The sequence below is a fragment of the Capricornis sumatraensis genome, chromosome 8 (assembly GCF_032405125.1).
Source record: "Capricornis sumatraensis isolate serow.1 chromosome 8, serow.2, whole genome shotgun sequence".
In the NCBI taxonomy this organism is placed as follows: Eukaryota; Metazoa; Chordata; class Mammalia; order Artiodactyla; family Bovidae; genus Capricornis; species Capricornis sumatraensis.
In genome coordinates this window covers 1,338,468-1,399,415 of record NC_091076.1, presented here as the reverse complement: position 1 = coordinate 1,399,415, position 60,948 = coordinate 1,338,468, and the positions used below count along the sequence as shown (strand labels likewise).

Genomic DNA, 60,948 nt, shown 5'->3' with positions numbered 1-60,948 from the left:
AAGAGCAGCCCCCGCTCGCTGCGGTGAGACCAGACCCGCGCAGCAGTGAAGACCCGGCGCAGCCAAGAAAAACAAGGGAACCTAAAGACGGAACTTGCTGTCATCTCCTCCACATTCCGCATTCCAACAAACGACAGCGCTTGTGGCGGGGCAGAGAAATGCCCCTCCCCAAGCCGTCCACGCCCCACCTGCCTACACCTGCGGAGTGTGACCTGCCGTGGCCAAGGGCCCTATGGGGTGAGCGAGCTGAGGACCTTGAGCAGGACAGGGTCCTGGGCTCCCCGCATGGGTCCAGGGCCATGGCAGGGGTCTTTGTAAGAGAAGGTGCGCCAGCAGCCCGAAGGATGGAAGAGGGACCACAGCCAGGCCCGCGGCACCTCCAGAAGCGGAAGCAGCAAGAACAGGCCAACCCTGGGTCCTGCAGCAGGAAGCAGCCTGCCACACCTGATTTTAGCCCAAAACGGCAGAGTTCAGACTCGGGGTCTCCAAGCTGCGGGGTGTGACTCTGCGGACTGTGGGGCTTTTTCCGGCAGCCACGGGACCCTGACAGGAGCGCCTCTCCTCACCTTCAGGAGAGAGGAGGCGGAAACGGTCAGTGCAGCCTGGGCCTCTTCCTCACCCCCTGCGTCCACCCGTCTCTGTCTGTGGTCAGTCTGTCCGCCTGTTCCTAAGGCACCGCCCTCGTCAGGCCCACACCCTCCACCTGGAGGACAGCCAGGCCACCGCCACATGCAGGAGGTGGGGGCCGTCACCCCGGGCCTCTGCTCTCTCCACGTCCCCATGTTTCTCACGGCTTCAGGCCTGGCTGAGAGCCGGCCTCCTGGGGTCCATACAGCATCGTTTGGTGGGTGCTTGTGGGTGCTTTGACTATGCCAAAGCCTTTGACTGTGTGGATCACAATAAACTGTAAAAAATTCTGAAAGAGATGGGAATATCAGACCATCTGACCAGCCTCTTCCATCTGACCTGCCTCCTGAGAAATCCTTATGCAAGTCAGGAAGCAACAGTTAGAACTGGACATGGAACAACAGACTGGTTCCAAATAGGAAAAAGAGTATGTCAAGACTGTATATTGTCACCGTGCTTATTTAACTTATATGCAGAATACATCATGAGAAACGCTGGGCTGGAAGAAGCACAAGCTGGAATCAAGATTGCCGGGAGAAATATCAGTAACCTCAGATATGCAGATGACACGACCCTTACGGCAGAAAGTGAAGAGGAACTAAAGAGCCTCTTGATGAAAGTGAAAGAGGAGAGTGAAAAAGTTGGCTTAAAACTCAACATTCAAAAAACTAAGATCATGGCATCTGGTCCCATCACTTCATGGCAAATAGATGGGGAAACAATGGAAACAGTGGCAGACATTATTTTGGGGGGGGGGGCTCCAAAATCATGGCAGATGGTGACTGCAGCCATCAAATTAAAATGTGCTTACTCCTTGGAAGGAAAGTTATGACCAACCTAGACAGTATATTAAAAAGCAGGGACATTACTTTGCCAACAAAGGTCCGTCCCGTCAAGGCTGTGGTTTTTCCAGTGATCGTGTATGGATGTGAGAGTTGGACTGTGAAGAAAGTTGAGCGCCGAAGAATTGATGCTTTTGAACTGTCGTATTGGAGAAGACTCTTAAGAGTCCCTTGGACTGCAAGGAGATCCAACCAGTCCATCCTAAAGGAAATCAGTACTGAATATTCATTGGAAGGACTGACACTGAAGCTGAGGCTTCAGTACTTTGGCCCCCTGATGTGAAGAGCCGACTGATTGGAAAAAGACCTGGTGCTGGGAAAGGTTGAAGGCGGGAGAAGGGACGATAGAGGGTGAGATGGCTGGATGGCATCACCAACTCAAAGGACATGAGTTTGCACAAACTTCAGGGGACAGGGAAGGACAGAGGAACCTGGTATGCTGCAGTCCGTGGGGTCACAAAGAGTCGGACACAACTTATCGAATGAACAACAAACAAGAGTTCCTATAAACATAAACAAGAGTTCCTCAGCACACTCACACACAGACGCGCACGCGCGCGCGCACACACACACACACGTCCCCAGTGATAACATCTGGCATTACTGATACATTTGCTAAAATTGATGAGCCAACGTGCGCATGTGTGTTAGTCACTTGGTCGTGTCTGACTCTTTGCGACCTCGTGGCCTGTAGCCCGCCAGGCTCCTCTGTCCATGGAATTCTCCAGGCAAGAATACTGGAGCGGGTTGCCATTTCCTTCTTCAGAGCCAATATTGATACCTGTTTATCAGCCAGCGTCCATAGGTGACATTAAGGTTCATTCCTTGAGCTGTACACTCTGTGGGTTTTGAGAAATCCAGAGGGTCCCGTGTCCACCCTTAAACCATCAGCAGCGCCCTTCACCTGCCCTCGCAAGGACTGTGCTGAGTCTCCCCGGGATCCTCCTGTCCTCCCCCACCCCCAAATCGCCGATTCTTTTACTGTCTCAGTGGCCTTGACTTTCCATGATGCCGCACGGTTGGAACCGCACAGACGGTGGCCTTTTCAAACTGGCTTCTTTCACTCACAAATGTGCGTATACGTGTGTCTTTTCGTGGCTTGATAGCTCATTTCTCTTTAGTGCTGAATGATATTCCACGGGACGTGAACTTGGGCAAACTCCAGGAGATGGGGAGGGACAGAGAGGCCTGGTGTGCTGCAGTCCATGGGGCCGCAGAGAGTCGGATATGTCTGGGCAGCTGTGCAACAGCAGCAACAAAGTTCCATTGTCTGATGGACCACAGTGTATTTTTCCATCCACCTGCTGAAGGGCATCTTAGTGGCTCCCAGATTAGGCAATTAAGCAGAACGCAGCTTTAAACATTCACGGGCAGGTTTTCGCGTAGATTCAAGTTTTCATCTCCTTTCTGTATGTTCCAAGGAGCACGGCTGCTGAACCATATGCTAAGAGTAGGTTTGGTTTTGTAAGAAACCGCTAAACTCTCTTCCAAAGCAGCGGGGCCGTCGGCATCCCCACCGGGACGGATGTCAGTTCCTGTTGCCCCATGTCCCCACCAGCACTTGGTGTTGTAAGGGTCTGGCGGCTCCTGATGGTGTGCAGAGGTGCCTGGCTATGGGTCTCCAGCCCTGCAGACCCGAATGTCTCTCCATGGGCTCCCCTAGGGTCTGGACTTCTCACTTGCTAAGGCATCTGTTCTTGTTCACTTGCTGATTGTTGGGTTTTAAGAGTTTTCAGGTATTTGGGGCACCTCCCTGGTGGTCCAGTGGCTAAGATTCTATTCTGCCAGTGCAGGGGCCCAGGTTCACCTCCTCGTCAGGGGACTAGATCCCACAAGCCACAGCTAAAGATCTTGCAGCCTGAAACTAAGATACAGCATAGCCCAACAAGCAAGTGTTTTTTTAAGAAGAGTTTTCATGTATTTGGGTGTCAGAGGCCTGTTTCTCATCTGCGGCCCTTCTTCTTCTCCTCCTAACTCTGTCCTTCTCTTTCACAGATTTGGTGGGTTTCATGCATTTCTATTTAAACCACAAATCTGTGTGGGTTTCAAGGTCACAAAGGTAGCCTCCTTGTCTTATTCCCCTGAGAAGTTTACCATTGACCTAACTGACCTAAGGGCTTCCCAGGTCACGCAGTGGCAGAGAACCCACTTGCCAACGCAGGACACACAAGAGACTCAGGTTTTATCCCTGGGTCAGGAAGATTCCCTGGAGAAGGAAATGGCAACCTGCTACAGTATTCTTGCTTGGAAAATCTCATGGACAGAGGAGCTTGTCCGGCTACAGCCCCTGGAGTTGCAGAGTCAGACATGATTGCGTGACCAAGTACAACAACATGACTGACCTGGGGATTTGCCACATGGGACTGAGAGCTGTGTGCGATGTAAGAGAGGGATCAAGTCCTCCCGTGATGCTGGGAAAGACCAAGGGCAGGAGGAAAAGGGGCAACAGAAGATGAGATGGTTGGATGGCATCACCGACTCAACGGACATGAGTTTGAGCAAACTCTGGAAGATGGTGAAGGACAGGGAGGCCTGGCGTGCTGCAGCCCGTGGGGTCACAAAGAGTCGGACACGACTGAGTGATGGAAAAACAAAAGCCGGCCCCTGCTCCTCAGTGCGAGGCTCTCCGGCTCCCCCGTCCATCCACCGGTCTTTCTGCATCAATACGCACTGTCTCATCAGCAGCTCCTGACAAGAGCGGCTCTCTCTTCACTGACACTGCTGTCCTCCAGGCCACGTCGCTAGGCCCGTGGTCACTGCTGAGTCCCCCCTCCACCTGGTCCATCGTCAGCACCCCCCACCACGTTTCATTCGGCGTCCAGGCCCCCCTCTTGTTCCCAGCTGCTCCCACTGTCTCCTTTGCTGGTTCCCCCTCGATTCTCTGAACTCATGCTGCCTGGACCCCTCGGGGCTAGTCTGTCTGCCCTTTGCTGGCAGTCACGTCTGAACTCCCTGCTCAGAAACTGCTGAGCGCTGATGACTCAAGTTTCTGTCTCAGCTTGGGTCTCTTCCCTCAACCCCCAACCTCTGAGCTGCTGCCCCTCGGTGGTGCCACTGCCCGTCCCCAGGGCAACATCCTCCCCAGCATAACCCTAACCTCCCAAATGGACGGAGCTCCTGGGCTTCCTCCCGCACCCATCCTCCTGCTTCTGACCCATCTTGGTAGGTAACAGGCCATCCTTTCGGCCAGTTTGGGCACATGTGAGTCAGTGTTAAGCCCTACGCTGGACACCATTTTTCCAATCCACGAGGAAATCCTACAACCACCCCTCCCACCTCAAAAGTCCTTCTGGAGCCCAGCTGCTTCTCACAGCCTCCTTGGTCACTGCCTGGTCCAGGCCATCCCAGCCCCCATGGCCGGATGGGAGCCCAAGCCTCCCAACTGGCCCACTGCCGCCCCCCTTGCAGGGCAGCTCCGCTCTGACCCCTGACCTCGTCCCTCCTGCCCCCCAGCCCCGCCTGGGCTCAGCTGAGTTAACAGGCTTCCTCGAGGCTTCCCTGATTGCAACATGCCTTCCTGTCACCCGAGGCCCCTCCCATGCCCCCACTTTCCCCACAGCCTTCTCCCTCCAGTGACCTGTGTGAGCGCCTTTATCGTGGGTCACCTGCCTCCCCTGCCTGGAGGATAAACGCCACAGGGCAGGAAGCCAGTTTCCTTTCCTTCACTTCCACAGCACCCAGAGCTTGTCTGCCACAAGGTGGGCGCTCCCTGATCACGTACGGGGGCAAAGCGGACACACAGGATCCCAGAGGGACTGACCCATGAGACGCCAAGGAGAGGTTAAGGGGAGGGGCTGCCAATGCCAGTCTCCTCGACCCTCACCTCGGGCAGACCCCCATCACACACACACACACACACACACGCAGACACGTGCACGCACACATACATGTACACACACGCATACATACATGTACACACACACGCCTGGGCCAGGGCTCTCCCTCCTGGAGCACCAAGGGCTGGGCTGGGACCAGTACAGAGAGCATCTCTGCTCTGTAACAAACGGACAAGCAACCTCTGCAGGGGGTAGGGGCCTCTCCACCCTTTCGGCCACCAGAGGGTCCCTTCTCAGAGGTCCCCTGCCACACTCAGGGGAAAGTCAAGGGTGTCAGCTTGCCTCCCACGAGCTCCAGCTCGGGACTGTCACAGCTGGATGCCAGATCAAGCCCGTGGCCCCTCCAATAGTTCACACTGCCTCACGCCCAGAACCCCTAGGGGCCTTGTAAGTGTCTCTGAAGAAGATGACGCTCTAACTGTGTTTTCTTAGCGGCCACCTCTGAGCACCACCGTTACAGATGTCATGTCCCCACTGAGCATCGGGATCAGGGGACACCAGCTGGGACTACCTTCCACCAAGTGCCAGAGTCCAGCCCAGCTAGGGCCTCAGTGACCCCTCCTGCACCAGGGCCGGGTAACGACCGGTGCAAGGGTCCCAGTTCTGGGACTGTGTGGGGGACAGCCTTGGCCCCCAGGGGGCAGGGGCAGGTTCAAGGGCAAGATATGAACCGGCTTGTTCTCTGGCTTTACTCCTTCAGAACCACATCAGGGGAACCCAGCAAACATTTGTGGTATGGCTAGGAGAAGAGGCAGGGCCAAGGGAGGGCCACTCATCTGTGGACATCAGGCTGACCAGCGTTGGGAGGGCGTGGTGGTTAAGGTCAGGGTCCTGGTTTATTTGGTAGTTACAGAAAAGAAAGGAATTCCAACCTTGCCTCTGCAAGCCACAGAACCTCGGTTTGACCCCCTTTAGGTGGGGAACTGGGAGGACCACTCAAGAGAAAGTGTCCCTGGGTGAGTCCCCTTGTGAAGATTCCCCCTGTTCACATTCTGCTCAAATGTCACCTCCTCCAAGAGGCCTGGTCCCTGTCATCTGCCTCAAGGATTAAGTATGTACTGCTGCAGCTGCTGACCTCCAACACCCCCCCCCCAAAGGGAGTCCAAGGTGAAGAAGAGAAACAGGGCACTTGGTGCTCAGGGGGAAAACTGGCAGGACAAGTCTCCAGAGAGTTAGAGGCCTTCAGGAACTGATCTTATGAGCCCGATTTTGGCATCTCCTCACACCTAGAAAAGCATTAAAACCCTTCATGGTGACACCTGTTCCTCATGACTAGCAAAGCCTCACAAGACTAGTAGAATCCTTCTGGGAAAATACGTGCTTGACCCCTTCACCAAAATCACATACGCTGACCATCCCCCTCTTCTTTGGAGCAGTTTCTCAGGGCTCTCTGAGGTGCCGTGTTCTGGGCTGCAATCTTCATTTTGCCCCCAAATAAAACTTAGTCGCCACTCACACATTGTGCATTTTTAAAGCCGACAGTTCATGGTGACCGTCGAAGTTACCCAGAGTAGACTGGAGCCTTGGTATACAACCAGAGGCCTCTCATACCTGCCCGCCTCCTTGGAGAGTCCAGACAAATCCGGGTAGGTGAACAGTGAAGTCTGGTATGCTGCAGTCATTGGGGTCCCGAAGAGTTGGAACAACAACTCCTGGTTCTCGGATCTCCCGTATTGGTCAATAATCCTGAGTTTTATTCGGTGGTGGAACAGGTACCTGCCCCCTTCCAACTGAAAGATACTGGCAGGGGGGTGGGGTGCAAAGATGCTGGTTGACCCAAACCAGGGCACACTCACCTAAGGTCTAGACACTGGGTGGGGCTCTGTTGAAAGATACCAGGGTTTGCTCAGTTGTAGACTTGAGTGGTCTTGGCTGAAGTGGTTAGGTAAGAGGCTAATCTGACACTTTTCCTCAATAGAAAAGCTATCTTAATAGAATTTGTCAGGATAAAAGTGAAGATATTTATGACATGAGAGCTTTGCTCCAAAGGAAAGGGACAACTTTCACGCTGTGCAATTTTTTAAGTCGACACCCCCATATCAGTCACTTCCCGGCATATTCTCCTGCTGAATTTCCTTCTTCACATGACCTTCTCTGAAATGACCTGTCCGAATTCCTTTCCTTGGTAACACCCACCTGCTCCTTTGGCTGTGACCCAGGGTGGAGGATGGAGCTGATCCTCCCCTTAGGCAGCAGGAACTCAGCTCCCAGGCTGAGGGGTCACCGAGGCCTCAGACAGGGCTGTGCGTTAGCCAGACCGAGGGACTCGCTCTCCTACCCCAGAAGTTGGTAAAAAACTGATCCCAAATGGCTGAACTGTGACCTGCTGTCCCCTCCACACACACACACACACACTCCATGGCAGCCTTTGAGATTTGCAACAACGTTGGGATGCTGCCAATTTACAGAGGAGGAGAGCCCAGGGTTACCAGGGCCGGGCCAGGCCAGGTGCTGCTCTGGGGCGCGGCGCTGGGGCTGTCGCGGCGCTGGGGCTGGGAGGGCTGTGGGCCACCTGGAGGATGAGGGCGGCTGGAGCCTCCAGAGAGACCACCTGGGAGACTCCCGGGCGAAGGAAAAGCTGGGGACAAGGGCGCCCAGGGAGAGAGCAGGTGGAGCAGGGAGCCCTGGGGAGCCCTGGGGAGCCAGCCGCACGCCCGAGGCGGGGAAGGAGCCACGCCCAGCTAAGGGGTCCAGCGGGGCCAGGCCCGGTCCCCTTCTGCCCCGAGAGGGTCGTGGCAATTCTCCGGGTCAGCACGTGGCCCGAAGGGCGACAGGCGTACGTACGGCGCGCCCGAGCAGACGCAGCAGATCCCAGTCGCGGGTGGCCCCGCCCCGCGCCGGCCCGGCCCCGCCCCTCATCGCTCAGGCCCCGCCCCGGCCCGGCCCCGCCCCCCGTCGCCGGCCGCAGCCCACGTGACCAGCCCCGGTGCAAACAAGCGGGTCAGCTGACGCGGCCCAACTGCGCCGTCATCCCGGCTATAAGCGCGCGACCTCCCGGGCTCTCCGCTTCGACCGGGCCGCCGCCGCCATGCAGACGCCCAGCCTGCTGCCGCTGCTGCTCGCCCTCGGCCTGCTGGCCGCGCCCGCCGCCGCGGTCATCAGGTGAGCCGCGCAGCTCGCGCACCCCGCGGACGCCCGCGCACCCCTGTGCCCCGGCCGGGGTGCATCTGGGCCGCCCCCGGGGCCTAACCCTCCTGTGGGGCCTACCCGCGGGCGGGGCGGGGGAGCTCTGCAGGTGCGGGGCTCGCCCGGGAGTCCGTGCCTCCTCTCCTCCCTGCCATCATGGGGTGGGGACCGGAGGTAGCAGGAGGGCTGTGACTGGGAGTCGGCTCAGCTTGCCCAGGACAGGTAGGGTGGGAGCCTGTGCTCAGGGGCCCGCACTCGGCTGGAAGACGGGAGACCCAGAGGCAGGCCCAGGAGGCCCCTGAGCTTGGGTAAGTCTTTTTTGCGCCTGGGGTTTCCTTTCCCAGCTGTGAACTGGGCCTGGCCTCATCCCAGTCTGTTCAGCCTATGAGATCTTCCCACAGGCCCTGGGCCGGTTGGAGGACCCTCTGGACACCAGGAGGACCTCAGGGTCCTGAGGGAGTCAGCCTAAGGAAGGATCTGGGGGAGTGGCCCCGCTGGCGCCAGGCCCTGGGCGGCTTCCCCCACTGCTGGGCTGGGGCTCTGTCCCACCAACACCTGCTGCCTCAGTAAAGACCACGCCCTCCCCGGGCTTGGGGGCCCCCACTGGCTCCAGCGAGGCCGAGGACTATCAGGCTGGTCCAGGGCTGTGCCATGCTGCGTCAGCAAGACAGAGGGTCCCCCCACCCTCCAGGCCTTGCCAGGCAGGCTGCTTGCCCAGCAGGAGAGGGGTGCAGAGGGCCCACCCTCTTCTACCCTGCCCCCACCCTTGCCCAGGCCTGCAGCCTTAGTGCTGGACCTGGGCCGGCATTCTTCCAGCTCTGCTGTGGGCCTTTGCCTGTGGGCAGGTGGGTGGGGTCTCGGGGCTGCAGCAGACTTGAGCCTTGCCAAAAGGCTGGCTTGTGTGGGCCCCTGCGTAGGCTGTGGCCTGGGGGCAAGTAGCCCTAGCTGGAGCAGTTGTGGGGAGCAGCTGCAGGCCTGAACCTGCCCTGGCCTCACCCCCAGGCCTTCCACTGGGGACACGAGCCTGGAGCTTCTCAGGTTGGGGCAGCTGAACCGGAGCCCCCACATCTTCATGTCCGGGGGAACTGCTGGCATCTGTCTCCTTAGTTACTGGAGGGTGTGGCCCCCTCCCCCACCCCCAGACAAGAAGCCCAGGCCCTCCCAGCCTGTCCCTTCTTAGGCAAGAGGCCAGGCCCACATCTTCCTGGAGCATGCCCTTGGCCTGCTGGGAGGAGTCACTGCGACCTTGAACTCGCAGATCCCCAGGCTGGGGAGACGTTTCATCCAGCAGCTGCCTCTTGCTCAGGTGGTCTCCTGTGCCACCTCCTGGGGCAAGTTCAGACCCCTGTGGAGCTGGGGGTGGAGAAGGACCCCTCACGCTGCCCCTGCTGCTGGGCAGACCACCCAGGCCGGCGTGTGCTGGGCGGTGGGGCTCCTGGGAAGGGTCCTCCAAGGAGGGGCACCAGGCCCTGCATGGAGTGCAGCCAGCCTAGCAGCCCCCACCTCCAGGTCCCAGGTGTCAACCTTGACCTCCAGCGGCCAGCTTAATGGGGAGAGAGTGACGGGGTTCAGTGCGGCCTGGGGTGAGGACTGGAAGGAAAGGGGGGTCCTTTGAGGGGTCTGGGGGTGGTCAGGGAGAGCTGGCTGCTCGGAGTGGGTGGCCTGGAAGTCCCCTCTGGCGGCCAGAAGGTGGCCCCCCCCCCCGCAAGTCAGACGGGTGAGCTGGGACCCGTCTCTGGGGTGCCTGGATGATGCAGGCCAGGCAGATGGGGCCCCTCGGAGGGCTTTGGGCAGACGCGATAGCTGACCGCTGACCCTGGACCCACTCAGAGTGGGGACGGGAGACCACAGCGGTGCGTGTTGGAGCCCCCCAGTGTCTGGGGGGTGGTGGGGAGCAGGCGTGCTGGGCCTCCAGCTTGGTCGTGGGTGTGGGAGCCTCCCGGTGGGCTGGGCACCAGCCAGCCCTGACGAGCCTGACCTCCGTCTTGACAGGATCCCACTGCAGAAGTTCACGTCCATCCGCCGGACCATGTCGGAGGCGATGGGCCCCGTGGAGCACCTGATCGCCAAGGGCCCCATCTCGAAATATGCCGCCGGGGAGCCTGCTGTGAGGCAGGGGCCGATTCCCGAGCTGCTCAAGAACTACATGGACGTGAGTGTGGGGCCCGGGGAGGCAGCCTGGGGCTGGGGGAACGGGCTGACTGCCCACAGCGCTGCAGGCAGGAGCTGGCTCTCAGGAAACGTTCCTGAGCCGGTGTGGGTTTTGGTGAAATCCTCTGTTCTCAGCCTCCAGTGGTTTGCGAGCTTCAGCTGTGTGGGGGGCAGGGCTTCCACCCAGACACCCTTGTGATGGGCGTTTCCACGACTCCCTCCTGACTGAGGGCTGTGACCTCCCTGGCTCCAGCTCCGGGCGCCCCTGCCCGTCCTGGCCCAGGGGGCTAGGAGGGTTGGCTGGAGCAGCCTGAGTGCCTCCCTGACGTCTGCTTCCCTGCCTGCCACTGAGCAGCAGCTCAGAGCCGGGCTGGCATCTTCATCCTGGTGGCCATCCCCACGGGACTGCCCTAGCGCCTGCAGCGCATGGGGGAGCCAGCCCGGGACGGAGGAGCCCAGAATCAGGCCCGGGCCTGCCTGCAAGGCTCTGGGTGGGGGCCGGGGGTCCCTGAGCTCAGTTCACCTGGGCCCGCCTGCCTGGGGGGCACCCACTGCCCTGGAGCCCCTGTGCTTGTCTTGCCTGTCTTGCTGGAAGGCCTGTGGCAGCCACAGCCCAGTCCCTGCACCCTACCTTCCTTTTCGGTCAGTGACCAGCCCATGTGCCCACTGTTCGCAGAGAGGGAAACCAGCTCAGAGGTGGAACATTGTGGAACACACAGCATGCTGGGGCAGGTCACCTTGGTCCCAGCTCTGGGGCCAGGCCCTCTGGGGCTGCCTAGGTGACATCCTCTCCACGCCCCCCACTCCCTGAGTCTTGGGAGGCCAGCCTGTTGCTGCCCTCCGGCCTCTGGGCCACTCAGGTTTAGGGCATGTAGCTGTGCCCTCTGTCCTGCCTGGCTGGAGCCCGGGCCAGGAAGCTGTGGCCTCTTGCAGGCATGTGATCAGGCGGGGGGGCAGGGGGGTCTGCCTGGGGCCTGACCAGTTCCTGATTCCTGCCCCCCAGTATGCACGCACACAGACACGCATGTGCACGCATACCACGGGTATGGAGATTTGCTGAGTCATTCTCTGACCTCCCCCAGCCCCCCCCCACCCCAAGTCTGGACACTTCTGCTGGGTCATGAGTCAGTGGCGGCCGCTGCTCCCTGGAGCCAAGTGGCCGGAGAGAGATGCCCAGAGGGGCTGGAGCTGGAGCCCTGCAGTGACCCGGGGCCCAGCCTCCGTCCCTGAGATGGCAGGGCCCAGTGGACCCCAGACTCACAGACGCCCATGCCCCTGATCTCTGAGGGGCCGAGGACGGGGTCCTCCTGGAGGCGTGTTCCCCCCACATGCTCACCAGAGCCCTCACTCCTTATCTGGGCCTCCCTCCAGGCTGCCTCTGCTGCCCTGTGTGCACAGGGGAAACTGAGGCCCAGGGCAGTGGGGGCAGCGTGCCCGGTACTGAGGGACTCGGCCTGCCTGTGCGCCGCCTCCTCGGGGTTCCCTGGAGCCCTCTGCCCAGGGCCCTCCAGGATCAGCCATGGGGGATCCTCACTCGACCCTCATGCTGGGGAGGAGGCCTTCCCTCCTAGAGCCCTGGACCCTACCGAGGGCTTGGGCGGAGATGCCGGGGTGGGCAGCTGAGACAGCCTGCCTGGCCCTGGGCCCCTATCCTGGTCAGGGCCTTCTCTCGGCCCTGTGGGGAGCCCCGCACTCTGCCCTGACAGACCCCACCCCCCAGGCCCAGTACTACGGGGAGATCGGCATCGGGACGCCCCCCCAGTGCTTCACCGTCGTCTTCGACACTGGCTCTGCCAACCTGTGGGTCCCGTCCATCCACTGCAAGCTGCTGGACATCGCCTGCTGTGAGTCCGTCTGTCCCAGGGGCCTGCCGTGACCCCGGGCCGGAGCGTGCCGCCCCCACCCCGCTGCTCGCTCCCCCCTCAGGCGCTGGAGGCCAGCCCTCCAGCCTCAGCCCACCCTCTCCCGTCTTAGGGCAGAGATGTCCCGGTGGGCCTCCTGGGCCACCTGCCGCTCCCACCTCTCGGCCACACCCAACAGGCAGCCCCTCCAGATTCTCCGCCCTCCTCCCTTCCTTGATTCAGGGCCAGGACCATGGGGGTCGTGGGGTGGACCACCCGCCCGGGGGCCTGCGGGATGGGCTGCGAGGGCTGGGAGGGTTGAGGCTGCAGCTGGGGCCGGGCCGGCGGGCTGACAGTCCCACTCGGCGCAGGGGTCCACCACAAATACAACAGCGACAAGTCCAGCACGTACGTGAAGAACGGCACGACCTTCGACATCCACTATGGCTCGGGCAGCCTCTCAGGGTACCTGAGCCAGGACACTGTGTCGGTGAGTGTCTCGGGGCTGCTCGCCAGGCTGGGGGCTTCGCCCCTGACCCCAGGGCCAGGCAGGGGCCCACTGAGCAGGGGAGCCAGGGTCTCAGCTGAGCAGAGACCCGGAGGTGAAACAGCTGGGCGAGCTTGGTGGGGGGACGTGACGGGGGCACGTGGTCCCATGTGCAGGCCAGGTGATGCTGGAAGGGCTGGCAGGAACGGCAGGCCAAGAGCCCCAGACTGCAGAAGTGAGAGTGCCGGGCGCGGGTCTGGGCCCAGGACTGGCGAGTGGCGAGGCTCCTAGCCGCACAGCCAGGCAGAGGAGCCGGCGGATGGTGAGGGGCCACCGCAGCCAGAGCTGCTGGCCAGGGGCAGCTGCCAAGGGTGTCGGGCAGGATGCTGGGCAGCGTCTGGGGAGGGCTGCAGGGTGGAGCCCCTGGTGCCCGGCCACAGGAGGTATCTGGGTTGGGAGCTGCGGGGAGCAGAGCAGGAGTTCGTCCCCTCCCAGCCCCCAGCCCCAGGAAGGCCCCGGGAGGCCTGTCCCGAGCCTTGGTGGCTGGAGAACCCTTCCTCCAGCCGGCCTGGCGGGCCCCCGCAGCTCCCTGCCGGCTGCCCTCCCCTTCCGCGTCTGCCTGGCAGGAGTGGGGGCCTCTGCCAGGCTCTCTCTGAGCCTGAGACAGGATGTCGCGCACCCGTCCTCTGCCCCCAGCGTCAACCCCAAGCAGCCCTTTCTCCCCACATCCTGCCCTGTGTGTGTCTGCAGTCTCCGCCCTGGCTTGGGGGCGGGGGTATCATGGCCTTGAGTCCACGGTTAGATCCAGGGTTCCCCAAGGGCAGGGGTAGGCCAGTGGGAGGGCCTGAGCTCAGGAGGAGCGCGCTGCTCCCTGCTCCCCGGCTTTGCACCCGTCCTTGAAACTGGCCCAGCGGAGCGTGGGCCCCGCACGCCTGCTGTCCTCACCTGGCTCCAGTGCGGGGTCAGCAGCCCTTTCTCCAGGACCGAGTCCCGAGCACCACATGACAGGCACTGACCGAGCTGGCTTTCGTGGCCATAGCTGCCCGTGCAGGGACGGGGGTGAGGAGCCACCTGGGGCCCAGCGTCGGGCTTGGTGTCCACACGATGCCTGACGCCTGCTCGCCCTCCCCGCGGCCCGCAGGTGCCCTGTAACCCGTCCTCGTCCAGCCCGGGCGGCGTCACAGTGCAGAAACAGACCTTCGGGGAGGCCATCAAGCAGCCGGGCGTGGTCTTCATCGCGGCCAAGTTTGACGGCATCCTGGGCATGGCCTACCCCCGCATCTCCGTCAACAATGTGCTGCCTGTCTTCGACAACCTGATGCAGCAGAAGCTGGTGGACAGGAACGTCTTCTCCTTCTTCCTGAACAGGTGTGGGGGCGGGGCTCCATCGTGCCGGCCCTCCCCGTGGTCCCCTGCCAGGCGCTGAGCCGCGGCTCTCACTGCCCAATGCGTTAGCGCCCTCTCACAAGTGGACAAAGAGTCCATACCGAAGGCTGGGTCTCCCCGGGGTCCCCGAACCAGGGTCCTCGAACCAGGGTCCTCCAGCCGGGCAGCCCTGGATCCGGGCTCTTGGTCGTTGGGCCTGCCGCCTCTGACAGCCCGAGCTGGGCCAGGGACCCCTCCGGTCAGTCTGCCTGGTGTTCCTGGGCCCGGTGACGGGCAGGCTGGTCCCTGCCCCTGGGTCGTTTTCGGCCCAGAGGGGATCAGGCCACGAGCCCTGATCTGTGCCAGGAACTCTGGAGGCAAGGGGGCCGGGGCTTTGCCATGAGGGTGACCCCAGAGAGCTCAGGGCGATGCTCCCACGTCGCAGAAGCAACACTTGGTGCCGGTCCCGCTGGGGACGGGTCGTTGGAAAGGGGTCTCAGTCCCCCAGCCCCTGGCCTTTTCCCAGGACGGTGCTACAGGTCCTGGGAGGGCGCCCCCAAGGGGCCAGTGTGCAGAGGCGGTGGGGGGGGGGGCATGGGCAGGGGGTGGGCTGGGCAGCCTGCTGCTCCTGGTCACTGGTCACCACGCCCCACATGCCCCGTCTGGGTCTGACCCTGGGCCCTTCTGGTGGAATTCAGCTCAGAGCCTTTGGCCTGGTCTCTGTATAGATGCTGGCCTCTGCCCCTTGCTCGGTCAGTGGCAAAAACTGAGCAGCTGCTGGGGCCGAGCCACCCGCTAAGTGCTGGGTGCCTGTGAGCTCTCGGGTCCCAGGGAGGCAGGTGAGGTACAGCGGACCCAGGAGCTTGGCCAGGCCGGAGGTCGGGACAGATGGCCCAGCTCTGCGACTCCCCGGGCGTGGGCGCGGGCAGGAAGTGGGGGCAGGGCGGCTGGCTTGCAAGGGCAGGGCTGAGGAGGGTACCGTGCGTCCTCCACATGTGGGTGGTGGAGGTGACGGGAGGTGGCGGCCACAGCGATGGGCGGAGGACAAGTTTGGCGAGTGCCAGAGACAGCTGGGCAGATGATGCTGAAACCACGAGTGTGACTAAGAGGTGGGGAGGGTCGGAAGCTGAAATCTGAAGTGGGAGCTGGTCTTACGGTGGTTTGGGTGGAGGGCGTCCTTCAGAGCGGCAGGTGCAGAGGGCCTAGGGCAGGCGCAGTGGCTCCGCCCCGCTCAGGGCAGCCAGCCCTCCTCCTGGGAGCCCCTGGTTTTCCTTCCAGGCCTGTGAGGTCCCCGCCCCAGGGCCCCTAGCACTCGCGTCCTCCTCTGCCTGCTGGCCCAACCCTGGCCGTCCTCAGGGGGCAGACTGGTACCCCTTGCAGCCCAGGCAGGATCTCCTGTCAGGAAAGAGCTTGGCCTGCGGTCCCCGGGGTGTGAGATTGGAGCACTCCCCCACCTCCCCCCGCCGGCTCCTCCCACCCCAGCACGCCCAGGAAGGGCCCCGCACCTGCCCTGACCCCCGTGCCCATCCGGCCCGGCCCCCCGCAGGCTGGACGCCTGGCACAGAGGTGGGCAGGGCATCTGACTGCCGCCTCCTCCCTGGCAGGGACCCGAAAGCCCAGCCCGGGGGCGAGCTGATGCTGGGCGGGACCGACTCCAAGTACTACAGAGGCAGCCTGACCTACCACAACGTCACCCGCAAGGCCTACTGGCAGATCCACATGGACCAGTGAGCGTGGGGCGGGGTCCCGCCTTCGGCTCCGCGGGGTGGGGCGCGGCTCGTGGGGTCCCTGCCCGTGGCCGTGCGTGCGGCAGGGGCTTCTGGGGCGCCAGGGGGCTGGCCCGGGGGACCTGGGCCCCGTGTCCCGCCAGCCCCAGGTGCTTCCTGCCACCTCCCGATGTCCAGCCAGTGGGCCCCCTGCACACAGCCCCCTCGGGTGACCTGTCCGTGGCTCCCCCAGCCCCCTCCCCACGCCCCCTAAATCTGCTCACGACCCAGTCCTCCGGGGGCGGGCGGGGGCTCCGGTGGCCCTAGGAGGGGACTCAGGCCCCGCCCCTCCCCACAGGCTGGACGTGGGCAGCAGTCTGACCGTGTGCAAGGGAGGCTGTGAGGCTATCGTGGACACGGGCACGTCCCTGATGGTGGGCCCTGTGGAGGAGGTGCGGGAGCTGCAGAAGGCCATCGGGGCCGTGCCGCTGATCCAGGGCGAGGTGAGCGCCGGCAGGGCTGGGGAGGCGGGCAGCCCCACCGCCGGGCCCACCCCGTTCACCGGCTCCCCTCTCTCCACCCTCTGCAGTACATGATTCCCTGTGAGAAGGTGTCCAGCCTGCCTCAGGTCACCCTGAAACTGGGGGGTAAGGACTACACGCTGTCCCCAGAGGACTACACGCTCAAGGTGAGCGGGGCCCGCGGGGCGCGGGGCGCAGACGCCCTGGGGCGGGGCGCGGGGCGCAGACGTCCTGGGCCCGGGTGCGGGGCGCAGACGCCCTGGGGCAGGGCGCGGGGCGCAGACCCCCTGGGGCGGGGCGCGGGGCGCAGACGCCCTGGGGCGGGGCGCGGGGCGCAGACGCCCTGGGGCGGGGCGCGGGGCGCAGATGCCCTGGGGCGCGGCGCGGGTGGCGGCCAGTGGTGACCGGTGTTGCTGGCACAGGTGTCGCAGGCCGGGACGACCGTGTGCCTGAGCGGCTTCATGGGCATGGACATCCCCCCGCCCGGCGGGCCGCTCTGGATCCTGGGCGACGTCTTCATCGGGCGCTACTACACCGTGTTCGACCGCGACCAGAACCGGGTGGGCTTGGCTGAGGCTGCCCGGCTCTAGCTGGCCCCCGCCCGCTGCTGGAGTCTGGAGGAGGAGGCTGCCCCGCCACACACACCCACACACACTCACGCTCACACTGCACTCACACACCACACCGATTATCCCGAGGCCCGTCGGGCCGCAGTTCTGCTCTGTGGGTTCCCCTCCCTGGTGTCTGAAATGCTGCTTTTGCTGGTCTGTCTGTCTGTCTGTCTGATGGAGAGGCGGCCTGGGGCAGCCGGCAGCTCCGGTGCACAGAGTCCTCTCTCTGACTTGGAAGACACAGCTTGCTGGGCGGCTGTGTCCCAGGACCCCTGCCCTGGGCGATTCCCTCGGGCCCAGCTACCCTCCTGGTCGCTCCGCCCCACAGCTCGGGCCCCTGCCGCCCGCCTGTTCATCCTGGACGCCCTGAGGAAGGGCGCGCCGAGGCCTGAGGACAAGCTGGGAAGGGTGGCAGGGACCAGAAGCCAGTCCCACGAAGCCTGCAGGGCTGTGCGGGGGCTCGCCTTGTTGCGCAGGGCGTCCAGGGCATTCTCTGGCCCTGGGGAGGGGGGTGGCACTGGATGGGAGGGGGCTGGGGCCGGCCTTCTCCGCGGCTGCCCCTTTCTTGAGTGGCTGGGAGCCAGAGTTGGCACGAAAATAAAGCCGTTGAGGCCTCTGCCCGCGTGTCGGCGTGCTTTGTGCCTCGTGGGGAGGGCGTGCTCCCCGTGGAGGCGGGGGAGGAGCTGGTGCTCGCAGCCCCGCCCTCACCTCAAAGGGAGGGCGGGCTCAGCCTGGGGCGCCCGGGGCCCAGGCCAGGCCCGGACCAGACACTGGCCTCCCGCCCAGCCTCGTGGCCGAGGTCTGCTGCGGGGGGTGCCAGCTCTTGGGGGGCTCCGATGCAGTGACCAGTGAGGGGGCCTGGCTGGGGGCCTGTCTCGTGAGCACCTGCACTGAGGCACGGTTTTCGGGTCCAGGCAAGAGCCCACCACACCTGCTTAGAAAGTGTTCCCCGAGTCCCCTGCTCACCTAACTGGGGCCTTGGGAGGGGCCTGATGGGGCAGGTGGCGCCTGGGCAGCCTGCCTCCCTCCCGGGCCTCCTTGCCAGCCCGTGGAAGCAGTGTCTCCGTGAGTAAGCTCTGCCAATCCTGGAGCAGGCCAGCCTGTGTCCTGGGGTGGCAGGGTCCACACAGGAGTCCCCTCAGGCTGGTCTGGCCTGTTCGCTAGAGGCCGTGGGGGTTGGTCAGAGCGGTTGCAGAGCCAGGAGGTTTTGAGGGATAAATAGGAGCCTGTGAATGCTTGGTGGTGAGGCAGATGCCTCCGGGACAGGTAACTCTGGACCCTGCGTGGAGCCCACTCCCCCTGCAGGGGTAGGGCTCTGATGTGACGTTTGTCCCCGTTCTGGTACCATCTCAGCCAGCAGGGCTGTGGCTGTCACCGGCCTGGCCCCAGGGGGCCTGGAGACCGCACCCCAGAGCCGGGCCCTCGCAGGCGGCTTCCAGAGTTGCAAGAGGGATGGTGAGCGCGCGCCCAGTGTTCCTTGCACCTGAAATTTGAGCCAGGAGTGGGCAGAGCTCTGCAGGGCTGCAGGGCTCCTGGGAGACAGTTGTCAGCTCCGCAACCTGGAAGCCTGCAGGGCGGAGCTGCCAGGAAGGAGGTTGCCCGCCCCTCACGCCCCGCCCCTTGACCGAGCAGGCCTCTCTGTCCTCAAAGCCTCCCACCCCCCCAAGGCTGGCAGGGGCCCCCTCCTCCACCTGCCTCGCTCACTGAGACTGGGCAGAAGGGGGCCACTGTGTCCTCCCCTTGGGGACACAAGGACGAGGCCCCCAAATGCCACGTGGGTTATTAGCGCAGGCTGAGCCCCCAGCTCCTAACCCAGACCGGCAGGGCACCGGTGTCCTGCTCAGAATCGGCTCCACCCAGCTGGCCGGGTTTCTCTGGACCCTGGAGTCTGACTCTGGGCTCAGACCCAGTTTCTGGGACCTGACCCTAAGCCTCGAGGCTCTGTCCCGGGAAGGTGGGTGACAGCTGGGCATTCCTGGCCGTGGGCCTGATGGATGCCAGGAGGAGCCGAGCACAGGGTCTGGCGTTTGGTCGCTCCAAACGCTGGCTCTCACTCTGGCTGGCTTGGCCCTGCTCTGCACCAGTCCAGCGGGCTCCGGTGGACACGTCCTGCCTGGAGGACACCCAGTGTGAGCTCTCAGGAGCTGATCTGAGTCCAGCGCCTTCCCTTGGCCGCTCCGGTGAAGGCTCGTGGGATGACGCATCCTGGGCAGTGGGCTGGGGGTCGGGGGCAGGGTGGTTGGAGTTGGGAGAGGCGGCCTGGCTCCACCCAGTGACCAGAAGCAGACCCCTGTGGGCCTGGTGCCCTCTCCCACGCCCGAGGACCAGCTGGACTCAGGGGCAGGCCAGCCCGTCAGCCTTGCAGCCTGCCCAGCCCTGGGCAGCGCCTGGCCCAGGGAGCCCAGCAGGGAGACCGGGTTCCCAGGCCACACACAGGCTCACTGGCCCCTTAGGTCAGGCGCCATCTGAGATGGGTCTGGCCACCCCCAGGCCAGGCCCTTGGAAAGGGGTTGCTGGTGGATGGGTGGGGGGAACTGAGTCCAGCTTCCCAGAAGTCCCATCGCCCTCTCACCTGTGGGCCTGGGCCTACCGAGCATGTGGTCAGGCAGAGCGGGATGTTGCTCTGGGACCCTGCCCCCTGGAAGACAGTTTTAGCAGCATCTTTAAAGCCAGCTGTTTGTGGGCTCCTGATCAGCCCCTACCAAGGCCAGGCCAGGGGCCAGAGGGGTGAGTGCTGAGCAGGGGAGGGTAGGGCCTGGACAGGAGAGGGGGCCTGACCAGGGAAGAGCCTGCAAACAAAGGCTCAGGCTCTCGAGAGAAGGGGCTTCAGAGAGGGCCTGGCACAGGCAGGCCAGGACTCTGAGGAGGAGGGGCCCCTGGGAAGGAGCCAGGCTGGGAGAAGAGGGGGCCCTGGAGACAAGGGAGGTGGGTCAAGCCGGTCAGAGCAGAAGCGGCCTTCATGGGCGGAAGGGCTCAGAGCCTGTGGGGGGAACAAGGGCTCGGAGAGGCGGGCACAGGCTACCACCAGGAGGGCGACTGCATGGGGCAGGGGTGGAGGGAGGGCCGCTGCTCCTAGGGGCAGCCGGTTGGAGAGGAGGACCACCTCAGGAGGCCCCTGTGCAGCAAGGAGGGGGCCAGGGCTTTCCCATGGCAAGGGTGTGGTTGGGACGACCGCAGGGAGGGCAAGCCATGCCAGGCAAGTGTCAGAATGGCAGGGAGGTGGTGTAGATGAGGCTAGGGGCCCGGGATGGGGCAGAGGGCGACAGAGTCCGCAGGTGGCTTGGGCAGGTGGGGGGCCTGAGCTCCAGGGGCACGAGTGTCACCGGGCCCTGGAAGGGACACCTGGCCCCAGGGGCAAAGAGACCTGTCAGGTGAGGGGTCACGGTCTCCAAGACTAGACTTTGTGAGGGAGCCACCTTACCTGGGCTCACGCAGGGGCTCTGGGCTTGGGGAGCTTGAGTTCAGATCTGGGGGAAAGTGGGGGCAGGAACTTGGAGGGGGTGGGCTCAGGAAGGACAGAGTCCCGGGCCCGGGGCAGGGGCAAGACTGGGCAGAGTGGGGGCTCGGGTGGGGGCCTGGCGAGGGGCACCCTGCTTGGGGAAGTGCTGCAGTTGGGGGCCCCAGGGCTGGGAGGGGCCCGAGACTCACGAGGAACTAGGGCCCTGGTGGGGGCTTGGATAGGAGCGGGGTCCTGTGGGGACAGGCGCGCAGACAGCCTGGCTAGACGTGAGCACTGACTTGGTGAGGACAGGCTGGGGGCACCTGGGCTCTGTGGGCAGAGGGCTTGGGGAGGCCCAGACACCCACCCGGCCTGGGACTAGGTGGGTGGGGGCAAGGGCTGGGATGCAGAGCCCATGGAGCAGGAAGCTCATCAGAAGGGGCAGCACGGAGGGGAAGGGTCTGGGAACCCGGGCAGGGCGAGGCAGGGGGAAGCGCAGGAGGAGGAAAGGGCGCTCCCCAGGGAGACGGGAGGGACGGCTCAGCGAGGGCTGGGGGCTCAGACAGAGGGAGGAGGCAGGGAGCAGGGTGGGGTCCGGGAGACGCAGGTGGGCGGCGCCGGCACCGGGTCTGGGCGCTGCGGGAGAGCCCATCCCTGCCCAGCTCTGCCCACCCGCGAGGGTCACCGCTTCCGGCTGGTGCCCGCAGCGCCCACCCCACCGGCGGGAGGAGGCGGGGAGGTGGCTGTGCCCGCCGCCGCCGCCGTGAGTCAGGCTTGGGCTGCAGCCGGCGGCTGGCCCTGGCGCTGCGGAGGGCGCGCAGGCGGCGGAGGAGCGGCGCTGACAGCCCGCGCCCCTCCCCGCGCCGCCCCGCGCGCTCCCCGCGCCGAGGTCGGGCCGCCGGGACGCGGAGCGGCGGGACAGCCAGCCACCGGCGGGACGGCGGAAGGACGCGCGCAGCGAGCGCAGGGTCGGGCCCGGCCACCGAGGAGTCGCCAGTAGGTGAGCGCGCGTCTTCCCGGCGGCTGCGGCAGACCTGCGCCGGGCTGGGGGCCGGGGGGCGGGCTCCGCGGGGCCCCGACTGCCGGACCCCCGGGGCGGCGCGGGGCGACGGCGCGTGGTCCGAGACGGCTCGTTTTGCAGAGTGTCGCTGTGCGTCTGCTCCTGGCACCCGGCGAGTGCGCGCGCTTGCGGTCCCAGCGCTGCTCCAGGCCGGGTCAGGGGGCAGGGGAGATGCGCGCGAGTTCGGAGCCCCCGCGGGCGGCGGGTTCATTCTTCCGCGACTGTGTCGGGGCCTGTGGCGCGGTGTGTGCGAGGGTCACAGTGCGGGCTTGTTTACCTGGCGGCCTCTCCGGGCGCACGGGGTGTGCTGGTGTCTGGAGAGCCAGGCGGTGATGCTGGCGTTTGTGTCCCAAGCGTCCGCCTGTGCCAGCGTGCAGGTGCCGGGCAGAGCGCCGCTCCGCCTGCCAAGCCTGGCAGAGGCCGTGCCATTGTGGGCGCGCGTGCCCTGCGTGTGCGCAGGGCCTGGGGCGCTGCTTGCTCTGATTACTGAAAGAGCCTGTCAGTCGGGGTGCTGGGGGGAGTGTGGGGGGTGTTGCTGTTGTGTGTCAGTGGGTGAATGTTTGTGTGCATATGGGGAAGTGACGGGAAGCCCCTGCTGTCCCTGCCAAGGCTGCTCGGAGGGCTTTGGCATGAGGGGCGGGGGCGGTGGGGAAGGCAGGTGGTAGCCGGCAACTGGCTGCCCCCGCGGGATTTCCGTGTCCCTGGAGCTGTTCATGAGACTGCAGGGGGGAGGCTGTAGGGGCCAAGGTGGGCCCATAGGGTGATCAGGACCCGGCTTATTCTTTGTCTCCTCCTCCCTGCAGGCCCAGGGCCCCGCCCAGTGCCCAGCCCCGCTGGGAGCCCCGGCCAGCAACCACGGACGGCGCCCAGGAAGCCCGAGTCCCCCTGGACGGGGCCTTCTGGATCCCGAGGCCCCCAGCAGGTTCGCCCAAGGGCTGCTTCGCCTGCGTGTCCAAGCCCCCAGCTCTGCAGGCTCCGGCGGCCCCGGCCCCCGAGCCCTCGGCCTCGCCCCCCATGGCGCCCACCCTGCTCCCCATGGAGCCCAAGAGCAGCAAGACAGACGGCGTGCGGGCTGCCGGCGCCCCCCCGGCCTGCAAGCACCTGGCGGAGAAGAAGGCCATGCCGCACCCCACGGCCGTCGTCGAGGTCTGCCCGGACTCCGCGGAGGTGGACGACTACTTCCTGTGGTCCATCTTCAACTTCGTCTACCTCAACTTCTGCTGCCTGGGCTTCATTGCCCTGGCCTACTCCCTCAGGGTGAGCCGCGAGGGCGGGAGGGGCCGGGCGCCGGGCGGCGCGGCGGGCCATCCGCCCGGGGGCGCGGCGGGCCCAGCGGGGAGCCCCCTCACAGAGCAGCCCGGGGGTGCGGCAGGCCTAGCGGGGAGCCTGGGGGACCTAGGGCAGTGCAGAGGTCGGCCGGCTAGCTCGGGACAGCAGAAGGCCTACCCATCGCGTCCTGAGCTGGGGAACCTTCCAGGGTGTCCTGGCAGGGTCAGCGTCCTCGGGGCCAGGGTCTCTGCACGGCCAGTCTGGCCTCTGGGGTGGGGACCTCAGTGTCCTGTCCCCTGTGTAGAGACCTGGGAATTGGGCCTGGGTGCAGCTGCCCTGGGCATTGGGACGGAGCCCGCGTGGAGGTGAAGAGAGCTTGGATTCCTTCCCCTGTCGACAGGAAGAGGGCTGACGTCACTGCTGGAGACCTCGTCTCAGCCCCGCGCAGGGAGCCTGATGCCAGGCGGGCACTCGAGGGGCCTGTGACAGACAGACGGGGCGCTGCCCCCACCACTGCTCTGTTCCCTCACACGCTTGCCCGTGACCCATCCTGGGGGGTGAGGCGGGGAGGCCGGGGCAGGCAGGCCTGACGCCGCACTCGGGGTGTGCACGACTCTCAGAAGGCCCTCCCTCGCTGCTGTGACGGGAGCTGCCGGAGCGGAGCAGACAGGATACCCCCATCCCTTGCTCCCCACCCTCGAGAGCGCAGTGGAAAAAAATGGACCAAGATGGGGGAAGGGAGCTGTGGTTGACTCACACTTGGGGTCCGGAGATCCCTGCGGGTGTGTCAGGACCCGAGAGGCTGGGGCTGCTGGAGCCCAACCCGCAGAGGGGCAGAGGGAGACCCGGGCCTCCCCGTCTCCTCCCACCTCCCCAGGGGCTGGGGTCTTGTCTCGCCAGGTCATCCCATTTCCTGGGCCCAGATTTGAGTGTCCGGGGCCAGGCGCATTTCACTGATTGCAGCTGCCCAAGGCGGGGGTGGGGAGGGGGAACACGGAGGCGGGCAGGCTGGAGGCAGAGGAGGGGCTGGCACCCAGGGGGACGGAAGCTGAGACAGCTCTGCTTGCTGCTTTGAGCATGGAGCACCCCCACCCGTCCCTGTCCCAGCGTCACACGGCCTGGCCACCTGGCCTTCCCGCCTTCTGACTCATCCTCAGGGCCTCCATCACCCCCGCTGCTCACGCGTTCATCTCCAGGCTAGTGTACCCAGCCCTGGGCTCTATCGGACAGGAACTGTGTCCAATGAGTGTGCATGCATGTGGGCACGTGTGAGTGTGCACGAGGGCATGAGTGTGTGTGCAAGAGCGTGTGCGTGCATATAGGTGTGAGCACGTATGTGTGTCCTTGAGATGTGCAGGCGTGAGAATGCATGTGTGTCTGTGTGAGGGTGTGAGTGTGCATGTGTGTGCATTTGTGTGGATGTGTGAGTGTATGAGTGTGTGTGCGCATGTGCACAGCTGTGTGCGCGTGAGAATGCATGTGTGTCTGTGTGAGGGTGTGAGTGTGCATGTGTGTGTAATTGTGTGTGTGGATGTATGTGTCTGTGCGCATGTGCACAGCTGTGTGTGCGTGAGAATGCATGTGTGTCTGTGTGAGGGTGTGAGTGTGCATGTGTGTGCATTTGTGTGTGTGGATGTGTGAGTGTATGAGTGTGTCTGTGCACGTGTGTACAACTGTGTGTGCGTGAGTGTGCATGTGTGCTGCAGAGGCAACAAGGGAAGGGGGTCCCAGGGAATCCGGGGGAAGCCCCCCAGCCTCAGCTCTGCCTCCGGGGCCCTCCTGCTAGTCCCGCCAGAAGCCTGTGGACCTGGGCGTGGCTGTGAGGCTCCTGTGGGCGCCGACTGGCCCCGGGCAGGCCCATCTGCCGAGGGTTGTAGGTAGGTCACAGGTTTCTGAACTGAATGCAAGGCTCCGCGCTGGGGTCGGGCGTGGGAGATGGTGCTTCTGAGAGGCAGTAGGAGCCCCTCTGTGCCTCCAGCCGGGCGCTCCCCGAGGTCCTCCCTGGGGGCTCTCGGGGCAGAGAGGCGTGGGGCTTACTGGGCGGTGGGTGGGGGTGGGACACGGGCAGCCAGCAAGGCAAGCCGCCTCTGTCCCTGGCAGAGGGGAGGGCGGACCTGCTGGCCTGGGCTCCCGCATCCGGGAGTTCGGCCATCTGCCCGTCCGGCTGCACGTCTCCTGGCCTGCTGCTCTGGGCATTGTTTGCAGCCAGTCGTGGGCACTTGCAAGGGCACCTCACGGCCTTGGGGTCAGGAGGCCTTGGCTGGACTCCTGGATCCCTCCGGGCGCTGACCCTGCGTCACTGAGCCTGTCCCCTCCTCCCCTCACAGAGTACGGCCAAACAAAACAGCATTCCCGGGAGCGCCAGGGGCAGGACGGCCTGCCGTGTCCCCACAGCCCCATCTGTCCCCACGGCCCCCGTCAGGCGCAGTCAGGTCCGTCTGGGCAGGCGTGGCCACAGACGGGAGCCTGGGGGTGTGGGTGGCCCAGACGGGGCTCGCGATGACCCCCAGCCCCGCTTCTTGGTCGGGAGGAGTCCGGCCCCTCCTCCTGGCACTCCGGGCCCTGCACCACCCACTCTCAGCTCCGCTTTCGCCTATTCTCTTCTCCTTCCCACTTGCTCACCCCACAGCTTCCTGTAGCCTCCCATCAACTCCTGCATCCGCACCGTGTAACACACTTTCTTCAGCTCCTCCGCCAACCCCGCCATCCACGCTGTCCATCCATCAGCTCTCTCTGTCTGGTTGCCCACACACCTTCATGGATGCATGTCATCTCTTTTCTCCTCCCTCGTCTTTCCTTGACACCTTCATCTGCCAGTTTCCCTGAATCTGTGTGTGGATTCATCTGCCCATCTCGTACCTGTCGCCGCCTTCTGCCCCTCCCCTCCCTGACTCGCGTATAGCCACCATATCCATTCATTCAACTCCTCTAGTCAGTCACCCGGTCATCCGTTCATTCAGACGCTTCAGCATCCTGTCACTCTCCACCCACTGGTCCCACGAGTAATAAACAATGGTCTAGTGCCTAGCAAGTGACAAGCAACACATGGTCCCTGTCTAGAAGGGCTTACATCCTGGTCAGGAGTCAGACAATAATAAAACTTTCACTTACGTGAGTCAGGTGGTAAAGTCAGCTATGAAGAGTAAATGAAGCATCGCCAAGGACATATGAGCTGCTACTTTATATACAGTGGGCAAGGAAGGCCTCTTTGATGAGATGATATTTGAGTCTAAACTAGAATGAATTCACGCAGTAGCCATAAATGCAGCCGGGAAAGCGCATTTCAGGAAAACGGACTGGGTGTTACAAAAGCCCCGAGGCAAAACCAGGTTCAGGGACCAGCGTAGCTGGCATGGGGTGAGTCTCGGAGCTGGGTCCAGAGAGGGGGTGTACGGGGCCAGACCATGTACATTGTGTCTGCCCCAGTATGATTTCGTTTTGCTTTGAGTGAAATCTTTGATGAATTTCAAACAAAGAGTCAATATTATGTTGCTTGTATTTGAAAAAGATCGCCCTTGTTACTGGGGGAGATAACCCATGAGGACTTCAGATGCTGGGGAGCTGGGGGCCAGATCAAAGGCTATGGCCTTGGCCAAGAGTTGGTTCAGAAGGTGGGAGCAGAGCGTGGAAGCAGGTCCCGTATTTTGAAGGCAAGTCAGTAGACTGTCCTGGTGGGTGGGGCACGAGGTGAGGGAAAAGAGAGAAGGGCCTAAGACCGCTGTTGTTGAGTTGCTCAGTCGGGTCTGACTCTCTGCGACCCCACGGACTGTAGCCCACGAGGCTCCCCTGTCCACGGGGTTTCTCAGGCAAGAATACTGGAGTGGGGCGCCATTTCCCTCTCCAGGGGATCTTCCCCACCCAGGGATGGAACCTGTGTGTCCTGCATTACAAGCAGATTCTTTACTTCTGAGCTGCCCAGGAGCTCAAAGGATATTCATCTATTCTGTTGAGAGAACGGAGGCGCCGTTTGCACACGAGGAAGGAGGCCGTAGAAGGGGCAGGTTTGCGAGGAAAAGACCCTCGCTCACCTTGTCCACCCACCAATGCACGCACTCGTGTTTCCACCCTTTCAGCTCTTCACCCGTCCGTTTTCTCTCTACAAATTCACATACTCATCTTCCTTCCTTCCAGAATTTCTCTTCCACGCTGCCAACCATCCCTGGCTTCACTCATCCTCTTACTTATTAAATTCATGTTCCTTTTCTTTCCTCCTTTCCTCCCGCTGTTTATCCACCAGCCTCATCCTTCACTCCGTTACTCTGTCATCCGCCCAGCTTGCCATCTAATCTTTTTTCTTCCCTGGATTCATCAGTTTCCCCCCTTACTCATTAATAGCAATAATAGTAACAAAAAGCCAGCAAATACCAATAACCACCAAACAGCCCCAGTTATTTATTGAACTTATATATTCTAGGCCCCGTCCTAAGCATGTCTCATTATTTAATTAAATGTAATATTTTATTTAAAGGTAGCAAAACCCTATCGGAGAAGGCAATGGCACCCCACTCCAGTACTCTTGCCTGGAAAATCCCATGGACAGAGGAGCCTGGTGGGCTGCAGCCCATGGGGATGCTAAGAGTCGGACACGAGTGAGCGACTTGACTTTCATTTTTCACTTTCATGCATTGGAAAAGGAAATGGCAACCCACTCCAGGGTTCTTGCCTGGAGAGTACCAGAGATGGGGCAGCCTCGTGGGCTGTGCACAGAATCTATGCACAGAGTTGGACACGACTGAAGTGACTTAGCAGCAGCAGCAAAACCCTATGAGACTGGTGCAGCTAACTGCAGATGAGGAAACGGGGGGCACAGAGGCGCCAGGTAAATTCCTTGAGGTCACCATCAAGTTCCTTTCTTGGACCCTTTGACTCGTTACACTCTTCTTTCTATAGTCCTTGCCCTTTCTTTAAAATTAATTTATTTTAAATTGAAGGATAATTGATTTACAGACTTCAAATAGCAACCCACTCCAGTGCTCTTGCCTGGAAAAGCCCATGGACGGAGGAACGTGGTAAGCTACAGTCCATGGGGTCGCAAAGAGTCAGACACGACTGAGCAACTTCACTTCACCATGAATCAGCCATAGGTATACACACATCCCCTCGCTTCTGAACCTCGCTCCCGTCTCCCTCCCGTCCCACCCCTCTAGGTGGATACAGAGCCCCTGAGTTTCCTGAGCCAGACAGAGAATCCCCGTTGGCTATCTAGTTTACATATGGTGATGTAAGTTTCCGTGTCACTCTCTCCATACATCTCACTCTCTCCTCCCCTCTCCCCATGTCCATAAGGCTGTTCTCTCTGTTTCTCCACTTCTGCCCTGACAATAAATTCTTCGGTACCATTTTTCTAGATTCCGTATACATGCATTAGAATACGGTATTTCTCTTTCTCTTTCTGACTCACTTCACTCTGTATAATAGGCTCTAGGTTCATCCACCTCATCAGAACTGACTCAGACGTGTTCCTTTTTATGGCCGAGTAATATTCTGTAGTGTGTATGTCCACGTCTTTATCCGTCCACCTGTCGACGGACATCTAGGTTGCTTCCCTGTTCTGGCTCCTGTAAGTAGCGCTGCAGTGAACAGTGGGATGCGTGTGTTTTTTTCAGTTTCGATTTCCACAGGGTATATGCCTAGGAGTGGGATGACTGGATCATATGGTGGTTTTATTCCTGGTTTTTTTCAGGAATCTCCGTACCGTCTTCCACAGTGGCTATATCAGTTTCCATTCCCACCAACAGTGCCAGAGCGTTCCCTTTTCTCCACACCCTCTCCAGCATTTATTGTTTGTAGACTTTTTGATGAGGGCCATTCTGACCGGTGGGAGGTGATATCTCATGGTGGTTTTGATTTGCATTTCTCTGATAATGAGCGATGTTGAGCATCTTTTGGTGGGTTTGTTAGCTGTCTGTATACCTTCTTTGGAGGAGTGTCTGTTTAGGTCTTTTTCCCACGTTTTGATGGGGTGGTTTGTTCTCCTGCCATTGAGTTGCATGAGCCGCTTGTGTATTTTGGAAATTAACCCTTTCTTGGTTGTTTTGTTTGCTGTTATTTTCTCCCATTCTGAGGGTTGTCTTTCCACCTTGCTTTTGGTTTCCCTTCGCTGTGCAAAAAGCTTTGAAGTTTAATCAGGTCCCACCTGTTTGCTTTTGCTTTCATCTATCTCTTTTTTTAAAGCATGTTTCGGCCGTGCTCTGTGGCGTGCGGGATCCTAGTTCCTGGACCAGGGACTGAGCCTGAGCCCCTGCGCTGGCAGCACAGGCTAAAGCACCGGGCTGGGGAGGCCCCAGCCGGTCACCACCTCCTGCCTGTGCATTCACTCACCTCGTCCGCGCTACTTACTGCACTTTCCACCCGCCTCTCACCTCACTCGCTCACTCACGCAGCTGCGCAGCCTTCCTCTCTGCTCTTCTCCACCCTTTCTCTCTGTCTAGCCACCCCTCCTATCGATACAGCTAATCATTCATCCGTCAGAGCTTGGCTTCGTCAGTCCTCCTTCTCTCGACTCGCTCCTCCTCGTGACCTTGGATGCACCCACGCACCACCCCGGCCAGCCGCCTGCCAGCCGTCAGTACGTTTCCGTCTCTCCCTTTCGTCTGTTCGCGCTCGCTCTTCAGTCACCTCTACATCGTTGCTCATCCGTCCGTTTGTGTCTTCGCCTCCCCTGTCTTCCCTCTGCTCCTTTCCCCCAGTTGCTTACTGCCTCCATCCAGGCAGTCCGCTCTGGAGCTGGCGTCAGCTCGTCTGTGCGCCCACCCACCCATCTCCCCGCCCTTCCCTTCACACCCTGTCAGTCTGCCACCCCGGTAATATACACGCTCATCAAAGAGCTGCCCATCCAGTATCCGCCTGTTCACCCTCCCATTCTCTCATCTCCTTGCTTTAGTCGACTTAGCCAGTTACCCGTCCACCAGTCTGCTCACTCGCCAAAGGGCCTTCCTGCTCTTTCCCTTATCCAGCCGACATCACCCAGCGACCTCTCTGCCCCCATGCCACGCATCCGTTTATCCATTCCATTCCTCCGTGCTGATCCCGCCTCCATTCGGCCCCTTCCGCCCACAGCCACCCTTCCCTTCTCTCCGCCTTTCTTCTGCCCTGTTGTTTGGGGGGAGGCTACTCTGGGTCTTCATAGCAGAGCACGGGCCCCTCTAGTTGCAGCACGGGCTTAGTCGCCCCTCGGCACGTGGGATCTCAGTTCCCCAGCCAGGGATCGAACCCAAGTTCCCTGCGCTGGAAGGCAGATTCTTAACCACTGGACCGCCAGGGACGTCCTGTCCCTTCTGCTCTTCTCACCTGCTCGTCTCAGCCTCCCCTCCTCGTCTCAGCCTCCCCTCCTCAGTGCCTCTTGCTTCCCGGATCTCCTAACGGGGTGCTCCCAGGCGTGGTCCTCGGTCCTCCTCTTCCCGTCATCGGCGTTCAGTCCCTTGGTGCTCCCGTCCAGTCTCAGAGCTTTAAGTAGCATCTTTATGGTGATGCCCCTCCAATTTGTATCTCTGCCCTAGACCTCACCCCTGAACTAGGCTCTACAAAACCTACCTGCTTAAAATAGCTGGCTCTGTGTCTAGAAGACATTTATAGCTTCACATGAAGAATCAGACTACTGAATCACTCACAAACGTCCTCCTCCGGGAGTGTCCTACAACCCCCTTATTTCAGCAGACCAAAAAGCCTTGCAATCATCTCAAATCCCTTTCTTTTTTTATCACACTGCACATCTGATCCCAGTAAATACTGTCAGCTGTGTCTTCAAAATAGATCCAGAAGACGGTCAGTTCTTACCACCTTCAGGTCTATTGACCTGACACGACCCACCCTGACCACTCACCTGGGCTGTTAAGGGAGCCTCTTTTCTGCTTTTCTCCAGCCTCTGCCCCTGAAGTCTGTTCTCCACACAGCATCCAAGATTATCAGAGTGAAAACGCCAGAGCCTGCCATTTTTCTGCTAAAAAGTGCCTGTGAAGCCCCACACAGATTGCTCCTTGGCAGTCTCCTCTCTGATTTTAAGCCCCCCACCACCCTTGCCTGTGGGTTCTGCCCTCCCCACACTGGCCTCTGGTTATCCCTCTGACCTCAGCACACCTACGCCTGGGAGCTCTGTCTTTAGACACCTGTTTTCCCTGCAGGTGAGCATGTGACCATGTCTCCACACTCTCCTGGGCTTTACCCAGACGTCCCTGCTCCGTGGGTTCTTCCTGAGTGTCCACAGGAAGTCCATCCACCCCTCCTCACCCCGACCTTCCTGCTCATCCATGTCTCCTGTGTTAGCTCGCCAACCCTCCTCCACCCGCCAGGCATCCAGACATCAGTGCCATCTATCTGCCAGCCCAGGCCCTGCCTTTTGTCCATATGCCCACCCACCCATCTATCCACCCAACCACCCATCCATCCACCCACCCACCCATCCATCCATCCATCCACCCACCTGTCCTTCCATCCACCCACCCATCCATCTATCCACCCAACCACCCATCTATCCACCCACCCATCCTTCCATCTATTCACCCATCCATCCACCCAACCATCCATCCATCCACCCACCCATCCTTCCATCCACCCACCCATCCATCTATCCACCCAAACACCCATCTATCCACCCAACCACCCATCTATCCACCCACCCACTCATCCTTCCATCTATTCACCCATCCATCCACCCACCCACACATCCATCCATCCACCCACCATCCATCCACCCACCCATCCATCCACCCATCCTTCTGTCTATCCCCCCATCCACCCAACCGTCCATCTATCTACCCAACCACCCATCTATCCACCCCCCTGTCCTTCCATCCACCCACCCATCCTTCCACCCACCCATCCATCTATCCACCCAACCACCCATCTATCCACCCAACCACCCATCTATCCACCCACCCATCCTTCCATCTATTCACCCATCCATCCACCCACCCATCCTTCCATCCACCCATCCATCTATCCACCCAACCACCCATCCATCCACCCACCCATCCTTCCATCCACCCACCCATCCTTCCATCCACCCATCCATCTATCCACCCAACCACCCATCCATCCACCCACCCATCCTTCCATCCACCCATCCATTTATCCACCCATCCACCCACTCATCCTTCCATCTATTCACCCATCCATCCACCCACCCACACATCCATCCATCCACCCACCATCCATCCATCTATCCACCCATCCACCCACCCATCCAACCACCCATCCATCCACCCACACATCCATCCATCCACCCACCCACACATCCTTCCATCCATCCACCCATCCATCTATCCACCCATCCACCCAACCATCCATACACCCACCCACCCATCCACCCACACATCCATCCATCCACCCATCCATCCATCCACCATCCATCCATCCATCCACCATCCATCCATATATCCACCCATCTATCCACCCATCCACCCATCCACCCATCCAACCATCCATCCATCCACCCACCCACACATCCATCCATCCACCCACCATCCATCCACCCACCCATCCATCCACCCATCCTTCTGTCTATCCTCCCATCCACCCAACCGTCCATCTATCTACCCAACCACCCATCTATCCACCCCCCTGTCCTTCCATCCACCCACCCATCCATCCACCCACCCATCCATCTATACACCCAACCACCCATCTATCCACCCACCCATCCTTCCATCCACCCATCCATCTATCCACCCAACCACCCATCCATCCACCCACCCATCCTTCCATCCACCCACCCATCCTTCCATCCACCCATCCATCTATCCACCCAACCACCCATCCATCCACCCACCCATCCTTCCATCCACCCATCCATTTATCCACCCATCCACCCACTCATCCTTCCATCTATTCACCCATCCATCCACCCACCCACACATCCATCCATCCACCCACCATCCATCCATCTATCCACCCATCCACCCACCCATCCAACCACCCATCCATCCACCCACACATCCATCCATCCATCCACCCACCCACACATCCTTCCATCCATCCACCCATCCATCTATCCACCCATCCACCCAACCATCCATACACCCACCCACCCATCCACCCACACATCCATCCATCCACCCATCCATCCATCCACCATCCATCCATCCATCCACCATCCATCCATATATCCACCCATCTATCCACCCATCCACCCACCCACCCATCCAACCATCCATCCATCCACCCACCCACACATCCATCCATCCACCCACCATCCATCCACCCACCCATCCATCCACCCATCCTTCTGTCTATCCCCCCATCCACCCAACCGTCCATCTATCTACCCAACCACCCATCTATCCACCCCCCTGTCCTTCCATCCACCCACCCATCCATCCACCCACCCATCCATCTATACACCCAACCACCCATCTATCCACCCAACCACCCATCTATCCACCCACCCATCCTTCCATCTATTCACCCATCCATCCACCCACCCATCCTTCCATCCACCCATCCATCTATCCACCCAACCACCCATCCATCCACCCACCCATCCTTCCATCCACCCACCCATCCATCCACCCACCCATCCATCTATACACCCAACCACCCATCTATCCACCCACCCATCCTTCCATCCACCCATCCATCTATCCACCCAACCACCCATCCATCCACCCACCCATCCTTCCATCCACCCATCCATTTATCCACCCATCTACCCACTCATCCTTCCATCTATTCACCCATCCATCCACCCACCCACACATCCATCCATCCACCCACCATCCATCCATCTATCCACCCATCCACCCACCCATCCAACCACCCATCCATCCACCCACACATCCATCCATCCACCCACCCACACATCCTTCCATCCATCCACCCATCCATCTATCCACCCATCCACCCAACCATCCATACACCCACCCACCCATCCACCCACACATCCATCCATCCACCCATCCATCCATCCACCATCCATCCATCCATCCACCATCCATCCACCCCTCCACCCACCCACCCATCCAACCATCCATCCATCCACCCACTCACACATCCATCCACCCATCCATCCATCTATCCACCCATCCATCTAGCCACCCATCCACCCACCCATCCATCCATCCATCCATCTATCTACCCATCCATCTAGCCACCCATCCACCCACCCACCCATCCAACCATCCACCCATCTATCCACCCATCCATCCACCCACCCATCCATCTATCTACCCATCCATCTAGCCACCCATCCACCCACCCACCCATCCAACCATCCACCCATCTATCCACCCATCCATCCATCCATCCATCCGTCCATCCATCCATCCACCCACCCATCCACCCACCCATCTGCTGATGCAAAGACTTTCTCTTCCTGCCTCTCCTGTCTCTCTCCGTGTTCCCTTTCTTCCTCCTCCCAGCTTCTGCTTGCAGTATGCACAGACCTGCCCCTCTCTGGGCTCTGTGCAAGGAGAAGGTGGGAGGAAAGGGGACTCCTAACACCCGGCCTGGATGAGGCCAGGGGCGCCTCCCCAGGGACGCTTCTTCCCAGCCAGAGGGTCTTGGAAGCAGGCCCATCGCTGCCCACTGGCTCCCCAGGGCTTCCTGGACCCCAGGCCACCCCTGTCACTTGGGCGTGTGTGTGGCTGTGCTGGGTTTCTAGCTCCAGTGCGGGGCCTTCTCTTGTTGTGGTGCATGAGCTGAGTTGCCCCACGGCATGTGGTCTTAGTTTTGTGACCAGAGATCGAACCCACGTCCCCTGCGTGGGAAGGCAGAGTCTCTGGCCCACCAGGGAGGCCCCCCGTTCACTTTAATATCCCGTCTCGGAGACCGGGGGCTGCCCCTTGCCACAGTGTGTGTGCTCAGGGAATCCCAGTTAGCTTTAAACGAGGTGGAGCCAGTCAGGTTAGCAGACACTTGTGATGCCCCATCGCCCAGTCACAGAACTTCCTCTGAGGCCGGCTTCCTCTTCCATTTATTCTCCCAGGGCTGTTGGCGTATAGCCGACCTGTGGCAGTGAATACACTTAAGGTTACCTGGTGATCGGGCACGTGTGTAGCGTGAAGTGATTTCTGCAGCTCTGTCACCTCTCATAATTACCGTTTGGTTTTTTTTTTTTTTGGTAGTAAGAACACTGAATTTTTACCCTCCTAGCAACTTTCAAGTCCATAAAGCAGCATTAACAATCCGTGCTATTTTAAACAGTTCTATGTCTTCAATATTTATTTTATTTACGTGTTTATTTGGCTGTGCTGGGTCTTTGTTGCGGCATGTGAACTCTTAGTTGTGGGATCTCGCTCCCTGACGAGGGATCCAGCCCGGGCCTCTGCATTGGGAGTGTAGAGTCCTAGCTGCTGAGCCACGAGGGAAGTCCCCTAAATAGTTTTAGATTTACAGAAAAGTTGCCAGAAAGGAGATACAAAAACCCCCGCATGCCCTTCCCCCAGACCCCCAGCAGTTACCAGCTCACCACACTGAGCGTCCCTTCTGTGTGTGTGCTCACTCACCCAGTCACGTCCGGCTCTTTGCGACCCCATGGACCGTAGCCCTCCAGGGGTTCATCCTCCTCTGTTCATGGGGTTCTCCAGGCAAGGATACTAGGCGGATGCCACGCCCTCCTCCAGGGGGTCTTTCCTACCCAGGGATTAAGCCACGTCTCTTGATGTCTCCTGCACTGCTGGGCAGATTCTTCACCACTGGTGCCACCTGTTAAATGCGGGTTATTTGTCTCGCAAACTGAGAGTAAGTTTCAGATCTGATGCCCCTAAGCCTCCCCCGCCCCACCCCCAAAGTCCAGCGCAGGTTTCCACCCAGAAAGGACATCCTCAGGCCGTAGCCCCCGCGGCGGTCAGGGATCGGGAACTGGCCCGGGCTCAGGGCTACCCTCGCCTGGGCCCTCTGCCTTCAGGCCCTCCCGCCGGGCCCGTGTGTCCACTCTCAGCCCTGACTGCTGGTCTTACTGCTGCTTCTGGCTTCAGGTCCGGGACAAGAAGCTCCTCAATGACCTGAACGGGGCGGTGGAGGATGCCAAGACAGCACGGCTGTTCAACATCACAAGCTCCGCGCTGGCCGCCTCCTGCATCATCCTGGTCTTCATCTTCCTGCGGTACCCGCTTACCGACTACTGAGGCCCCAGCGGGCACGGCGGCGGGACACGCAGCCCTGAGACACGGCCAGGGCAAAGCCGGGCGTCCGCCCTTGGCGCCCCCCCGCCCCGAAGCTGTGAACCAGGCCATGGGGCCATCGGAAGCTTCGTCTGTCAAGGGGGCAGCGAGCTTCGTGCTGGCCCGGCCTCCCCGCCTCTTGGCCCCCCACCCGTTTCTGGGGCCCCTGGGTTCCCTTCTGTGCTGCTGCACCCCGGCTGTGAGTGGCTGCCCCCGCTGCCCGCCTGTGCCCCCGCCCGGGCTCCCGGGGCCCCTCAGACCTGACACCCTGCAAGAAGGGCTCGTATGGGGGCTTCCCAGGGTGGGGCAGGGGCCTGCCAGCATCTGGGGACTCACTCCCCCCACGACCCCGCCCCCTCCAAGCTGTGACCCTGCTCTGAGCTCTTATATCTGTGAACCTCCAATAAAATACTCGCCCAGCTGTGCCCCTGTCTCCTGGCCGCCCCCAGGCGGGTGGGATTCAGAGGCTTTGGGAACCCCATTCAGGCACTGCCTGGGGGTCCCGAGTGCCGCACCCAGCTGACTTTTCCAGGGAGCGTCAGCCTCGTAACCCCGGGGGTCTTCTGCCTGCTCTGCAGGTATGGGACTGAGGGGGCTTTTGGTGGCTGCCTCCTTGGAGAGGAAGGAAGGGGGAGGGCATGGCTGCCCGCCTGGCGGAGAAGGAGATCTGGCGAAGCCCACCAGCAGGAGGGAGCGCGGGGCGGTGACTGCCCCGCCCAGTCCCTCTCGGGCACCGGGAGCCATGCACGAGGCCTCCAGGCGGGCCTGGCGCGCGCAGGGCTCAGAGGTGGCACTGAGGGTCAGGGCTGGCTTGGCTGGGCACAGGCTGTGGCAGGAAGTGGGCACTTGGGAGTGTGGGCAGTGGGCTGAGAGGGGGGCACTGGGAGGGTCTCGGGGGGGCAAGGGGGAGAGTTTGGGGACAGGCTGGAGGCGGGCCGGGGGAAGCCAGTAAGGGAGCCCATGTCTCCTGCACGGACAGTGGGGCGCGGGGCTCACGGGAGGAGCGGCTCGGAGTGCTATGACCCCTCGGCCTGGAGAAGCGCTTCCCAGGTGGGAGTATAAACGGCCTGGGTGTTGGCTGCATCCCCAGGACACGGCCCAGGACTCGGAGTGGAGACCAGGCCTGGGTCTGGAAGCTTCAGGCCAAGGGGGTGAGGCCTGGGTGGACGGAGGCAGAGATGGGTGAGTGAGCTGGACTCTAGCCGTGAGGGAGAACAGGAGCGCTGGGGGGCAGGGAAGGGGAGGGGACGCAGGGACATGGAGGTGCTGACCCCTGACCCCAAGGTGTGGGGGCGGAAGGGGAGGGCTGGAAGGGAGCGGCCAGCCTTCAGGAGGTCTCCACGGAGGGCTGCAGCCAGGGGTGCGGTTGGGTGGGGCTGGGGGACACAGCACCTGGATGCCTGGCCCTGAAGGTCGGTTACAGGCACTCCCAACACTTCCAGGGTCAGGCCCAGGAGGGCGCCCACCGCAGCCCAGGGGTCCCGGGAGGAGTTATGACGGGGGCGCTGCGGCTGTGCGCCGTGGGTCACGGGTCAGCCGTGGATGCCAGTGGCTGACTGCCCACCGGGGACAGGTCCCGGGAGGAGGGCATCGTGTTCATGCCGCCGCGGCCAGCTTCTCCCTGGGCTGTGCCCGCCCAGGGCAGGCCTCGGGCTCCTGTCGCCCCATAGCCAGCGGAGGCGCCCTCGGCTCCCGGGAGCTCGTGTCCGGTCCTGGGCAGCAGGGAGCAGGCAGGCAGCCCAGAGGTGCCAGCCTTGCCCCTCGGGCTCAGGGGAGGGCGGAGCCCAGGCAGGGACCACGCGGTCAGGCAGACCCCACCGGCGCAGGCAGCGGGCGGCACAGGCTCCGCCTCGGTCTCTGGCTTCCAGCTCTCCCTCGAGGCCTGGGGTCTTCCTCGACCTTCCGGCCCACCGCCCTCCCCCCTGCACTACCCCTTCCCCGCCTTTGGTTTCCGCAGTGCCTGGCACGCGCGAGCCGTTTGTAGTAAGCACTCAGGAATTACATATGAATGAATTGCCCTGGCTCGCTCTCTTCCTGTCCCTCCTGGACGAGGCACCCATACTCCTGCAGCTTTGTGGGCAGCAGGTGACTTTCCTCCCCGTCCCCGCCCCCCTGTACTGCCCTGGGCGGCCTGGCCACTGCTCTCCCAGCCTGCAGTCTCCCATTTGAAAGGATCAGGACCAAGTAGCCAAATGGGGGGGTGGGTATAAAGGGCGAGTCTGGCTGCACGCGTGCATTTGAGTGTGTGTGCACTTTGCATGTGTGTGCACACCTGCCTGCAGGCACGTGTGTGTTGGGGTAGAGGTGCTACAAGGCCAGGCTTGGCCTCTCTTGCCCGTGACCACAGCCCCTCAGAGTCCTGCAGGGCCCCCACCCACTTCCAAACCCACAGTCCACTCCAGCTTGACTCTGCAGACATTGGAAACCCGCAGAATGTTCTCCCTGAATCGCGGGCTCTCAGCTCCTCACAGGGGTGCAGAGCTTCTGTTGTCGCCCAAGGACTCCCCCTCCTACAGAACAGCAAAGACCAGTTCAGACGGGGTGACCGGGCTGGGTCGGGGGGCAAGTCCCAGACCACTGCAAACCCCAGGCTAGCGAGACTCGCTCCTCTGCGCCTGACCTGAGGACCGGAAGGCAGAGAGGTCAGGTATGGGGGGCTCTTCTGAGCCACACCCCTCCCTCTCAATTCCACCTGCTGGGGCTGGGACCCCAAAGGGGAGTCTCGGGACTGGTTTCCAGGACAGAAAGACATCACCTGGGAGAACAGACAGAGGGGCTAGGGGAAAGGAGATGGAATCAATTAGGCCACAAATTCAAGACCATCAAAGCGCAAACATTGGTAGATCTCACACATCACAGGAGGGGTGGCAAGTCAATAAAACAGGAAGTGAAAAAGGAAAAGTTATAGCCAACACCATAGAAATATGAAACAGCATAAGAGACCGCTCTGAGCAACTCTGTTCCGATAAACTTAGAGGAAATGGACAAATTGTTAGAAAGGTCTAATCTCTCAGGGTGGAGCCAGGAAGAAAGAGAAAACATGAACGGCTGGTCACAAGCGCCGGATGAAACCCACGACTGAAAACTGCCGGCAGCACTGGCGGCCAGCAGCTAGGACTCTGCTCCCAGCGCAGGTCTGACCCCTGGTCAGGGAGCGGGACCCCACACGCCGCAGTGAAGGTGGAGGGTCTCTCATGCCGCAAAAAGACCCAGCACAGCCAAATTATACAGATCAGTTCAGTTCCGTCGCTCAGTCGTGTCCTACTCTTTGCGACCCCAGGAATCGCAGCACGCCAGGCCTCCCTGTCCATCACCATCTCTCGGAGTTCACCCAAACTCATGTCCATTGAGTCCGTGATGCCATCCAGCCATCTCATCCTCTGTTGTCCCCTTCTCCTCCTGTCCCCAATCCCTCCCAGCATCAGAGTCTTTTCCAATGAGTCAATTCTTTGCATGAGGTGGCCAAAGTACTGGAGTTTCAGCTTTAGCATCATTCCTTCTAAAGAAATCCCAGGGCTGATTTCCTTTAGAATGGACTGGTTGGATCTCCTTGCAGTCCAAGGGACTCTCAAGAGTCTTCTCGAACACCACGGTTCAAAAGCATCAATTCTTTGGTGCTCAGCCTTCTTCACAGTCCAACTGTCACATCCATACATGATCACTGGAAAAACCATAGCCTTGACTAGACGAACCTTAGTCGGCAAAGTAATGTCTCTGCTTTTCAGTATGATATCTAGGTTGGTCAAAACTTTTCTTCCAAGGAGTAAGCATCTTTTAATTTCATGGCTGCAATCACCATCTGCGGTGATTTTGGAGCCCAAAAAAATAAAGTCTGACACTGTTTCCACTGTTTCCCCATTTATTTCCCATGAAGTGATGGGACCAGATGCCATGATCTTCATTTTCTGAATATTGAGCTTTAAGCCAAATTTTTCGCTCTCCTCTTTCACTTCCATCAAGAGGCTTTTTAGTTCCTCTTCACTTTCTGCCATAAGGGTGGTGTCATCTGCATATCTGAGGTTATTGATATTTCTCCCAGCAATCCTGATTCCAGCTTGTGTTTCTTCCAGCCCAGCGTTTCTCACGACGTACTCTGCATATAAGTTAAATAAGCAGGGTGACAATATACAGCCTTGATGTACTCCTTTTCCTATTTGGAACCAGTCTGTTGTTCCATGTCCAGTTCTAACTGCTCAAACTACCGCACAATTGCACTCATCTCACATGCTCGCAAAGTAAAGCTCAAAATTCTCCAAGCCAGCCTTCAGCAATACATGAACCGTGAACTTCCAGATGTTCAAGCTGGTTTTAGAAAAGGCAGAGGAACCAGAGCTCAAATTGCCAACATCCGCTGGATCATCAAAAAAGCAAGAGAGTTCCAGAAAAACATTTATTTCTGCTTTATTGACTATGTCAAAGCCTTTAACTGTGTGGATCACAATAAACTGTGGAAAATTCTGAAAGAGATGGAAATACCAGACCACCTGACCTGCCTCTTGAGAAACATATATGCAGGTCAGGAAGCAATAATACATATATATATGCCCCCAAAACAGAAACTCCAGGACCAGAAGAAAATGGCCACCCACTCCAGTATTCTTGTCGGTAAAATCCCATGGACAGAGGAGCCTGGTGGGCTGCAGTCCATGGGGTCGCAAAGAGTCAGACACGACTGAGCGACTGAACACACGGATGGCTTCACAGTCAAATTCTTTCAAACATTTAGAGATGAGATAACACCCATCCTCTTGAAACTACTCCAAAAAATTGCAAAGGAAGTAACATTCCCAAACTTATACTCTGAGGTCACTATCACCCTGATACCAAAATCAGACAAAGAGATCACACACAAAAAAGAGAAAATTACAGGCCAGTATCACTCATGAACATATATACAAAAAAAAAAAAAAACCCTCAACAAAATATAAGCAAAAAACCCGCAACAAAAAGATAAGCAGACGGAAGTCAACAATACGTGGAAAGGATGGCACACCAGGAGCAAGTAGGATCTGCCCCAAGGATGTCAGGAGCTTTCAGCATCTCCAAAGCAGTCCACGTGCTGTGCCACACTGGGCCTCCCTGTGAGGCCAGCTGGTAAAGACTCCACCTGCAATGCAGGAGACCCTGATTTGATTTCTGGGTCAGAATTATCCGCTGGAGAAGGGATAGACTACCCACTCCTGTATTCTTGCCTGGAGAATTCCCATGGATCCTCAAATCAATCGATGAGATAGACGACATTAACAAAATGAAGGATAAAAATCATATGATCACCTCAACAGATGCAGGAAAGGCTTTTAACAAAATTCAATATGTATTTATGATAGATATATTTTTAAAAAAACCTCGCCACAGAGTGAATATAGAGGGTCCATAGCTCAACACAATAAAGGTCGTATATGACAAGACCACAGCTAACGTCATATCTGTGGTGAAGAGCTGAAAGCTTTCCCTTAAGATCAGGAACAAGACCAGTATGCCTATTCTTACCACTTTTACTCAACGTGGCATTGAAAGTATTAGACACAGACAGCAATTAGACAAGGAAAAGAAAGAAAAAGAGCCCAGACTGGGAAGAAAGAGGTGAAACTGTGACCGTCTGCAGATGACATGATGTTACGCACAGAAAACCCTAAGGAAGCGTCCAGAACACTACTAGAGTCCATCAATGAATTCAGCACATTCGCAGGATTGAAAATTAAGACACAGAAATCTTCTGTTCTACACTAACAATGAAAGATCAGGAAAAGAAATTAAGAAAACAATCCAATTTACTATAGCATCCAAAAGAATAAAATGCCTGAGAACAGACATACCTAAGGAGGCAAGAGACTTGTCCTCAGAAAACTTTACGGCGCTGACGGCAGAGGTTCAGGACGGCACAAACAGATGAAAAAATGCACCATGCGCGTGAATTGCACATTTTAATACTGTTGATATTTCCATGCTACCCAAGGCAATCAATAGATACAGTGCAATCCCTAGCGAAATGTTAATGGAATTTTCCCACAGAAGTAGGGCAAATAATTTAAAAATTTGAAACACAAAGGATGCTGAATAACCACAACAATCTTGAGACAGAGGAACAGAGCTGGAGGAATCCTGGTCGCTGACTTCAAACTAAACTACAAATCTACAGTCACCAAGACAGTGTGGTCCTGGCACAAAACCAGAAACACAGGCCAGTGCAGCAGAACACAGAGCCCTGAAATGAACCTACACTTCCGTGCTCAGTCAGCACGGCAAAGGAGGCGAGAACACGCGACGGAGAGGAGACAAGCCTCTCCAGTGAGCGGTGCTGGGAAAACCGGACAGCCACGCGCGAAAGAATCCAGTTAGAGCACTTTTTCACACCATACACAAAAATTAATTCAGAAAGGACTAAAGACCTAAGTGGAAAAACGTCTACAAGAAAACGTAAGCAGAACCAGTTCCACCCAGGCATCGAACCCAGGTCTCCTGCATTGTAGGCAGACGCTTTACCGTCTGAGCCACCAGGGAAGTCGTGAGCAGAACACTCGGACATAAATTGCAGCAATAGTTTTGGGGTGCTGTCTTCTCAGGCAAGAGAATCAAAAGCAAAAATAAACGAATGGGACCTAATTAAACTTAGAGGCTTTTGCACAAGAGAGGAAACCGTTGACAAAAGAAAGAAATGACCCTACACACTGGGAAGAAAATATTTACACATGATGTGACTGACAAGGGATGAATATCCAAAATACACACCTCCCAAATAATCCAATCAAAAGATGGGCAGAAGACTTGAATAGAAATCTCTGTCCCGAAGAAGACATACAGGTGGCCAGCAGGCACGAAATGGTACCCAGCACTCTTAATTATTAAAGAGAAAGGCAAATTGAAACCACAGTGAGACATCACTTCACACCTGTCAGAATGGCCATCGTCAAAAGTCTACAAGTAACAAGTGTTGGTGAGGACGTGGAGAAAAGGGAAAGCTTGTGCTGTGTTAGTGGGAATGTAAGTCGGTGCAGCCTCGGGAAAATGGCGCGGGGTCATGCATAATGGAAGTTTGCTCGGCCATAGTAGAGAATAAAATCGTGCCATCTGTGGCAGTACGGATGGAGCTCGAGGGCGTCAGACAGAGAGAGACGGGTACTGTGTGATTCCACTTACATGTGAAATCTGAAACAAATGAGCAAGCGTAACAAACAGAAAGAGCCACAGACACAGAGAGCAAACGCGTGGTTGCCAGGTGAGGGTGGGAAGGAAAGAGATCGGTGAAAGAGCTTGAGAGGCACAAGCTTCGAGCTACAGACTAAATGTCACGGGGCTGAAATGTACAGTGTGGGGAACATGGTCAACAATTATATAATAGCTTTGTAAGTATCTTTTCTTTTTTTTCTATCACAACATCATGATTCATGAAAGCACAGCATTCTGCACAACAAAGGGCCTTAACAGTGGCCTACGCTCAGCCAAACTTCTCTGTAAGTTAGTTTCCCTTAACAAAAAACATGTTATACTTTAAATTAGTAATTTAACTGATAAGGAAGTTACCATAATACCTATTTTAACATTGAACAAATCTAACCACCTATTGGACATTAATGTAAAATCCTGACATAGAATTTGATTTAAAACTTCTCAAAATAAATTCATTAAAGCAAGTTTCCTGTGAAAATATGTAAGAATGAAAGCTAGCATAATAACAGGTGCAGTCTTTACATTTTATTAACCGTAAAAGATACTTTTCTAAAGAGTCTAATAGAGACATTAACTGTGCAAAAACTGATGAGATTTACAGTCTTAAATACAAGCACCAACACAGAAAGGATACTGTGTCAGTTCAGTTCAGTTCAGCTCAGTCGCTCAGTCGTGTCTGACTCTTTGCGACCCCATGAATTGCAGCACGCCAGGCCTCCCTGTCCATCACCATCTCTCGGAGTTCACTCAGACTCATGTCCATTAAGTCCGTGATGCCATCCAGCCATCTCATCCTCTGTCGTCCCCTTCTCCTCCTGCCCCCAATCCCTCCCAGCATCAGAGTCTTTTCCAATGAGTCAACTCTTCACATGAGGTAAAGTACTGGAGTTTCAGCTTTAGCATCATTCCTTCCAAAGAAATCCCAGGGCTGATTTCCTTTAGAATGGACTGGTTGGATCTCCTTGCAGTCCAAGGGACTCTCAAGAGTCTTCTCCAACACCACAGTTCAAACGCATCAAGTCTTCGGTGCTCAGCCTTCTTCACAGTCCAACTGTCACATCCATACATGACCACTGGAAAAACCATAGCCTTGACTAGATGGTTGTTGGCAAAGTAATGTCTCTGTTTTTGAATATGCTATCTAGGTTGGTCATAACTTTTCTTCCAAGGAGTAAGCGTCTTTTAATTTCATGGCTGCAGTCACCATCTGCAGTGATTTTGAAGCCCCCAAAATAAAGTCTGACACTGTTTCCACTGTTTCCCCACCTATTTCCCTTGAAGTGATGGGACCAGATGCCATGATCTTCATTTTCTGAATGGTGACCTTTAAGCCAACTTTTTCACTCTCCTCTTTCACTTTCATCAAGAGGCTCTTTAGCTCCTCTTCGCTTTCTGCAGTTAAGGGTGGTGTCGTCTGCATATCTGAAAGTCTATCAATTCTACACTTGAGAGGATCGTTTCTTTATGTAAGCACAATCTCATCTATGAGTTACACATGATATGTAGTTTAGGGTCCATCTACATTATGCTTGTGACTGCATGCCTCTGCTGCTAAGTCACTTCAGTCGTGTCCGACTCTGTGCGACCCCGCGGACTGCAGCCTACCAGGCTCCTCCGTCCATGGGATTTTCCAGGCAAGAGTACTGGAGTGGGTTGTAAGTATCTTTTCATAAAGTGTATGGTAATGTCAAACCGCTGTGCTGTGTACCAGGAATTAGCATGGTGCTGTGAGTCAATTACACTTTCTTTCAGTTGCCTCATTCATCTGTTTTCGGCTGTGCTGGCCTTCGCTGCTGCACAGGCGTTTCTTCAGCTGCGACCAGCAGGGGCTACTCTCCAGCTGTGGTGTGCGGGCTTCCCGGCGAGGAGGCTTCTTCTGCTGCGGGTCACTCTAGGGCACGTGGGCTCAGTATCTGGGTGCGTGGGCATAGTTGCCCCATGGCGTGTGGCATATTCCCCGACCAGGGACTGAACCCGCCTCTCCTGCACTGGCAAGCTTATTCTCTACCGCTGAGCCACCAGGGAAGCCCTCGAATTATATTTTAAAAACAAACGAGGAAACTTATAGAAAAATGAGATCGGACATTGGCTCCTGGAAGGAGGGGACGGGGGCGTTGGATGCAGGCTATCACAAGGTGCACACTTCCAGTCGTCAAAGAGCTAAGCCCTAGGGACACAAAGTACAGTGTTCTTTACTTCATATGCAAGAGTGGAGACGTGAATGCGGAGCTCTCATCACAAGGGAAAAATCTTTTGTATTTGTTCTATATCCACATGAGATGACAGATGCTGAGCAAACTTTTGTGGCCATCGTTTCTTAATGTATGCAAGTGAAATCATTACTTTGCACATCTTAAAACCATACAGTGCTATATAGCTCAGAAACCCTGGAACACAAGAAAGGCATCGATACACTTGGCAAGTCAAGGCACGCGTGGGTGACGCCTGGGTGCTGATAAGGGTCATTTCTTGGTGCTGGTGGTGGTTACATGAATATCTGGTTTATAAAAGCGTTAAGTTGTACGGCTGTGCCTTACGCAGTTTTATACGTGATATACGTAGCCTTTCTCTGTAGAAATGCACCCTTATCTCTGTGTATACAAATGTATATTCATAGCAGTGCCATTCATACGTGTCAATGGGAAATAAACATCTGCTACGTACATTGTCACGCACCTTCAAAAATAAGAAGGGCAAACGTGCGCATCTTTGTTTAGACTCAAGTAATTCCCCTGGGGAGTTCGCCCTTATGTTCATTCATAAATAGCGACGGGGCAGAGCATGGAATGTCTCTGGAAGAAAAATGGCTGTGGGAAGGGAAACAGGTGAGCAGGAAATGTTCGTTCGTGTTGTGAACAGAGACGCACAGAGAGGATGGGGGTGCCTGGAGGGGCTGTCCAGGGAAGAGGGGGGCAGCCCGAGGCTGGAGAGGAAGCGACCACGTGGAGGGGGTGAGAAGGGCATCTACATTGTGGGGGGGCCCCAGTAATGACTGGAGGTTGGTGATAGACCATGCAAGTGGCCACATCAGCAAATGCATCACAGCTGATGGGAGTCAGGAGTTGGTGCAGCAGGTGGGAGCTCGAAAAGGACAAAATGGGGGAGCACTGGGATGCTGGGCGGTGTTGGAGAAGGGTCCTCTGGCCCCTCCGCTGAGAGGCTGTGCAGCCTGCCAACAGCAAAAGCCACCCAGTGCCCAGGGACCGTCCGCCCACTGCAGGACCCAGGCTCCCTGCAAAATGGCCAGCTCCAGGGAGCGTCCCGGGAGGACCTAGACGGTCCTACACTGGGGAAGCAAGAAGGGCAAAAGGATAGAGGAGGGTGTGTCCAAAATACGCGAGTCGCTGTTGTCGAGTCGCTAATTCATGTTTCACTCCTCGCGAGCCCATGGACTGCAGCACGCCAGGCTGCCCTGTCTTTCACTATCTCCCAGAGTTTGCTCAAATTCATGTACGTTGAGCCGGTGATGCCATCCAGCCACCTCATCCTCTGTCGTCCCCTTCTCCTCCTGCCTTCAAACTTTCCTAGCATCAGGGTCTTTTCCAAAGACTCGGTTCTTCACATCAGGTGACCAAAGTATTGGAGCTTCAGCTTCAGCATCAGTCCTTCCAATGAATATTCAGGACTGATTTCCTTTAGGATGGACTGGTTTGATCTCCTTGCAGTACAAGGGGCTCTCAAGGGTCTTCAGCACCGCAATTCGAAAGCATCAGTTCGTCACTGCTCAGCTTTATTTTACGGTCCAGCTCTCACATCTGTACATGACTACTGGAAAAGCCATAGGTTTGACTGTACAGACCTTTGCTGGCAAAGTGGTGCCTCTGCTTTTTAATACGCTATCCAGATTCGTCATAGCCCTCCTCCCAAAGAGCAACCATCTTTCAATCTCATGGCTGCAGGACCCCTCCCCAAATCCAGAGCCATCTGAGGTCACAGTAGACAATATTAGTAACAATTATAACCCTTTGAATAAAATAGGAAACAGGAGTCCATACTAAGATTAGCTAATAAATCAACTGGAAGTTTAATGGACACTGGGATCTTCGGTTTCAAAGAAGCATCTCGGAGAATAATTATAATTATAGAGGGAAATCTGAGTAAACTCACAGCTGGAGAACCCGGCAGGCCCAGTGGGTCTAGTGATCCGGTGAGCATCATCGGGCCAGGGGGCACGTGGGAATCGTCAGCCGCCCCAGAGGATGCGCTGAGTACAGCCCTCCCCGCGGGCACCCCTCCTGCTGTGGGCTCAGTGTCTGTGCCCCCAGCTTCAAATGCCCCAGTGTGACAACATCTGGAGGCGGGGCTCTGGGGGGTGATGAGAGTTAGCTGAGGTCCTGAGGTGGGCTTCCTCACGAGGAGAAGCAGAGAGCAGGAACGCCCTCCTCCTCGAGCAGACAAGCCGGGACAGGGCCTCACCAGGACCCGACCGGCAGCACCTGAGCCCAGACCTCCAGCCTCCAGACCCTGGAGACTCACTGTCCGCTGTTGAAGCTGCTGGGCCAGCAGCGTTCTATTCCAGCCGCCTGGAGAGGGAACCTACACCGGCCCCCCGAGTCCCCTCGGCTTTCACGGGGTCTCAGCACTTACGGCACCCCTGGTGTGGGTTGCGTGGCTGTTCTTCCATGGGACACAATTGTCTGGCACTGGCTGCGGGGCCCTACCCTTGACCTCACCTCTGACACTGTCTACCCAGAAACAGCACCGACCCCAAGGGGGAGTGCTCGTTCCCACAAGCCTGCCCACTTCAGATGCCCACGGCAAACCCCGCCGGTCAGCTGTTTCTGACTGGCCACCAATCAGAGGTTGTCACAGCCCTCTCCTTGGGTTCGGTTAATTTGCTTGAGTAGCTCACAGAACTCAGGAGACTCGTCTTCTGCTTACCGGTGCATGATGAAAGGATGGGCTAGGGGGACGTCCCTGGTGGTCCAGCCAGGCTAGGACTTGAGCTTCCAATGCAAGGGAATCTGGTTTGACCCCTGGTCAGGGAGCTAAGTTCCCACGTGCCACAAGGCCAGAAAAACCAGGATGTAATAACGGGAACAGGCTGCAGGCGACCCTCCTGACGGAGGGCTGCACGGGGCAGGGCGGGGGAAGGGCAGCGGAGCCCCACACCCGCTCTGGATGCTCCAGACATCCCCGCATCTCCACGCAGCGTCTCTCCAAACCTCGTGCCCTGGGGATCGCAGCTCAGCTTTCCCATGTGGCATGGCCAGTCACGAGCTCAGCCTCCCTGAGGGTGGAGGGCGCTGCCGAACCCCACGCTTCTGGTTACAGCTTGGTCTTCGGTGACCAGCCTCCAGCCAGGAGCCCACCCAGGGTCACCCGTGACAACAAAGGGCACTCCCACTGCCCTGGAAGTCCCCAAGGAGTTTAGGAGCTGGGTGACGGGGTCAAAAACAAGTGTTAGAACCTAAGCTCTCCTGGGCTTGCACCCCGAGGAGCTCACGAGGGTTTCAGAAGCCCTGGGCCAGCAAGAGGAGACTGAGGCACCCCCAGAAACTCAGCCCAGCGTCAGGGAGACTCACGTCCATCGAGTCAGTGATGCCATCCAGCCATCTCATCCTCTGTCATCCCCTTCTCCTCCTGCCCCCAATCCCTCCCAGCGTCAGGGAGACCCAGCCCGGGAACTTCAGCAGTCCTGTGACCTCCTGAAGTGCCGGGGTCGTGGGGGTCACCGAAGGCCGAGACCTGTTCCAGACTCAGGAGCCACAGAAATAAGGAGCAGCTATGAGCGTTCCCACCATGTCGCCCGCCTGGTCCACACCTGAACACTGCCCTCTGATAAACCGGAGTTACTGCTTTTCAAGCCCCGTTTCTCATTTTTCCCTGTAGGATCAACGTTCCAGTCGCTGTGATGGCTGTCCTGCTGGTTTTTAACGCTTCTCTCGCTCCGAGGTCCTGAAGCTTTCTCCCCCTCTGGCTGCAACAGCTTCTTTCTTCTTTCCTCCTTTGCTCTGGGGCCTCTGGCCCACCTTCAGTTAACCTCTGCGTGCTGTGGGGCTGGGGTCGCGCGGGTCCTCCCTCTCTGACCCCCTTACTCCGCCCCCACCGAGCCCCAGAAGAGCCCGCAGTTCTGGGGTGCCCGGGGGCCCCCAGCCACTGTGCACACGCAGAGCCTGACACGCCTGGGGCTGAGCCAGCCTGCGGCCCTGAGCCCGCGGCAGCGCCCAGCGCCTCGCTCCGAGTGTGTCTGGGCGTCATCGGGGACGGGAGCCCCCAAGGAGGCCTGGGACCCACCCTCCCCCGGGTTCTGTCCCCCCCAACCCTGCTTCCCCCCGGGACAAGAGCCGCACCCCGCCCGCCGCCGAGCCCCTGTGTCTCGCACCTCGGGGTCTGCGTGTGCAGGGCCGACAGCAGGGCGACGGGGGCGCTTCTCCCCACAGAGGCTGCCCTTGCGGCTGCATTCGGACCCCACAGCTCCGGCTCTCAGCAGGCGACCCTGAGGCTCTGGCTGCCGGTGGTGGTGCCTCTGTGACTGGCCCAGGACGCAGGCTCTGACTCACGTTCCGGTTCCCCCTGCCAGGGTCCCAGGACTGGGCTCTGCTTCAGAGAGGACTCCTCCCTCCCCTCAGCCTCCCCTCGGCCCCAGTGTCACGGCCGTCTGTGCCGGGACTTCCGTCTCAGGCATGGTGGGCGTCCGATTTCTCCCCACGTCTACGGTCTGTCTGCTCGTCTCCAGCTTCTGCATTTTTCTCTTGGTGCCCCATTTTGACATTTTCTGTTCACTTTGTTGGGGTTCATGAATTCTATCTTCTGTCGTGTCCGGGGTGCTATTCAGCACACGCCTTTTTCATCGGTGCCTTTTTCTTAATGAACCGTCATTAATTTACCAACTTGCATAATATATCATATTTTATTATCATCTACCACCTTTATCACTTTGCCTTTAATATTCAAATAATATGTGTATATGTAGCCCCGAATCACTGTGCCGTGTACCTAAAGCATTGTGTCATCTACGCTTCAGTAAAATATGTTATTGAGAAAAACACACAAGGAAGTGTTTAGAGATAAGAGGACCTATGTCTGCAGTGTGTTCCCAAGCGTTCAGAAAACATTATCTCTCAATCATCTTTTCTCTCTAGCCATCACCTGTCATTTCTGTTATCTATTTACCTAAATGTCTGCCTATCGTCTACCTGTATCTATCTCTAGAGAAAGAAAAAGCCAATTAATATAAGATTTGAGGGGAACTATGAGTGAAAGGCACAGGGGAATTATTTGGACTATTTTTACAACTTTGAAATCATTTCCCATAAAATTCTTAAGACTTTGGAAAACTAGAAGGGAAAATAAAAATATCAGCACATAAAAGATAATTCAGATGTGTGACCCACCTGTGGGTGTAGGAAGATGGAGGCGAGTTTCCTCTCTTCTCTCATTTTCGGGGAGCCCCCCTTTACTCTTTTTGCGCTGTCTCTGTCGTACACCGAGTGCCGTTTACGGGCAGGCCTACTTGTAGGCCCTCGGTGTAGTCGCAGAGTCGTGTCCAGCTCTTGTGACCCCATGGATTGTAGCTCACAAGGCCCCTCCGTCCGTGGGATTCTCCAGGCAAGAATACTGGAGTGGGCTGCCATTTCCTCCTCAGGGGGATCTTCCTGACCGACGGATCCAACCCGAGTCTCCAGCTTGGCAGGCCGACTCTTTACCATTGCACTGCCTGGGAAGCCCCCTCTAGGCTCTCCAATTGGTCTGATTTGTCTCTTCTTGAACCAATACAACACAATCACTGTAGTTTTATGGTGGTGGCGGTATGGTTGCTAAGGCATGTCTGCATCTGTGACCCCATGGACTGTAGCCCGCCAGGCTCCTCTGTCCATGGGATTCTCCAGGCAAGAATTCTGGAGTGGGTTGCCATTTCCTCCTCCAGGGGATCTTCCTGACCCAGGGACTGAACCTGGGTCTCCTGCATTGCAGGCAGATTCTTTACCAGCCAAGCTGCGAGGGAAGCCTGTATAGGTTTATGATATCTAGTTTTATTATAGCTTTATAATAAGCCCCAATATCCACCGGTCCTCTCGCCTCTTTCTTCTTCGAGGGTTTCTTGACTGTTCTGCCTTTTTCGGGTTGACCTGTGGCTGTTTCTCCTCTGTTCTGACTATTCCACTTTCTAAATTATTTAGCTGGCTGCCTTGTCTCAGCTGGGGCACGTGGGATCTCCGGCGGCGGCTCACGGACTCGCCGGGTGGGGCTCGGGCCCCGCGCCCTTGGGCTTCAGTGGTGTGGGCACCAGTTCATTTGCTCCGAGGCCTGTGGAATCTTCGTTCCCTGACCAGGCACCAAACCCGCATACCCTGCACTGCAAGGTGGATTCTTAACCACTGGACTGCCATGAAGTCTCGACTGTTCTACTTTCGAGAGTCATTTAATGTTTTTAACTTTTTAAAAATTGCAGTATCGTGGATTTACAATGTTTCAGGCATAGAGCAAAGTGATGAGTTATATATGTGTGTGTGTGTGAGGGGGGATATGTGTGTGTGTGTGTGTGTATATATATACACATTCTTTTCCAGATTCTTCTCCTTTTTAGGTTACTACAAGACCTCAAGTATAGCTCCCTGCGATACACAGTGAAAGTCACTCAGTCTGACTCTTTGAGAGCCCATGGACTGTAGCCCCCGAGATTTCTCTGTCCATGGGATTCTCCAGGCCAGAATACTGGAGTGGCTAGCTGTTCCCTTCTCCAGGGGATCTTCCCCACCCAGGAGTCGAACCCAGGTCTCCCGCATTGCGGGCGGATTTTTTGCATCTGAGCCCCCAGGGAAGACCCGCGCTATACAGTAGGTTCTTTTTCTTTTTGATCTGTTGTGTATCGTGGTGTGTATCTGCTGATCCCAAGCTCCCGATTTACCCCTCCCCCCTTTCTCCTTTGGTCGTTATAAGTTTATTTTCTGTGTCTGTGAGTCCGTTTCTGGTCTGTAACTAAGCTGATCTGTATCACTGTTTAGACTCCACATGTGAATGGTAGCGTGTGGCAGTTGTCTCTCTGCCTGGATAAGTCATTTAATGTTCTAATCAACTGGTTAAGTAGAAAAGAAACCTATGGGGATTTTGACTAAATTTATAAATACATTTAGAACGAATTTACAATTTTTAGAACACTGAGTACCCGAAATCTCTCAGCTCAGTGCATCCTTTCATTCCTATGAGCCATCTTTCTTCAAGTTTTCCCCCCAGGTACTCCACACTCATCTGCGTGGAGGTCTTCACACGGAATTTCTTAGATTTATTTCTGGACAGTTGACTTCTGCTGTATCTGTTGCAGTTTCAACTATTTTCTCTTCTAGGTGTCAGTGGCCGATGTAAAGAGATGCAGTTGGTGTTTTTAATACTTCTTTGCCATTGGCTTTTCCTATCACTCCTTCTTTTCCTCTGTGTTTGGCTGCGCTGGGTCTTCCCCGCCGTGAGTGGGCTTGCTGCAGCTGCGGCAAGTGGGGCTGCTCTTCACTGCGGCGCATGGGCCCTCCCGGGGGGGGCTTCTCCTGCCGCAGCGCTTGGGCCCCTCTGCGCCTGCAGAACCTGGCTGGACCAGGGATACAACTTGTGTGCCCAGCATTGGCAGGTGGATTCTGTTCCATGTACCACCAGGCAGGTCCTGCAAGTGACATTTAAAGAGTGACCCACACTCTTACTAAAACGTTTGCATTTTCATGATTTTTTCTAAAGTTCTGGATTTTCCACATAATCATTGTTGGTGTTCGGTTGCCAAGTCGTGTCCGATTCTTCATGACCCCATGGACTGCAGCATGCCAGGCTTCCCTGTCCTTCACCATCTCCCGGAGTTTGCCCAAGTTCATGTCCCTTGAGTCAGTGATGCCATCCAGCCCTCTCATCTTCTGTCGCCCCCTGCTGCTCCTGCCCTCAGTCTTTCCCGGCATCAGGGTCTTTTCCAGTGAGTTGGCTGTTCACATCAGGTAGCCAAAGTATTGGAGTTTCAGCTTCATCATTAGTCCTTCCAGTGAGTATTCAGGGTTGATTTCCTTTAAGATTGACTGGTTTGATCTCCTTGCTGTGCAAGGGACTCTCAAGGGTCTTCTCCAACACCATAGTTCGAAAGCATCAATTCTTCAGCATTCAGCTTTCTTTATGGTCCAACTCTCACATCCATACATGACTGCTGCGAAAACCACAGCCTTGACTATATGGATGTTTGTCGGCCAAGTGATGTCTGGTTTCTAACACACTGTCTAGGTTTGTCGTAACTTTTCTCCTAAGGAACAATCGTCTTCTCATCTCATGGCTGCAGTCACCATCCGTAGTGATTTCAGAGCCCCAGAAGAGAAAACCTGTGCCTGCTTCCACATTCTGCCTTTCTGTTTGCCATGAGCTGATGGGGCTGGGTGCCACGACCTTACTTTTTGAATATTGCGTTTTAAGCCGGCTTTATCACTCTCTTCCTTCACCCTCAACAAGAGGGTGAGACAGTCCTAGCGTACTCCATTCTGCCTTCTAATGCACATACACTTTACTTGTTTTCTTGACTTACTACACTTTCTGGAATTTCAATTACAAGGCGACATAGAGACTCTGAGGGCAGATTTCCTTTCGCAATCCTTATCTCAAAGATAAATCTTTCTGGCTGTATAATTCTGGATGATATCTCCTCTAGGTATTTGTAGAAACCTTTTATTAGTTTAAGGAAACTCCCTGTGATTCATAACATGCGAATATTGACTTTTTTGCCTTCATGCCATAAATACAAGCAACTCCACCTCTGCAGAAGCATGGATTAAAATAACGCAGCCAACAGGAAGTAGTTCCTGGGAGCAGACGACTCAGAACCTGGGGGGCTCTGTGAGCCGAGGGGAGAATGAACGGGAGAAGGCCCGCCTCTGCGGTCACTGTCCCCTGGCAGCCAGCAGCTCTGACCAGGATTCTTATTCCAACAACTGGGCCCTTAAAGACATTCACTGTCCATCTCACCAAATTCTCACACCTGGTGCAGTGCACACGCACATTTTCAGCCTTTTTTCCCCCAACACAGGAGAAAGCATCTTGCTACTTTTTCATCTGTGCGTTGCTTTCTCTGGAGTGGGCGTTCTCAGGTCGGCACCCAGCTCCCTCGTTAGGAGAATCTCCTCCAGGGCTGCCAGCTGTTCCTTCTGGCCTTCCTCGTCCCCCAGACTTTCTCTGAGGCTGTGAAACCAAGACAGGCTGCGCCCTGGGCCCTGCGCTGCAGCACTGGTACCTGGACACACTTCTCCTCCAGCAACAAAATACACAGAAACTATGGTTTTCAGTTGCTCAGTCATGTCTGACTCTTGGCGACCCTGTGGACAGCAGCACACCAGGCTTCCCTGTCCTTCACCATCTCCCGGAGCTCGCTCAAAGTCACGTCCATTGAGCCAGTGATGCCATCCAACCATCTCGGCCTCTGTCGCCCCCTTCTCCTCCCGCCTTCAGTCTTTCCCAGGTCAGGGTCTTTTCCAATGAGTCAGCTTTGGAAACCATCACGGACTAAGGATGCCTGTGTGCACGTGCAGCTGGGGCAAACTGGACAAAAGACGCTGAAAGCCCCAACCCAACCACCACTTCCTTTTCATTATTTTTTATTGGAATATAATTGCTTTACCGGGTTGTGTTCATTTCTGCCATGCAATATCATGAATCAGCCGCTTCTACACACGATCCCCTCCCTCGTGAGCCTTCCTCCCACCTCCCCGTCCCATCCTCTGGGTCATCTCAGAGCTCCAGGCTGGGCTCCCGGCGCCACACAGCAGCTTCCCCCGGTGTCTAGTTTACACATGGCAGTGTGTGTGTGGCAGCGCTAATCTCCTGACCCGCCCCACCTTCCGCATCCCCTGCTGTGTCCACAGGCCCGCTTTCCCCGTCTGCATCTCTATTCCTGTCCTGCAAAGAGATTCATCTGTATCGTTTTTCTAGATTCCACATATACGCTTTACTATGCAAGATTCGTTTCTTCTCTCTGACTTACTTCACTCTGTATGACAGACTCTAGGTCCGTCGATATCACTTGAACTAACTCAGTCTCATTCCTTTTTGCGGCTGCCAGCTGTCCCTTCTGAAAGGCTGGGAGCAAACGCAGGGCACTGCCCAGGCCGTGCAGGCTGCCCCACAAAGGGCTGGGCAAACCTCCGAGGCCACCCACCCCTCCAGTCTGCCTCCTGGACACACTCCTTCCCTCGCCCCCAATAAGGACCCAGTTCACACCCCACCGCACCCCGGGGAGCAAGTGAGCAAGAGAACCTGCTACCTGGTCTTGCTCCCTGCCTTCTGCAGCAGGAGCCCAATAAAGCGCTCTCTGGATTTCCCCTCTGGCCTCTGATCAATTTCTATTGATTCAGCAGGCCAAGAACTCCGGGCAGTAACAAACACGCTCACCTCAATTACTTATGATCATTACCGGACTTCCCTTGTGGTCCAGTGGTTAAGAATCCACCTGCCAATGCAAGGGACGCCGGTTCCATCCCCTGGTCCTGGAGGAGTCCACAGGCCGCAGAGCAGCTAGGCCTGCGCAGCCACTGCACCCTGGAGCCTGAGCTGCAACGAGGGAAGCCACCGCAACGAGAAGTCCCAAACTAGAGGGCCGGCCCCACTCGCCACAAGCACAGGAAAAGCCCGCGCGCAGCAACCAAGACTCGGCACAGCCAGAAATAAGCAATTAATTCATTAAAAAATGCAAGCCATAAAACCCTTAAAAAATAAAATCATTACTGTGCTGGAGAAAATGGGTCTAAACAAGCATTATTGCTGTGTCATACTGATATTTCTTATAGCCCAGCTGCTTTTGAGTTAATTTGAATTTTATGAGCACACATCACAGCAAAAATAGCTCAGATCTATTACACTGAGACTGAACGCTATTGAGCAACATCTCTCTTTTGATTCGATTGTGTGATTTTCCCACTTTGATACGAAATCATTTGACGTTCCCCAACCCAATATTCATGGGAAATAGATGGGGAAACAATAGAAACAGTGACAGACCTTATTTTCTTGGGCTCCAACATCAATGCAGATGGTGACTGCACCCATGAAATTTAAAGACGCTTGCTCCTTGGGAGAAAAGCTGTGAAAAACCTAGACATCATATTAAAAAACGGAGACATTACTTTGCCACCAAAGGTCTGTATAGTCAAAGGTATGGTTTTTCCAGCAGTCATGTATGGATGTGAGAGTTGGACCATAAAGAAGGCTGAACACCAACGAACTGATGCTTTTGAACTGTGGTGCTGGAGAAGACTCTTGAGGATCCTTTGGACTGCAAGGAGATTAAACCAGTCAATCCTAAAGGAAATCAGTCCTGAATATTCATTGGAAGGACTGATGCTGAAGTTGAGTTGCAATTTGGCCACCTAATGTGAAGAGCCAACTCATTACCAAAGACCCTGCTGCTGGGAGAGATTGAAGGCAGGAGGAGGAGGGGATGACAGAGGATGAGATGGTTGGATGGCATCGCTGACGCGATGGACGTGAGTTTGAGCGAGCTCCGGGAGTTGGTGATGGACAGGAAAGCCTGGCGTGCCGCAGTCCATGGGGTCACAGTGAGTCGGACATGACTGAGCGAGTGAACAACATCCCAGTATTAAAACAACCTTGCCTGCTGGGGATAAATCAAAGCTCTCTGTGTTGTGCTATTATTTTAAAGTGTTTCTTTGCTTACTGTGATATTTTTCCTTTGCCTTTATGTTCAGTATGGGGACAGATTTCCAAGCTCCCCTTCTCACACCGCCCTTGTTAGGTTTGGGTGGCAAAGCTGTGTTAGTCTTGAGTTCTTTCAGGGGTATTTTTATTTGGCCCTTTCTTTTTGTTGCAGCAGCTGATGAAGCCACAAGATCCTTTAAGAGTTTTTTTTTAAGAAGAACGGTTTTGTTTCAATTCCTGTAATAGTGATTATTTTGTCTTATTTATTTGTTCCTATCTCCAATACCTCACACTAAACGCTTAACTCGTTCATTTTAGTTTGAAAAATGCTTTTGTTGAAATACAGCTGTTTTGTTGAATACAATGTTGTCTTAAGCGCTAAGCGTTAGCCTTGTGTTAAGCGCTGTGCTGCGGGTGTGCACCCAAGGGATTCAGTTGCGTGTGTACACGTGTATATATGCTCCTTTTCAAATTCTTTTGCACTGTCGGCTGTTATAAGGTATTAAGCGCAGTTCTGTGTGCCATCCTCTCGGCCCGTTTGTGTTCATCTCAAGCTCCTCATCGGTCCCTCCCCCGCCTCCCCTCTGGTTATCATAAGGTTGTTTCTATGTCTGTGTTAACTTATTAATTTTTATCTTTTCTCATTTTCTTTTTTTGTTGTTATCTTATCTCCTCTCATTTCAAATATAGATGTGACCGCTGTTCAGCTTATGATCCTTTTCCATAAAGGTTATCACGCATTCGCACAACATTTGGAAAAACCACTCCTTTTCATTCCATGTGGTGAGTTCTTCCCCAAATATGTTGAATAAACACGAGGAGATGCTCTGTCCTTATGGTTTCGGATGAAGGCACTTCTGCCTCTCTGCTGTCTGGGGTGCGCCCCACACTTGGATGAACCCAGGATGCTTGCTTCTGTTTTGGTTTGTGCAGAAGCCTCCAGGCTGGAGGGACGGCCGGGGGCAGGCCCCACGGCCCTCGTGTCTTCACACGTGTTCCAAGCTGCTCTCACGATCAGCTCCTGGTGGCCCTTCAGCTGTCTTCCTGGGCTATCAGTTTGTTTTTTAGCGCAGGATAACTGTGGGAAACAGGTTGGAAAACTGGAGAAGAAAATGGTGCAGAAAAAAGACGGGAAATACGAAGCTCTGCCACATTTCATGCACTCACCGAATCCATTTCCGACCGTTTTCATCGCCTGATTAGACCAAGCTTCCTAGGACAGCTCTGGCATCCCGAGTGACAGCCCTGCTCGTAGCTCTTCACGTTACGGCTGGTGGAGGGACTGCCCCGGAGGCCCAGGGTTTGGGACTTCCTGCCTCCACTGCAGGGAGCTCCGTCTCGATCCCTGGCTGGGGAACAAAGATCCCAAAAGCTGTGCAGTGCGGACAATAAGAATAATAAAGCTAAAGGAAATATAGCCTTGTCTACCCTTTTCCACAAACGGCCGAGTTTTCAGGAGAAGAAACCCGTAGGGTCCGGCTCTCTTGCATTTAAGTCAGACGTTGCTGTTTTTTTTTCCTTCAGTCCTTCCCTAATTGTTCACTTAGCCTTCTTTCCGTTTTATTGAATTGAACCATTTGATCTTATTGGTTTCATGGTGGTTGTCTAACCGCTGAGTCGTATCCGACTCTTTCTTGAACCCATGGGCCGCAGCTCGGCGGGCTCCATTGTCCACTGGATTTCACAGGCAGGAATTTGCCATTTCTGTCTCCAGGGATCTTCCCAACCCAGGGATCAAACCCAGGTCTCCTTCACTGGCAGGTACGTTCTTTACCGCCTGAGCCGCCAGGGAAGCTCCTTGTTTTATGGTAAAAACAGATAAATAGTAGCAATATCATAACTTTAGCCTATGGATGGATCAGTAACATTATTAACTGCAGTCAAAAACATTTCCCCCATGACCTTGTATTTTTATCCACCACAGTATATTTTTCATACATATCTTAATGTCCAAACAGGAATATTCTAGTTAGATTTTTCTCATGGAGTTCTAGCTTAATTGAACCGTGGGCAGAGAACATTCTGTATTCGATTTCAATCTTTTGAAGTGTTTACACACTTACTTTATGGTCAATCTTTCGTTAATATATCGTATGTCCTTGAAAAAATATTTATTTTAGGAGCGTCGGCGTCAGGCTTTGTGTGACTTGTAGGTAAGATTTCTTCCTCGTGATGGCAAATCCTCCGTGTACTTGCTGGCTTCGTTTGGCGGACTGTAACTGATCAAAGGTCCCAGCAGCTGTGCTCGGAAATCCAACACCCCACTTGACTGGAGCCACAGGCTGCCTCCCGCCGATGACTCGGATTCCCAGGCAGGCTGGGTCCTGGGGGGCCTGGCTCTCCTTGAAGGAGGTGGGCGGCCGAAGGATTTCTCCAAGGCCTTGCCCAGCCTGATCCAGACCCTGCACCGCCAGCATCGCAAGAGCCGACTGGCGGGGCCTGCGGGGGCTGGGGGGGGGCCGTGATGTTGGACAGCGTGCTCCCTGTTAACAAAAAGACTGAGATAGAAGTAAGGTGCAGTCATGTGCACAGTTCTTCGAATTTTCAAAACGTACACTCATATAAACTTCACCAAAATCACGATATAGAACAAGGCCACCCTCTCAGACAATTCCACCCTCTCTCCAACCCCGGGGGCCCAGGCCACCACTGATCTTTTCTCCGTTTCCGTGATGTTGCTTTTTCCAGAATGCTATCTAAATGAACGCTTGTGCCTTGCAAGAAAAGTTATGACAAACTTAGACAGCTTATTAAAAAGCAGAGACATCACTTTGCCGACAAAGGTCTGTATAGTCAGAGCTGTGGTTTTTACAGTAGTCGTGTATGGATGTGAGAGTCAGACCATAAAGAAGGCTGAGCACCAAAGAACTGATGCTTTCAAACTGTGGTGTCGGAGAAGACTCTTGAGAGTCCGTTGAACAGCGAAGAGCTCAAAGCAGTGCATCTTAAAGATCAGTCCTGAGTGTTCTCTGGAAGGACTGATGCTAAAGCTGGAGTTTCAGTGCTTGGGCCCCCTGATGCGAAGAGCCGACTCGCTGGAAGAGACCCTGATGCTGGGAAAGATCGACGGGGGAGGAGAAGGGGCGACAGAGGACGAGGTGGGCGGGTGGCATCACCGACTCAGTGGACGTGATTTGAGCCAGCTCCGGGAGACGGTGGAGGACGGGGCGCCTGGGGTCGCAGAGTGGACATGACTGAGACTCTGAACAATGTAAACAGAATCTCACGTGTGTGTACGAGTCTATCCTCTCTCAGTGGTAACGATGCCTCTGAGATTCACTCACAGCGATGTATGGATAGGAATCTGCTTCTTTGTATCACTAAGCAACCTTCCATTCCCAAATGCCGGTCAGTCTGGGCTATTTCGGGGTTTGGTAGTTACAAGTAAGCATTTAGGGAGTCCCCTGTGATCCAGCGGTTAGGACTCAGAGCTTTCACTGCCCAGGCCGAGTTCCACCACTGGGCGGGGAACTAGGATCCTGCAAGCCATTCGGCAAAAGCACCAACAGCAACAAGAGCGAAACCTCAGCACACAGCACTCACCACCGGGTTTCAGTGTGAACACAGGTTTTTTTTTTAATCTCATTTGTGTGGATGACACTAAGTCAGATTGCTGAGTCATATGATAAACTTCTGCTTAGCTTATACAAACCCAGCAAGCTCACTCCCACGGGACCGCCCCATCCGACACTAGTGCCAGCGGCGTGTGCGCTTCCATTGCTGCCATCTGCGCCAGCACTTGGGACGGTCTGGGTTTTTTATTCTAGATGCTCTGAAACGTGCGTAGGGGACTTACCGGTGCTCCAGTGGTTAAGAACCCTCTTGCCATGCAGAGGACGCCGGTTCGATCCCTGGTTGGGGAGCTAGGATCCCGCATGCCAAGGGGCAAGTAAGCCCGTGAGACAGAAGCACAGCCCGCAAGCTTCGACAGGTCCCCCGTGCACAGCACAGGTTCCGGCACCGCAACCAAGGCCCAACACAGCCAAATAACAATAAAACAAAAAGCACGCAGCGCCTCCTCACAGAGGTTTTATTTGCATCTCCCTGATGGCATATGATGCGGAACTTTTTTTTCGATTGAAGGATAATTGCTTTACAGAATTTTGGTTTTTTTCCGTCAAACCTCGACACGGATTGGCCAGAGGTAGGCCTGTATTCTTTCACGTGCTTCCTCGCCGCTTGCGTATCTCCTTCGGTG

General features: G+C 57.1%; 2 protein-coding genes across 2 annotated transcripts; both read left to right on the top strand.

Moving 5' to 3' along the window:
* Positions 1 to 8,264: 8,264 nt before the first annotated feature.
* Positions 8,265 to 17,711, top strand: CTSD (cathepsin D). The gene is made up of 9 exons (XM_068976289.1): positions 8,265 to 8,407; positions 10,424 to 10,583; positions 12,303 to 12,426; positions 12,795 to 12,913; positions 14,052 to 14,278; positions 15,880 to 16,002; positions 16,340 to 16,484; positions 16,571 to 16,669; positions 16,925 to 17,711. The coding sequence occupies exons 1-9, from the start codon at positions 8,334 to 8,336 to the stop codon at positions 17,090 to 17,092; spliced, it is 1,239 nt and encodes a 412-aa protein (XP_068832390.1). The 5' UTR covers positions 8,265 to 8,333; the 3' UTR covers positions 17,093 to 17,711.
* Positions 17,712 to 21,944: 4,233 nt separating this feature from the next.
* Positions 21,945 to 35,942, top strand: IFITM10 (interferon induced transmembrane protein 10). Its single transcript, XM_068976231.1, is given in 4 exon segments — positions 21,945 to 21,989; positions 22,416 to 22,463; positions 22,465 to 22,869; positions 35,793 to 35,942. Coding segments are annotated over 4 exon segments (648 nt in total).
* Positions 35,943 to 60,948: the final 25,006 nt, after the last annotated feature.

What these genes read in the sequence shown, in the direction of transcription:
- CTSD (XM_068976289.1), top strand. Translation starts at nt 8,334, where the DNA reads ATGCAGACGCCCAGCCTGCTGCCGCTGCTGCTCGCCCTCGGCCTGCTG. An exon ending in CCCGCCGCCGCGGTCATCAG is followed by an intron (nt 8,408 to 10,423) that starts GTGAGCCGCGCA and finishes CCGTCTTGACAG; the next exon opens with GATCCCACTGCAGAAGTTCA. An exon ending in TTCTCCTTCTTCCTGAACAG is followed by an intron (nt 14,279 to 15,879) that starts GTGTGGGGGCGG and finishes CCTCCCTGGCAG; the next exon opens with GGACCCGAAAGCCCAGCCCG.